This window comes from Ahaetulla prasina, chromosome 3 (assembly GCF_028640845.1).
Source record: "Ahaetulla prasina isolate Xishuangbanna chromosome 3, ASM2864084v1, whole genome shotgun sequence".
Taxonomy (NCBI): Eukaryota; Metazoa; Chordata; class Lepidosauria; order Squamata; family Colubridae; genus Ahaetulla; species Ahaetulla prasina.
This window is the reverse complement of record NC_080541.1, coordinates 41,958,864-42,030,952: the sequence shown is the minus strand read 5'-3', so window position 1 is coordinate 42,030,952 and position 72,089 is coordinate 41,958,864. Positions and strand designations below refer to the sequence as shown.

The 72,089-nt window shown below is 36.9% G+C and overlaps 2 protein-coding genes across 5 annotated transcripts in view; both read right to left on the bottom strand.

Annotated features, from left to right (window-relative positions):
- STAU2 (staufen double-stranded RNA binding protein 2) overlaps positions 1-35,886 on the bottom strand; it is a 159,650-nt gene extending 123,764 nt beyond the window's left edge. Inside the window, 7 exon segments of the mRNA XM_058175177.1 lie at positions 3,666-3,868; positions 11,515-11,628; positions 12,679-12,762; positions 22,472-22,557; positions 34,151-34,199; positions 34,202-34,285; positions 35,868-35,886. Of these exon segments, the coding sequence (XP_058031160.1) occupies positions 3,666-3,868; positions 11,515-11,628; positions 12,679-12,762; positions 22,472-22,557; positions 34,151-34,199; positions 34,202-34,285; positions 35,868-35,886 (639 nt within the window).
- A 7,269-nt stretch (positions 35,887-43,155) lies between these two features.
- Positions 43,156-70,332, bottom strand: UBE2W (ubiquitin conjugating enzyme E2 W). Of its 4 annotated transcripts, none has more exons than XM_058177286.1 (6): positions 67,511-67,739; positions 55,866-55,957; positions 52,491-52,593; positions 49,037-49,192; positions 47,320-47,395; positions 43,156-46,092 (listed from the first exon to the last, which is right to left on the bottom strand). In XM_058177286.1, the coding sequence occupies exons 1-6, from the start codon at positions 67,571-67,573 to the stop codon at positions 46,079-46,081; spliced, it is 504 nt and encodes a 167-aa protein (XP_058033269.1). In that variant the 5' UTR covers positions 67,574-67,739; the 3' UTR covers positions 43,156-46,078. The 4 variants fall into 4 exon arrangements, with proteins under 4 accessions (XP_058033269.1, XP_058033271.1, XP_058033270.1 ...); XM_058177288.1 differs by having other exon boundaries at positions 55,866-55,954; positions 67,559-67,737; XM_058177287.1 differs by having other exon boundaries at positions 67,559-67,732.
- Positions 70,333-72,089: the final 1,757 nt, after the last annotated feature.

Genomic DNA, 72,089 nt, shown 5'->3' with positions numbered 1-72,089 from the left:
TTTCCCTCTCTGGTTGAGAGAGCAGGGGAAAGAGCAGGGGGGAGAAAGGTAGATTCCCTTAGGGGCTTTGTTTTTCTTATGCAAAGTCCTGGAAGGTCGAGTCCCTTCGAATCCCTCCCATCTCCATTATCCAGCGCGTCTCTTGCAACAGCAGGAAAAGAGGAAGGTGTCCAAGTTCTGCTAACAATTGATTTCTTTTTGTGGATTTATAAGCAGGCGGAAGAAGCATGAGTGAATAATTACTGGTTTGCAAGTATTGTTGATTTCCTGACTTCCTCCTCTTTTTAAAGAGAGAAAAATTATTCTTTTTTTTCCCCTTCTCTTAAAATGGCATTTTAGACTAATAGACCAGCCTTGCTGTGAAATCAAAACTGAATGGAGACATCATTTTATTGTGTTGGATTCTGGTTTGTTGGATTATATTACGTTATTTAAGTATTTCATAAGGGGATTTTCAGCAAGAACTTTGTTATGAAGGTTCTTTCAGAAGAATGGATTTGTGACTTTATACAGGATTACACAGAAAGAATGTATTTAATTACTCAAAAATACGAACTGAAACAGGACTTAAATGCAATGGATGAAGATATGATCGTGAATAAACAAGTTGATGTAAAGAAGTTTCCTTTAAATAGTTTGGATGAAATGTCAGAATTTGTGCTACAGGAGGCTGTCTCCCGAACTGAAACAACTTATAGGTTTAATGTTTATCAAGAATTCCCTCTTTGGATTGATGGAATATATGGTAGTATTTTGTGGATTTTTGAACGTAAGGATTTATTGTGACTGACTTTTCAAAAGGAGAAATGAAGGAAAGACAGAGATTAATGCATCAAAAAAAATGGCAAGAGACAAAAGTACTATTCTTTGAATTATTAATAGACAAAAATATTATTGTCCCTGAAAGACAATGACGAAGACCTGGAAGAAATGGGTTGATTATATGTTTTATATCTAGTATAAAAGACTAGGTATTTGGATTTATACTGGATTTTGACGAGGATGGACTAAATTTGAATAGCTACTGTAACTCTTGGTATTGAAATTTTATAATGTGTTGTATTGTATCTTGAATAGAATATTTTTGAAAGAGTTTATGTAAGGAAGACCTGGGGGGAAAAATTATATGGTTATAGAAGCTATAAGGGAGATATTTTATGAATTGGATTGGTTTTTTATGTTTTAGTTGGTTTTAAATACTTTAGGATTAATTTGTTTTATTGATTTATATATTTTGTTATTTTTAATTTTTAATTTTCTTATTTTTCATATATATTTTTTTTCTTCTTGAAGGATTTTGGTTGTGTTAGGAGGAAGTCAGAGCTAGAAAGGGAAAATTGGTATAATAGTTTTGGGGGAAAATTTTCTTAGCATATGTTTGTTTTATTTTTAACTATACCTTGTGCTTCATCCGGGAAGTCAGGGGAGGGAGGGTTTAGTGAAGGGAGGGGGGTTGGGGGGAAAAGGGGGGGGATTTTTTTTTTGTAAAACGTTTTGAATAAAAAAAAACATATCTTAATGTTTTATTAAGGGGCTTATTATTTATTATTTATTAATGCTTTATTAAGGGGCATGCATATAAGAGCACAAAAGTGCCTACCATTCCTGTCCTATTGTTCCCTTCATTATATCAAATTGATATAGTTGATGCATATTTTTTACATATATATATATATATTTTCTTCAAAATATGTTGTTTTATCTATGACAATTGTTTGTGTATATGACAAAAAGAAATAAATAAAATAAATAAATAAAATCTGCCTAATCTCAAATAAGGCAGTTGCCTATATATGAGAGACTAGGAACACAAACACATAGCAAGATGGAATTGCTACATGTCCAATAAGAGCAGAGGATTGTTCAATGGTGAGCAAGTTTGTGAGACCTGTTTCAATCATCAGTAGTAGTCTTTAGATCAATACGCAGCCTCCCGTCCAATGAGGACACAGATAAGCATTAGCTGTTGCTTAGAACTAGGGACACAATAGTAAGAATGGTGTCACGGAATGCTTTAATGTTTCATATATTGATAGTTATCTGTTTGGTATAAGTTATTTATTTACACAGTAAGATTATATCCAGAATATAATTTTGGAAGGAAGGAAGGAAGGAAAGAAGGAAGGAAGGAAGGAAGGAAGGAAGGAAGGAAGGAGAAACACTTCAAAGAGAAAGCAATAGGTAGGAAAAGCATTATGGGCCTTTTCCATTGCAACTGCATCAGTGCTTTGCAGTTGTTTAGAAGTGATCTGGGTTCTCAGCCTGCTCCTGAACAAATGAACATCGATTTCCTCAGTTAATTTTGGAGCGGAAGGAATTACATTGGTGGAAGCGTGATGCACAAATGATAAAATATGTGTTTGTTTTTGAATATTGCTTAGCTTTGACTATAAATGTTATTAGCCCATAAGGTCTAACTGGATGCAGCCAGACTCCTTTGTCCCTGTATCAGAGATCTTTAAGACAAAAGTAAAAACAGAACAAACAAAGCTACTCATCATATGGGAGTCATTATGTGAGAACTATTGCCCTTTCATAAAAACTTTCTGATGGCCCAGACTCTCAAGAAAAGCAATGATCTCAATTTATATTAAGAACATGATATAACATATGGTAATCTTTTGAAATGACTATCTTTCTATCTCATACCTTTTCTTAATACGAATGAGATAACGATGCAAAATTTAGCAGTCTATCTTTTCTAAAATGTTTTTTTTTAAATATTTAATTCATATCATACATGTATTAGATATAGGTAGTCCTCACTTACTGACCACCTGTTCAGCAACTGTCTAAAGTTGGAAGGGCACTGAACAAATGGAATATATGATCAGTTTTCAAAGTTCTGGCTGTTGCAGCACTTCCTTAAGCGACATGATTATGATTCAAGTACTTAGCAACCAATTCCTATTTACAACCGTTGCAGCATCCCACAGTCATGTGGCCACCATTTATGACCTTTCCGGTCAGCTTTTCACAAGCAAAGTCAAAGACAGCAAAAGTAAGACCCACCAAGCCTACCTGTGCACCACACTAACCTGTGTCCTCCTTCCTTCAGTCTTCCTGTACTAGCACCAACTTGTGTCTTCCTTCCCTCAACCTACCTCTGGACACATGGATTATGCCCTCCTACCTTCAGTATCCCTCTGCTTGCACTGCCCCATGCCCTCCTTTTCTTGGTCTCTTATCACACTGTGGTACCCCTGTACCCCAATTTGTGTGTGCCTGTGCCAGGCTTGTTAGGGCCTCCCTCGCCCCCCTACGGCACTCCTGCACTCCTTACCTATAACTCTCACTATTTCCCACTGAACAACCAACACATCTTACAACTGGCACATCTTACAATTGCCACCATAAACTGCAGTCCACTTGTATAATCATTGCTATTCTTTGCAATTAAATTGCTTTTTTCCTATCCAGATTAAAGTTGCAGTACAGCTCCGGAAAAGTGGGAATATGGGAATATTCCTTGCCTATTCCTATTACTTGCCATAACCTTTCCCCAGAAATGTTATTTCCTTGTATCTAAATGGTTGCTAGGAGTTAAAAATGACTTTTTGGTCAATGAATATGATATATACAGTATTTCCAGATTAAGTGGAAGATTTCACAGCTATTATACTAGGACATACCAAGTTCTAAGTCATATATGCAAAATTTCTTACTTTTAACATTTTTCTTCTACATTTTTAAAAATGAACTTTTGGCTTTCAAATTATAGGAAGAAGAGAAAGTTTTCGAAGTTCTTGCAGGACTATTATTACAGCATATTTCTTTGACAATTTTTTGCTGTTTCCTTCACCTTAAACTGAGAAATCTCCAATTGATACTTGAGTAACAAAACTCTTCATATATGGGGACTATTTTGCTTTATTTAGTATTTGCCAAGACAAAATCAATAAAATGGTTATAGAACTGAACTTCTAATAAATAAAACTGCATTTACTTGTGCTAAACAGGTTTCATAGCATATTTTCTTTTTCAGATAACAAATTATTATAATTTTTATCATATTTAGTCAGACATATATTCCTATAATTATGATTCAGAGAGCTAGTGAAGTGTGGTATCTAAGAGAAATGGTGTAAAACAGAAAATTTCCATGATTGAACTTCATTTCTACCACAAACTAAGTGTCAAGCAACCAGTGTCTTTCAGACTTATTTTGCACTATGGAGAATAATAATACTGTTTTAATGTATAGAGTTTAATAAGGATGTAAATAATATTATATATCATCCAAAAATACAAAACAATCCTGAATAATAAGCCTGTGTGGAATTTTGTTTTCTTATCATAATATAAAAGTCAACCAATACTTCATAGGCATCTGTAAAAGGAACCAGATAGATAGCACTTTGTGCTAAGCCCCTATATAAACAATAAATTTTACAACTGGTTTGGTAATAATTTTTAAAATAGCTTTTAAAATGTATAAAAAATTGCATGATTATTGCTAGTATAAACAGCATAAGCTTCTAAGACGGATCAATATGACCATTGTGATACACCTCTTGTTTGCATTATAACCACATTGTTATTTCCAAATATTTTTTCCTGTGAAAAATATGGAGAACATGTTGAACATCTAATGCTACAAGAAATACACCAAACATACACATATATGTACAGATATACTTCTACACAATATCAATGTACTTATCACATATTTACCTCTTGAAAAATATTTTGCAGTATGATCCTTTTCTCCACTACAACCTATCAGTTTAACAATCCTTCATTAAGCAAGATAGGAGAGGAACCAGAAGCGTTGTGGACAGACTGGCTGGAAAATAGCAGACTCAACGAGCCTTGCGAAAATCTAGCCAGACAAACAGCTGTCGGGGGTGTGTGTGTCTTCAGACCAGATCCATCTTGTAGGGACGGTGAAGAAGGAGAGGCACCTCGGACGACCAAGAGGAACAGGCAAGTTCCTCGGAAATCGGAGGAAACTCTTTGATCTGGCAACAAGGCAGTGGCCATTACGACTGTCATGAAGCTGGGGCAACCGGACTAAGATTTGAGCAGGAGCAGTGTTTTGGACAGAATATTGGTACCAGGTGAGTGATTGGCTGACTCACAGGTAAAAAATAAGTATTCTAAATTTTTTAAAAGAAGTCCCGGCGAGGAAATAGCAACTAATTGGTGTTGGGGAATGTTAATGGAGGAAAAGAACAAAACGGAAATTAAAGCACTAAAGCCCAGAACGGATTGCACTAAAGCCCAGAACATATTTGGATTGGAAATTGGATTTGGAGATATTAAAATTATTATAAGAAAAAGAAACTCAAAAGAAGATAGTTTCTGAACAAGATTGGACATAATGTTAAAAGGTTTGAACTTTGAAGGAAGAATAAAGAAAAATTCAAAATAGAAAAGCCCTGTAAAGGACATTTTTCAATTGGATTTGAAATTGAATTTTAAACTGGAATTTGGGATATATAAAATTAAGAAGAGAAAGAAGAAACTTGAAAAGCATTTGATAAGTGGATTTAATAGACAAATTGGTTGTTGATTTGAAACTTATGGATTGGAGAGAGAGACATCTGCTGGTGGAAAAAAAGCACTACAACAAACAATTTGAAATCTGGAAAAAATTACAGTGACCTTGAGCTACAAGAGCTGTGAGAAATTTGAAGGAAGATTTGTTTTCTTTTAAGCTGTTTGATCTCAACAACCAAAGGAGGTGGAAACTAACAAAACTGTAAACTGGAGTTAAAAATAAACCAGAACCTCAAAATGTGGCAGGAACTAATTGAAATGGTCAAAATGATGCATGTATCATTTAATCTTGATAGAAAATGAGTAATTGTGTCAGAACATATTTAATTGGATAAAGAGGCTAAGAACGAGAAGCAAGAAAACAGCACTGAAGATAAAGACATTGATGATGAAAAATTAAATGATTACATTGGGAATAACAATAAAAAAAAAGAAGGGATAGGAGGAAACAACCTACAAAAAAGAAACAAACTAAGGGAAGAAAAGGAAAGGGGAAAAGGCTAGAAAAAAATATGTTTAATGATTACACTGGGATTAACAATGGCAGAGATAGAAGATAGGACTAAGCAAGAGAGAAAAGAAAAGGGGAAAGGATTAGGCACAAAAAAGTTAAATGAATACACCGAGATCAACAGTGGGGAAATAAGAAAAGTGAGAGGAGAAAATGGGAGTAGATCAGATGGGAACTTAGGGCAAACTAGACGAGTAAAGGATTTAAAAGTCAAAGGAAGGATATAGAAGAAAAGACATAATAATTATAAAAAGAAAAGAAAGAAAATGAGAGAATGGGATAAAGGAATGAAAATTTTAAAGAGGTGGATTGGACCAAGAGAAAATGGATGGACCAAGAGAAAATGGTTAAAAGGAATAATTAATGGAAAGGAGGAAGGGTAATAGGATATATATCTATAGTAATAACAGAACTGTATTATTATTAATATTTGTGTTTGCAATATGAATTAAATGAATTGTATTAATATCAGTATTGTAAAAATTGAATTATGATATAAATTGTGAAATACAAAAAGAATGGTAGAAGGGTTAATATGACCTTATTATGATGTATTTAGAAGGGGTTAAAATATGAAATTCAAATGAAATTGAAATTGAATAAGAAAAAAAAGAAAATGATTAAGAGATTAAGATAATGTTTGTGTCTGAAAAAGGTGGTATGAAAAACAAATCTGAAGAAATATATTGTTTTTGGTAAAATGGTAAAATGATTAATAGGGAAATAAGAAATGATAAATTGGTCCACCTTAGAAAATAATTGACATTAAGAGATGTGAAATATCAAGCTACAATAAAAAAATAGAAACTAAGGATGAAAATGACTATATTTAAATTAAAGCGATTCAATCAGGGGTGAAATGCTCCCGGTTCGGACCGGATCGCATGATCCGGTAGCGATGGGAGCAGGTAGTTCAGAGACCCAGTAGCAAAAATCCCTGCCCCCCCACCCCACTGCCCATGCCTCACTGTTCCTCTTCTCTGTCCCTGAAGCGCTCGGTGGTGATATAGCTGCAAACGGCCTTAAATGACTGCCGCCGCACTTCAAAGGGCTGCACTACAGCTGATCAGCACTGTAGGCAGCTAGTAAACCGGTGCCTCTATTTTTAAAGAAGGTAGACCGGTGCCTGCCAAAAAAAGGCACTTGGTAGACTGGTGCCTCTCAGTAAAACGCAATTGGTAGACTGGGGCCTCTATTTTTAAAGAAGGTAGACTGGTGCCTCAGTAAAAGGCAACTGGTAGATCGGGGCCTCTATTTTTAAAGAAGGTAGACTGGTGCCTCTCAATAAAAGGCAACTGATAGACCGGTGCCTCTATTTTGAAAGAAAGTAGACTGGTGCCTGCCAAAAAAAGGCACTTGGTAGACCGGTGCCTCTCAGTAAACGCAATTGGTAGACTGGGGCCTCTGGTTTTAAAGAAGGTAGACTGGTGCCTCTCAGTAAAACGCAATTGGTAGACTGGGGCCTCTATTTTTAAAGAAGGTAGACTGGTGCCTCAGTAAAAGGCAATTGGTAGATCGGGGCCTCTATTTTTAAAGAAGGTAGACTGGTGCCTCTCAGTAAAATGCAATTGGTAGACTGAAGCCTCTATTTTTAAAGAAGGTAGACCAGTGCCTCCCAAGTTTTGTATACTTTATTATTTTTATTATTTATTATTATTGACCATGCCCATTCAGTCACCTGACCACCAAGCCACACCCACCAATTAAGCCACGCCGACAGAACCTGTAGGGAAAATTTTTAGATTTCACCCCTGGTTTCAATAGAAAAAAGGAAATAAGAGAAAACAAATTGATGATGATTTACAAATGTGGTGATTTTGAGAAATATATGCGATAAATGGAGAAATAAGATAATGAAATGAAATAAGATTAAGTGGAGGTTAGGGCGGATGGTAATATTGATTATATATTAAATATTTATTTATTTATTTTATTTATTTTAATATTAAGTAGAGATGAAAAATAAAAAAGTAGAAAAAAAGAATATTATGGCAGAAATTGAAATATATGAATTATATTTGGGAAATATTTATGTTATAATCTGTATAAATTTTGACTCAATCAATGCTCCATTCAAAAGGTACTGTTTGTTTGTTTTAAAAAATATATATATATAAAAAAACAATCCTTCATTACTAAATAATTTTGCTTAACAAGTAAGGTCCACATCTTAGCACCAGAAATGTCCATACCCTCACCACTGCCACAATAAATGCTTCAGCAGCTCTTTATTTATCTGTGCAGTGATCATTACATAGCAAGGGTTTTCTTAAATGCACGGATGCTGACCTGATCCCCTCTAGATGTGATACACCAGTCCATATGAAATCCAAGTCAACGCAACTGAATTGTGGCAGGCTGGGAAAATTGTTTTTACAATGTTTCACAACAACAGCAGACAACAATAGAATTTAATTGGAAAAACTATAACAGAAAACCAGACAATTTACTAAGAAGTTCTACTACATTTCTTTTTAAAAAGGTAAATAAAACTCAAGTCTATTTTATAAAATAGAGTGAATGGAATTAGGTGACCGCATAATCCCTTTGGACTTAATATTTAGGACAAGATTTTGCCCTCAGGCTGTATTGCTGACATCACTGGGCAGAACTTGGCTTCAAGGGACACTACACACCCTACCCATTCATCAAATATTGTGCAAGTCCAAGAAGTTGTTTACATGAAACTTCAAACATTTTAACTGTTTGCTAACTTATGTAACAGTGATATATAATATTTTCTATAGGTCTTGTAACAAAAAAAATGCAAGCAACTTCGTAAATACTATATCATGTAAAGAGTGATATTTAAAAATTTGTATCAGTCCTTGAGAGGAAATAATACTGAAAGTTCTTAAATTAAAAGTCTATTAACAACAGCAAATCTTATGGCAAATTACAAGATAACATGTCATTGTATGTTATAAAATCTGCCTCCAAATATAACATCTGGGTCAAAACTGAATCCTAGCAGCAAGTGAAATAGGTTCTGCACTCTGTAAAGTTTTAACTTAAGAAGAGAATGCCTCAGGTTAGCGCAGTGATTCCCAAAGTGTGAGCCGCGGCTCCCCAGGGAGCCGCGCTATCGTCATGGGGGCGCCGCGGAATATCTGCGCCCGCTGGGTCTGGCGCTGATGCGCCATTTCTGGGGCGTCTGGTGCGCATGCGCAGTTGCAGGTCGGACTTCCGGGGGAGCCGCGGGCGAAAAAGATTGGGAACCTCTGGGTTAGCGGGTAAATGTGTTCAGAGGAAGCTGTTGCAAAGTGAAAACTATGCCTTAAGGTGATTATCTCATGTTATACACTGGAGGAAGCCCATATTATTAGTCTATTATTTCATCTTGTGTTCTTACTGGTTTCTCCCAGCTATAAGATTAACTGTAATTCTGAATAGAATAGAATAGAATAGAATTTTATTGGCCAAGTGTGATTGGACACACAAGGAATTTGTCTTGGTGCATATGCTCTCAGTGTACATAAAAGAAAAGATATGTTCATCAAGGTACAACATTTACAACACAATTGATGATCAATATATCAATATAAATCATAAGGATTGCCAGCAACAAGTTATAGTCATACAGTCATAAGTGGAAAGAGATTGGTGATGGGAACTATGAAACGATTAATAGTAGTGCAGATTCAGTAAATAGTCTGACAGTGTTGAGGGAATTATTTGTTTAGCAGAGTGATGGCCTTCGGGAAAAAACTGTTCTTGTGTCTAGTTGTTCTGGTGTGCAGTGCTCTATAGCGTCGTTTTGAGGGTAGGAGTTGAAACAGTTTATGTCCAGGATGCGAGGGATCTGCAAATATTTTCACGGCCCTCTTCTTGATTCGTGCAGTATACAGGTCCTCAATGGAAGGCAAGTTGGTAGCAATTATTTTTTCTGCAGTTCTAATTATCCTCTGAAGTCTGTGTTTTTCTTGTTGGGTTGCAGAACCGAACCAGACAGTTATAGAGGTGCAAATGACAGACTCAATAATTCCTCTGTAGAATGAAGAAATCATTCTGTGAAAATTTGCCACAGTCACTACTTCCAGAAAACACTGTCTGCAAAATTTTCCTGTAGACATGCTGCTATGACTGTGAACTGGGTGAAGATCTTTTTCAAAAAGTCAGAAGGATAAAAGAGAGAATAATGAGCTAGGAAGAGGTAACTAGGGAACCAATTTTCATTTAATGGCTGGAGATCAAACCAAACTTTATCCGGCTCTACCATCCCTTTGAATCTCTACCAGGCTACTGTCCTGAATATAAGTTTTAGCGTCACAGAGGACCCTTTTTGGTAATTCATGGCTGAAGGCCAAAGGAAAGAATTTCAGCAACTGTCAGGACCAAACAAGAAACTGAAAGCTGAACTACCTATGTTAGGGAAGATAATGGCTATTCATTTGCTACATTTAACTTTCTTTTGTTGCCTTTCCCTCTAGTGCTATTTTTGCTTCATGTTCTACTTTGACAAGAATTTATACAAAGGACCACATATTGATTTAGGCAGAATATTAGAGACACTTAATATTCACTAAAATCAGCAGGATACAAGTAAATTATGACCGAACTTTTCCACTGATAACACTGGGAATTGGCTGCCAATAGATTGACTTGAATACAATATCTATGATTTATGTCTTGAACTAACATTTTCCTCTTGACAAAGGATAGAGACCAACACTAATGGAATAAATGTTGATGTGAGAAATAAGGAGGAGGTTGGTGGTAAGTCACTTGAAAGATTACTTCAGAAATGGCAACTCAGTCCAGGTGCTGAGAGATCTGGAAAAAAAGCTCTACTAAGAGGCTCTGCTTTAACTAATTATGAGTGAGGCTGGGAGATTCCTATTACAATTTGCAAGATTTTTTATTTGCCCCAGACTAACATGAAAGCCCTTATTGAAATCCAGCTTATTCTTTGAAATCCATATTTCCTTGAAACCTACTTAATTTTTGCCATTAAATAAGGCTCGGCAGTCCTTTTATCAATTAAGCCATGAGATAAAAATGAAGAACAACTACTACTACTTCTCCTTCTTCTCCTCTTCCTCCATCATCATCATCATCATCATCATTAGAAGGGACCTTGTAGGTCTTCTAGTCCAGCCCCCTGCTCAAGCAAGAGACCCGAAAGCATTTCAGACAAATGGCTGTCCAGTCTCTTCTTACAAGCCTCCAGCGATGGAGCTCCCACAACATCTGAAGGCAAGCTGTTCCATTGGTTGATTTTTCTCACAGGAAGGACAAAGTCAATTGCCAGTGTCCTTCCTGTTGCCATGATTCAGATTCACTATTGTCTTTTGTTAGTTTAAAATTAGCAGCACTCAAATAAACTAATATCTGAGTATCATCCATTACAAGTACTTAAATTTAATGGAAATTATTAATTTTATTCATGGTACATTTTAATGTTGTTCTTAGTAGTTTTGGACACAGCACATGAGAAAGAGGGGAGAAGGGAGGGAGGGCAAGCGAGGGAGCGAGTGGGAGGGAGGGAGATCATGTAAAACATACCACAAAACTTGTATGCGTGTTGTGGTTCAGTGCAATTTCAAATACTGTATTGACTTCTGACTTATTTGCATCTTTTTCCTTCTTCCATTTCATTTCCTGTCTGATCCATTCTGAACAAAAATGAGAAGTTATTCTTTTTTTTTTAAATTTACATTTATATCCCGCCCTTCTCCGAAGACTCAGGGCAGCTTACCGTGTATAAGGCAATAGTCTCATTCTATTTGTATATTTACAAAGTCAACTTATTGCCCCCCCCAACAATCTGGGTCCTCATTTTACCTACCTTATAAAGGATGGAAGGCTGAGTCAACCTTGGGCCGGGCTTGAACCTGCAGTAATTGCAGGCTGCTGTGTTCTAATAACAGGTTTCTTACAGCCTGAGCTATCACGGCCCAAGCCATCTTTCTTTCAACCATCTTTCTTCTAAGAGCATAATTAATTATCTAGCATTTTTCTTCAAACTATGCAAAATAATGCAATTTTATATTTGTTTATATTCTTTTAAAATTTTTGATTGTTAATGTATTTATATAGTACAGCCATTTTTAAAGATTTCAGGTATGGTATCAAGATAACAGTTGATCAAAATAGTGTGCCTTCTCTCGGCCAGAGAGTCAAACAGAATATCTTCCTAATATTACTTCTTTCCCCAGGGATAAAGGAATGCCTCCGGTCTTTTTTGTTTTTGTAATACCAATAGCACTTAGACTTACATACTGCTTCCAGTATTTCCCTCAAGGACATCTCCATGTGGTTCTCTACAATAGGGCCTTCTGCAGTGTTAGTTCTGCTACTTCTCAGTTATATTCCTGATCTTCAAAGTTAACAAGCACCACCTCTGAAGTGGTAGGAGCTAGGATCCAAGTAGTAATTAACACTGAGTGAGGAATGTTTCCATCATCTCTGAAGTAAATGGTGGTACATTTCAGACTCAAGAATCCTTCATATGACCTAATTATCTTGCAAAAGTGTAGACATATCTATACTTTCTTCCCCCTCCCCTGTTTTTGGAAAGGTAGTAGAAAAGTAGTGGTACTACAACTGCAAAGGATCAGCATGGAAATTGCACTGATTATGTTGGTGAACAATCTCTGGAAAGACTGGAATTTAAAGAGTATAATCTTTCTAGTCCTCCTTGATATCCTAGTGGTTCTTGATACCAAGAACATTGTATTTATCCGACAGTTTCTGAGAGATTGGATAAAGGAATACTGTTTTGCACTGGTTCTTTTCTTTTCTACAGACTGGGTTCCAGATATAATGTTGGAAGAAGAGAGTTCTACTGAAAATTCTCTACTTTGTGCAGTTCCTCAAAGGTCACTCTTGTGTCCATCTATATCAGGGGTGTCAAACTCGATTTCATTGAGGGCTGCATCAGGGTTATGTTTGACCTTGGGGGCTGGGATAGGTATGACCAAGGTGGGCGCGGCCAGCTTGACGTCACTTATGTCAGGGCCTCTGTTGTGGCCCAAGCTCTCTGCCAGCAAAAACAGGCTCCAGAGCTCCATTTTCAGCTGCAACGGCCTCCTGCCGCCCTCTGCCAGTAAAAATGGAGTTTGGTGGGCGTGCGTGTGTGCCCTCTACCAAAATGTAAAAAATGATGGCAGAGGGCAGCAGGAGGCTGTTACAACCGAAAATGAAGACTCAGAGGGCCACCTGCTGTCCTCCCAAGCTCCATTTTTGCTGGAAGAACCATGGCCAGGTCCTTTGCTGTTTCTAGGGTGGCCCTGTTTGACACCCGATCTATATGAAATCACTGGAGAAGTCATCTGCCACCATTGGAAAATGGCCAGGGAAGTGAGCTGCAATTGGGCCTGTGAAGTGATGTTGGCTTTTTGATGAAGGATATGGTTCCTCCTGCCTTGAAAGAGTCAATGCAATGGCCCCTCCTCCAGAGGCTATCCTTGGACTCCATATTTTTTGCTAGCTATTGAACAGTCTCCAACCATCCAAGCTGGGGAAAGCTATTGAAAAGGTGATTGGTCTGCAGCTGATGAGAGCCTTGGAGGAAACGGATTATCTAGACCAATTCCAGATGGTTTTCAGGCTGGGATTTTCTGAGACAGCTTGGTCACACTTGTAGATGACCTGTGGTAGAACCATGATGATGGTGGTTATAACTGTCCTTCTGTTGCTTGAACTCTTGGCAGATTTTGATACCTTTGACCAAGGTATCTTTCCAAGCCAGCTTTGCAGGTTGAGAATTGAGAGCACCATTTTGGGGTAGTTTTATGTCCTTTTCTGGAGCTGGTTCCAGACAGTGTTGATTGGGGAGAGAGACTGCTTCCTACGCCTGTTCTTTGTGAAGTCCTTCAGAGTTCCATTCCGTCCCGCCTCCTTTTTAACAGTAACAGAGTTGGAAGGGACCTTGGAAGTCATCTAGTCCAATCTCCTGCTCAAGCAGGAGACCTGTACTAGGGATTCGAACCACTGAACTGCCGACCTTTCTGATCGACAAGCTCAGTGTCTTAGCCACTGAGCCACCTAGTCAATATTTTTAATTTTTAATACATACATGAAAATTCTGGATTAGATCATCTACCAGTATGGGGTTTAGTATCATCATTACATGATAATACCTAATTATATCATCCAAATCTGTGCCATCCAAGTGAGGCTGTCAAGGTTTTGTCATAGTGTTTGGAGGCTGTGCAGGTTTGGAAGGAATCTTTTAATCTTCCTAATTTGGGTGTTTGGGCACCTAGGTTTCACAATATTCTCTATCTAATGTTATATGGAATGGCACATCCCCATTCAAGGGCGATGCATGTTTTGTGATATTCCTGGATTCACAGTTCCTGCCTGATGAACAGGTGGCAACTATATTAGGAAAGCCTTTGCACAACTTCTACTGGTGTGCCAGCTAGCCAAACTCTGGGAGCCCTTCAGAAAGTCACTCATGCCCTGGTAACCTTATGGCTTGACTGCAGCAATATGCTTTACCCAGGGCTGTCATTGAAGACTACCCAAAAGTTTCCATTGGTCCAGAATGCAGTGGTATGAGCATGATGGGTGTACCTCAGTATGCCCATGTAACACTTTTGCTTTGTGATCTGCACTGGTTGCCAGTTTACTTCCAGATATGAATCAAGGTCCTGGTCAATACCTATAAAGGCATAGGGCCAGATTACTGGAGGGACCACCTCTTTCCCATAGTATCTGCTCACCAGTGGTGGGATTCAAATTTTTTTACTACCGGTTCTGTGGGCATGGCTTGGTGGGTGTGGCATGACTTGGTGGGCATGGCAGGGGAAGGATACTGTAAAATCTCCATTCCCATCCCACTCCAGGGGAAGGTTACTGCAAAATCCCCATTTCCTCCCGATCAGCCGCGACTCAGAAGGCAGAGAATAGATGGGGGTGGGGCCAGTCAGAGGTGATATTTACCGGTTCTCTGAACTACTCAGAATTTCCACTACCGGTTCTCCAGAACTGGTCAGAACCTGCTGAATACCACCTCTGCTGCTCACCCAATTCAATCTTGATGGATTCATGCAAAATTCAATTACACAGTGCCATCTATCTGTAGCCTGGAAGTGTGCCTTCTCTGTAAAAGCACCTGCCTTCTGGAATGAGGTTCCCGAAGATCTGAACTGCCCCTACCCTAATGGTGTTTTCAAGGGCTTTGAAGACTCTATTAGACTGTGTAGGTTGCTTTCCTTTATCCTATCTACTTTTATCACCCATGCCATCTTTACTCTCCATATTCCTTGGACTTACTTTGAAAGCAATCTGTAAAATTTACTGCCAGCATAATAATAAAGGAAGTTGAAAATCATTTTTCTGTTTAAAGACTGATTCTTTTTTTTTTTTGATGATTTCCTAAAGTGCCCTAAATTAAAAAATGTTCTTGCATTTAAGCATACACAGAGTTATAGTCACAAATCAAACAGAATTTTCTTTGGATACAAACTTATTTCTGATTCTATGCAGATACACTAGTTCTTGAAATCCAAACATAGGATAGCTAAATGAAAGATTGCCATTTATTTTTATAAAAATAGTTGAAGTTGCTACTGGAAAACAACACATTGTCCAGTTGAAATTGAGATAGAAAACATGTATTTATCCTCAATATGGCCACTAATATACAGTGGAATCTCAAGTCCCACCCATCAAAGATATTTGAAATGTCCTCAATTTTGAGCTGTTAAGGGTAGTAATAATGATTATTATTACTACAAGCAATGGTTTGCAAACCCACATTAAATCAGGGGTGAAATGTAAAATTTATTATTACCCGTTCTGTGGGCGTAGCTTGATGGGGAGGGGGTAATGTGACTAGTGGGTGTGGCCAACTTTTTTTTTTAACTTTTAAAAGCATTTTTTCTACAAACTCTGCAGCCGAAGAGACTAAAAAAATGCTTTGAAAGGGTTCTGGTGATTAGGCAACTCAGCTGGGATTGTCAGAACCCTTTCAAAGCATTTTTTCTACAAGTTCTTCGGCCAAAGAGGCTGTAAAAAAATGCTTTGAAAGGATTCTGACAATCCCAGCTGTTGCCTAATCACCAGAACCCTTTCAAAGCATTTTTTTACAGCCTTTTCGGCTGAACAGCTGAGTTTTGACAATCCCAGCTGAGTTGCATGGGATCATCAGATGTTTTTTTTTTTTAACTTTTAAAAACATTTTTTTGGCCGAAGAAAAAATGCTTTTAAAAGTTTAAAAAACCTCTGATGATCATGCGGCTTAGCTGGGCATGCGGGGGAAGGCGGGGCCAGGGATTTTTGCTACCAGTTCTCCAAACCACCCACCACCATTGCTACTGGATCGGGCGATCCAGTCCGAACTGGGAGCATTTCACCCCTGCATTAAATCATGATCTCATATCCCAGATGCTGACCAGTATGCATATGCAAAAGAATGTCTTCATAAAATTTAAGCAACAGAAATCCAATCTATATGAGAACATCAGTACACCAACATTATATTTTACTAAATAATCAAATGTAAGTAGAACATAAGTTCTAAGTTAGTGAGCAGCTAAATTCCTTACACTCAAATTGTTATATTATAAAAATAGACAGTAAAAGTCAAGCCAAGAGTAAACAGGGACACAACTCTTCTGCATTATTTATTGGCATTGGCACTGAACAGTAAGTCTTTGAGACCCTTTCACATCAGCTTCCTAGTCATTGTCAAAAATAAAGGAAAGGGGATGGATGGATGATTGGTGGTACTGAGAGATCCCTGACTTACGTGTGATCTCATCACAAAACTAAAACTCTTGGCGATGTATTCCCTTCTCAGGCTTCACTTTGGCTGCTTGGCAGGGGTAAGCTGGCAACTATACAGCAGTTCTTTCATGAATGCAAGTTTGTGTTCCCATACACTCCCTGTTTTCATCACTGCTGTTTGCATTGTGATTTTACCAAACAGTCCCAATAAATATTCAAACTCATAAAGTTCTACCATACAGAACTTGGAAAGACTGTGTGTCCAACATTAAGCAAGGGGAAAACACACTGTTTGCTCAGTAAGAAGTTTGTGTCTAATGTGTCAAAACTTCTACAACACAAGCAAGGTGGTATAATTTAAAAGAGCTACTACCTACATTGCTCCATTACTTGATTCATGATTGTTCTATCAGTTGCAAAACAAGCTACTATCAGGGCAGCATTCCTTATAACAATCTGATTTGTGGGCCATATGGAAGCAGGTTTCCCAGAATGCATGGATGTTCCTATTACTAAACTAACAATGAAATAATCTATGATATTGGTAATATTGTTAGTCTTATTAGATTGTTACAAAGTTTACTCTGCAACATGTAAAGAATTTTAATTAAAGAATTTAATTACATGTAAAGAATTTAATTAAGAATGAACATAAATATTAAATAGGATTAAAATAGGTAAGCAAGAGATGTTGTCCAAATGATGGACGACACTTACTCCTGAATGCAAGAGAAGAATAAAAGTATTTCATCTGCCTCCTTCCAAAGCAGACTCAGTGAAGCCTAGCTGTTCATTTCTCTTTAAGGTAAAGATAAAGATTCCCCTCGCACATATGTGCTAGTCGTTGCCGACTCTAGGGGGCAGTGCTCATCTCCGTTTCAAAGCTGAAGAGCCAGCGCTGTCCGAAGAGGTCTCCTTGGTCATGTGGCCGGCATGACTCAACGCCAAAGGCGCACAGAACGCTGTTACCTTCCCACCAAAGGTGGTCCCTATTTTTTCTACTTGCATTTTTACATGCTTTCAAAACTGCTAGGTTGGCAAAAGCTGGGACAAGTAACAGGAGCTCACCCCGTTACACGGCAGCACTAGGGATTTGAACCGCCGAGCTGCCGACCTTTCGATCGACAAGCTCAACGTCCTAGCCCCTGAGCCACCGCGTCCCTTGTTCATTTCTCTTTTTTTTTTTTCCATAAAAAGTTTTATTTTTACAATCATATCAAATAATTCATCCAATGTACAGTTATATACAATTAGTCGGGCTTGCCCAGTCACCACCCCCCTTTTTAACACTCTTCCCTCTTCTACCTTCTTTTACTTTCCAAACCTTCCTCTCCTTCTCTTATCTACATCCGCCTCCTCCACCCTACACCTTCCTTCTCCCTCTACTATCCCTCTTCCTTCCTCTTCTCCTCTTTCCTACCTCCTACTCTCTTTTCTCCCTCCTCACCGTTCTAAAATGGTAACTATGCAGACCCGATCCTACATTAATTATATTTCTTCAATAATCCCTGTACATTAACCATCACTCCATCTCTTCCAAACCCCCCCCAATTCCTCCCCTTACCCCCACCCCCCATCCCGACTTCCCAGAACAAAATGCAGGGTATCAAAACTAACAATCATAATCCAAAATAATTCCTAAATTATAATCTCTAGTCACACCACACTTAGTCACACTCTCAATTCCCCTCTCCTTCAAAAATATATCTAATACAAAATATTTCCTAAATTTACTCATATGCTATTCAATATTTTTTTTTATCTGGTACTTATTTTAAATATAATCAATCCACATTTTCCATTCTAGAATATATTTTTCTAGTGTATAGTCTTTCAAGTAAGCGGAGATTTTTGTCATCTCTGCCAGATTTGATACTTTGAGTGTCCATTCTTCGATTGTAGGTAATTCTTCTTTCTTCCAATACTGAGCAATCAAAAGTCTTGCGACTGTTATTAAGTTCAATCCTTGAGTCCTCTACCAGACTCTATCTCAAGTTGTGTGAGCAGCTTCCTCTTCACTCCATTAACATGTGGAATAATTAGCTAGGTCGTCTATCCATCCATACTTCCCTCATACATTTGATATATCCTTTATCCTTATGTCTACTCTTGTAGTAGCATTCCTTCAATTCCAGGTTCCCTTGTCTCGTCCATATATGGTTAGTTCCAGTAGCATATTTATCATTGTCCCTGGTTCTCAAAATCTGAAGTAGACCTTGTTAATCCTGGTGACAGCTGAAATGGCATTATATTCTTGATTTGTGTCCCTGTCATATTTGAGGTAGGCATGTAGAGTGCCCAAGGACCCTAGATAGATACCAACTGCGATTAGAACCTCCCACATTGATGGTGATGCTCTAACCACTACGATATCCAGCCAACATATATACTCCATGCTAGATGGAATACGAGAGATCCATGATCAGAATTATCTATTTCCAGTTAAAAGCGGCTACTCAAAGTCAGGTAAGTTGTACTTAGTGCTGAAAGGAAGGCGTTATTTCTCAGGGCTCAGACTCACAACATACATGCCACTGCAGAAATGTGTTTTGCTAATTGTTTTTGAGAGATGTGTCCTTTTAACCTTCTCTTCATGTCATCCCCAATACACTGCTAAGGCAGCCTAGAGCCATCCTTAATAGTAGTAATCTAAGACGACACTAGGACAAGCTTGGAGATGAGCTAGTCAGGGACAGTGATCTGCCAGACTACTAGATTGCCAGGCACTGTACCTCCTTGGGCATTTTTGGCTGCAAAAAGGGTCTTTTTTTCTTTACGATGGAATAACTCTTAGCAATAAGTCAGTCAGAAAATATGTTGTTGGCTGTGTGTGTAAGTCACATGCATATGCGTGTGCCGGGATGATCATCAATTCAGGAAAGCCCTTGAAATTCACACACTCAAAGGAAGAACAGGAAGTGAAAAGAGGCCTTTTCCCTAATCAAAAGGGATTTCCTCCAAAAATTGATCTCAGGAGGGATAAAGATAACATTGATCCAGAAAGTAATAACAGCACTGAGAGTGTTTTGGCTTGAGTTTCTTTGCTTTGTATTTCAAATCAATTCTTTCAATTATTCAGACATTTGGGGGGGAGGGATAGATCTATGAAATTGATTTACAAAATGAGTATGCAATAATAATAACAATTAAAACTGAGTAATTTTTTAAAAAGAACTTTAATCCCCAAACCTGATGTACTGCACATTCAGGAGATAAATTGGTAGTTGGGTTCTCTGCCGGCAGGTGATGTTGGATGGAATAGGAAAGGACAACATGGAATTTACCATGCATTACCCTTGGTGAAACTGTTCCCACTAACTCATGTGAAGATACCAATGCTACCCAGGCCTGATGCTGAGGCACTTAAAATTAGGCTGTAGGAGCAATGCAACTTATGTCAATATGCTTTCCTTCTGACTCAAGGATGGGAAGAATTAACATTAACAGGGCTGTAAGGAAGAGTTCTCCAACTTCTTCCAATCTGTTTAGCAATCAGAGAAATTTCCCAAGCAGGGCCTAAATAAACTAATAAAACTAATAATTTAAATCTGGAAATAGCAGGAGAGAAAATAAGACTACCTTAATCTACTTTCAGAATTCCAATCTATTCTGTCCCTTTCATCTTCATTTAGAAATTTCTGTAAATATAGAAATGCTATTATTCTAGTCCTTTTATTTTAGTCCTATGTATTTTCACAATATTTTTACAATTTTTTTAAAAATGCTGCGGTGGGGGGGGGCAGGAGGGAAGAATAACAAACTATAGGCTCATACAACTGCTCTGTGATACACCAAGGGATTAATAGACTGCCTAAAACCATCTGACAGCTGTTCTGAAGCTCAGTCAAAATGTTTTTGTAATCTCATACTTATGCACAAAAACATTATAATGTCATCATTTAGAAGATCTGAAGGAAGCAAATTCTTAAGAGTAGGTAGTTGGGATCAGTTGATGTAACATTCTTTATTTTTATTTTCTGAGGCATGAAAGCATTCCTGTAATGATTTAATTGAAACTAGAAGACACAGAGATATTATTTCAAAGTGCATTAATAATTATTTTCCCAACAAACAAAATAGAGTTAAAATTTTATGATTAAATACAATTCTCGTTCCCTATAATGTCTCTGATGTTTTGCATGGAATGGCATTCGGTTGGATAGTGCCTCTATTACAGGGGTCCCCAACCTTGGCAACTTTAAGCCTGGAGGACTTCAACTCCCAGAATGCCCCAGCCAGCAAAGCTTCATATATGTGTGTGTGTGAGAGAGAGAGCCTCCGTATGCTGCTTATATTGTTTTATTGTTGTATTGCTCAGTTAATTGGTTTATTGTTGTCTTTAGTGCTAGGCATTGGAAAGGGGTACTGTATCTTTAATTGTGGGTCTGCTGCTTCGGCTGCCATAGGTGGGAGGGGGAAGAGACTGATCCAGAAACGAAACTGATGAATTAAAAAACCTAAGAAGCGGGCTGATAACCCTCGCAGCCAACGGTTGTGCATAGCAGAGAGATGACATCATCTGAAGTTGACCTCCACGTTACGCTTGAGGGAGAAGTGAATTGGACCGAACTGTCTGACCTTTGGAGGGAGGTGGGATTTATGTGGGGACATGTATGTGTAAGACACTCCTATTATTCAGAACTTGCTTTACTTCGTTGCATTCAGTTCATTCTTAGTAAAAGATACCTTTCTCTACAAACAATGGAGTTGGGATTTTTCTTTCTTAAATTTTGAAAGGAGGCACGTCTGACAGTGTGTATGTATGTATATATATATATACTGTATGTATGTATGTATATATGTGTGTGTGTGTGTGTGTGTGTGTGTGTGTATATGTGTGTATATATGTACATACACACACATACACAGACAGGCAGACAGATCGATACACACACACAATATAGTCCCCCACACCTAGCTATATACACACATTAAGTAACAATACAACAGAGATCTCAATATTAGGTAATTAATTCACTGATATCTAAATGATAATTAATCGTGATAGAGTTTTACTCTTCTCTTTCTGGTTTAATTAATTTTTTAAATAATAGAATGTTAATAATTTTAACCATATAAACATTACTGCATTGAAATCCACCTTGAAATAGAAGTACCATATATGTCATTATTATTTACAATGTTACAATAATAAAAATGACTATATATAGATCTTTATATGAAAAAGCAGTATATTCCACATAGATTTCACCATCAGTTCGGAATGCCACATAACTGACAGATAAAGCATTCTTTTTCAACCTGATCTGCCCCATTAATGGTGGGGAATTACAGTTCTATGGTCCTAATGCTAAAATCAACAGTGATGAAGCTTAAGAATATTTTTTTTTTCCTAGAAGAACCTTCAACATGCTCATAGAAATGAAATCAGGACACAGAACTCTAGTCATATACCAAAGCACTAGACTGAGACTAGTGATCTATAAGAAACATGATATCTGACAACAAAGTTAAGACTTGAAACAAATGCTGATAAGGGAGGCAGAAGGCTTGGTAGTAAATCTAGTAACAGTTTGGCTCTAATCCAACATTCCACTTCACTGGCTCATGTGTGTCTATGTGTATGTACATTTCCTCTGAACAGCAAAGTCCAACTTTCCTCCAAATTCTATTCCATACAATTACATCACTTAAATATATAAATTAAAAATATGTGCATACTGTGTTTAGAGGAAAAAAATAAACCACTCACCTAAGATAATTTTGGAGGGATTGGCTCATTCCGAAGAGCTTTATTGCAGCATTGTGTCTAGCAACATTGGAGAGTCTTTCCTTCACCAAAAAACTCACGCTCACCTCTAGTTAACTGAACATAGAAAACCTTAGACATTGGGTGGTGGCATCTAAGAAAAAAAAATATGGGAAAAGTGTTTCTCACTGTACGTTAAATCCACATACTAAGCAATTTGTACATAAATTATAAGTGAAATATATCACAAGGAGCTAAGATCCAACTGAAACAAAGTTTCAGAGGCTTTTTTTCCTGAAGCTCTGTTTTGGAGGCTTTTTTTCTGAAGCTCTGTTTCTGAAGCTCTGTTTCGAAGGCTTTTTTTCTAAAGCTTCATTTCTCAGGCTTTTTTTTCTGAAACTCCATTTCAGCCTCTGAAACCTCCGTCTGAGAGGCTGGGTGAGGCTACATTCATAGTATAAGACGCATAGTATAAGACGCATAGTATAAGACGCACCCAGATTTTCACCCTCTTTTTTGGGGGAAAAAGGTGTGTCTTATATTCTGAAAAATACTGTAATTAAAAACTGTATCATTTCCCCCTTCCATTTTTTTCTAAACTACATTTCAGTGTATGATTATATTATTTTTGCACTTGGTAGTTTTATCATTCATGTTATCATTTTATTATTTTGTTCTAAAAAATTCAGGACAGATGAATTTCTAATGCTAGACCCAAAATACTCACCCAGCCAATTTCAAGATCAATCTGATCCAAACTTTTCTGCAGGCTCCAATCTGAGCCGGTCACCTGGACCAAAGGTTTATTCTTCCAAGCTTTCAGACTCATGCTGGAGCCCATCATCAGGGAACATCTCTCTCTCTCTCCAGAACATGTGCACTGGGCTGTTCTACATGTTGTATTTATATGGTGAGTGGCTTTAGTTGTTAATTAGGGTGTTCATTTGTCTAGTATGTGCTTCTAATTAATCCAAGGAGAGGTTTTATGAGTGACTACTAAGAGAACTACGGTAATACGTAAGTGAACTGTGACTCTCCTGAAGCCATTACTCACATTATCTTAATGTGGCATTTTATGAAGCATTGAAGTGGCAATAATAATCAGACAATATTTTTCTGTGGCAAACCTACTAGTATAATTGAAAATTTCATCAAAGAGGGTTTGCCTGGGTAAGATTCAAAGGTCCCAATGCATTTAACATAAGGTTTGTAAATATTTTAACAAAGTTTAAAATAAATTCTCAAAGTAGGCAACTATTTTTGGAGACCACTAATAGGAGACCATTTAAGAACTAAAAATATTAAACTTAAACTCAGTTTCTAAGCTATGATCCAACATAAAGCTCTTAAGCAATGAAGAATGTTTACAACTAGTTCTTAGCATCTGAAAGGGGATTTATAATATGCCTTCAACATTGGGGGATTAGGCGCCATTGTAATTAAATAAAATGTTATGGTCTGTTGGCAATTACAAAGCTAATTTTGGTTTGCCAGAGGCAAACAAAATTTGTGTTTATTATAATTTTAATGGAGTATGATGTCATATGAAAAAAAACATGCTGAATCAATTCTGTATTTCTAGCCAAATATTACTTGCATACTAAACATGCCTTAAAAATTCTCCATGCAGGGCCACTAAATATAAAAAGTAAAGTATTATTTCATGAAACAATCTATTGAATTTCCCATATTTTTTCGGATTCCTCTATGGCACGGGTGTCAAATATGCCAGGTCACTTTGCTGTCATGTGATGTTTTGTGATGTTTTCCCCCATTCACGGAGCTGGGGTGGGCATGGCCTGCGAATGACGCATCCAGCCTGTGGCCACCAGTTTGACACCCCTCCTCTAGCCTTAAATATTCCTTGAAGAATACATGTTTTTACAAACTTTCTAACAAAATTTCAAAGCAGTATGAACTGCATGTATTTAATTTAATTTTCTTTTCATATTATAATTTGCAATATAAAGCTAGGTTTATGCACTTTGTCTCCTTTAGCATTTTCTGAATTGCCTATTTCTTAAGTTCCCTGATAAATGTATTTGTACCACACTATTTCTGAAGTATTCAAAGATTCTCCATTTTTACTGCAAAACATTTATTGACAAAATAAAACAGAAAAGAAATGTCCTGAAAATCTTGTTTTCAAAAAAAACCATTTTTAATCAATATGATGACGGGAGGTCTATAAGTAAATTACATTACAGATAATCCTCATTTAGTGACCATAATTAGGAATGGTAACTCAGTTATTGAACAAAGTGGTATCTGAAACCACAACTCTGCTTATCCTCTGATTTCTTTTGCTTTACAGTCTTGCAAAGGTTGTAAATGCAAGGATTGGTTGTAAAGCTAGTTTTTCATCATCACTGTAACTGTGAAGAATTGATAAATGAAACAGCTGCTAAACTAGGACTAGCAGGAGAACTTTAAAAAGTATCCAAATGCTATAAAAATGCGAGAAGACTAATGTCCTGAATAAAAGGAAAATCAATTCTGGGTCTTTTAGGAGGTCTTTCTACAAGTAGGTAGCTGTAAGTGAAAAAGATCTTTTGCTGGAATCAAGCATCTAACATTCCTCAGCAGGAATGTCCAGAGAAGAACCTCTGAAGAGAACTGGAACATCTCATAGAAATCTATTAGAGGAAGTGTTCTCTGATATTCTTCAGAAAAGTTCTTATTCTGTAGTCTTTTAGCACAGGGTGACTCCTTCATAGCCATGCAGTTTATCACATTGGGTATATATCTGATGGGGTGTGTGTGTGTGTGTGTCTGTCTGTCTGTATGTGCTCATTGGTAAAAAATGATCCTCTTTGTTTCAAAGAACAATGATATTATTAAACACTTCTCTGATCTGGCTATATAATGACATCATTAAGGGACATTTACGAAGTAGATTAAAAGCATCTGACTGTTTATTTTGACCTCTAGACACAGTCATGTAGCTGAGATCACAATTGTGATCGCAATTGTTGCTATGGAAGAATTTAAAATGGTTTTCAGTAGATCCAGCTTGTTTAATGATTAAATTTTGATTGCACAACAAAGGCCATAAAGTAACAATTAAAAAATAAATAAACAGAAATAGAAATAACATTCAGTTAGCAGAAATTTTGCTTTGTTTTGTTTTGTTTTATTTATTTATTTTATTTCTATAGCTGCCCATCTCAACAAGTGAATTTTTTCCTATAGAATTCACATCCATCTATAGCTGATAAATGGCACAAAAGAGCTTAGTACTCTGTTTAGACCAGAGTCAATTTATGTGATCCTTCAATTTTTTTTAAACTGCACCTTTTAAAAGACTGAAGCTGAAGCAAAAAGGAGAAGCAGCTAATTTGTTCCAGAGCTGAAGGAACCCCAAAGCAGTGTTTGAGTCAGTGGTAGGATTCAAATAGTTTAACAACTGGTTCTCTGTCCTAATGATTTCTTCCAACCACCAGTTCACCAAACTGCTCAGAAAGTTAACAACCGGTTCTCCTGAAGTGGTGCGAACTGGCTGAATCCCACCACTGGTTTGAGTGTGTGTGTATAGGAAAAAAAACAAGACTTACTCCTCCTGAAAACATATCAGTGGATCCTACCATAGTTATAGGAAGATTAGAAATCTAAAGCATATTAATTTATCTATATGACCGCAGTTTCTACACCACGCTTTACCTGTAATCTAAAAGAATTTTGTATGCATGCAAAACATCACTACTTTTGACCATTGCAGCATCCCATAGACACCTGATCAAAAGTCAAATTCATGGTGTGGAGACAAAACTTGGTCCTTAACACAAATAAGACCAAGGAGCTTATAGTGGACTATAGAAGGAACAGATCAGACATCCAGCCTTTGCTTATTAGTGGAGATCGAGTGGGGCAAGTGGCCAATTTTAAATTTCTGGGTATTATCATAAAAGAGGTCCTGACCTGGGGCACTCACATTGCAGCACTGGTCAAAAGGGCCTAACAGAGTTTATACAACCTGAGAAAAACTGCTGGTGATCTTCTACCACTGCACCATAGAGAGTATTTTAACTTACTGCACCTGTATATGGTTTGCCAATCGCACAGTGGCAGATAGGACAGCATTCTAGAGCAGTGATTCTCAACCTGTGGGTCGGGACCCCGTTGGGGGTCGAATGAAGATTTGCCAGGGGTCACCTAAGACCATCGGAAATATGGGAAGTATACTTGCGAGTCAAAGAATCGTGCTCCAATGGTTGACTCCACAAGCCAGCTGCAGGCTCTTCAAATCGCTAGCCGAATTTGGCTTCAGGTGCGATGAATTAAAAAAGAGAGAAATCTTTGCTCTGATGTCTCCCTCTCAAGCCAGCTGCAATCACTCCCAATCGCTAGCCTAATCTGGCTTAATAGGGGAGGAGTCTCCGCTTTAATGCCTCCGTCCTCAAGGCAATCGCAAGCAGTTCAGATCGCTAGCCAATACGGCTTCAGGCGCGATAAATTCAAAACAAAAATAATTTTATGGTTGGGGTCGCCACATCGTGGGGAATTGTATTAAAGGGGTCTCCACATTGTGGGGAATTGTATTAAAGGGGTCGCAGCACTATAAAGGTTGAGAACCACTATTCTAGAGAGTTAACATTATTGCCCTCTCATTGGTTGCCCTTTCCCCTGTTTGGAAGAGCTTTATAGCTCCCGCTGCCTTAAGAAAGTTCAAAACATTCTTAAAGATCCATCTCATCCTGGGCACCCTTTTTTTTTTTGAATGATTACCATCTGGCAGACAGTACAGATCAATAAAAACAAAGACAAATAGGCTGAAAAACAGCTTTTATCCCAGGGCAATAACCATATTGATTTTGACGGTGTAGTGCAATATCAGGTTTTCAATTTCAATTATATAATGTAAAGGATGTATGTTTGTGTTTTTATTTTTATGGTTATAATGTACACTGAAGACGGCATTTAATTTCATTGTATCATGTGCAATGACAATAAAGTAAACTAACTAGCTAGCTAACTAACAAATGTTTGGCAACTGACTCATATTTATGACAGTTGCAGTGTCCTAGGTTCATGTGATCACCTTTTGTGGCCTTCTGAGAAGAAAAGTCAATGAGGAAGCCAGATTCACTTGCCAACCATGACACTAAATTAACAACTGTAGTGATTCAGTTAACAACTGTGGCAAGAAAAGTCATAAAATGGGGCAAAACTCACTTAACAACTGCCTTGCTTAACAACAGAAATTTCGGGCTCAGTTATGGTCTTAAATCGAGGACTGTGTATATTTTAAATGAACTATTAATCCTCTTCCATAAATTAACAAGATTAATGTGATGGAAAATGTCTGAGCAGGACTCCCAAAGTTGCTCTAGAATTCATGAACATTTTTTTCAGAGTCTGAAATAATATGTAGTGACATCATGTCATACTGTATTAATTTTGGACTTACTGGTTAGGATATATTTAAGAAACACCCTATCCATATAATGCAGAGATATACCTTTCATAAGCTAATAGAAACTTACAAGGAAAAGAGGTATATTCTCATATCTAAGATAGAGGACAATACACATTTACCCTTTCAAGTAAATTTATGCGTTTGAATGCGTTATGTAGTTTGTAAATTATGCAAATGTACTTTGAATTCAGATTTCCTATGTTTAATGTTTTTTGTTTTGTTTGAAAAAAATACATTACTTCTTATAAAGGTTGCCCTTGAGAGATAATGGCAATTGGGATCAGAAGTTGCAAGAAATTAAAAAGTTTCTTTTTCAAACTAAAAAAGGCAAATTCCATGTCATAGATTATTCAACTCTCTTATCTATTTTAGCACATAAAAACTTTTCCATGAACAAGATTACCACCATGCCAGTGGTTAGAAAGACAATTTTCTAAATACTTCAAAATTTTTGAAACATAAGAACATAAAAAATGCTGTATATCTTACTATTTTGTTCCCTAAAAATAACACTGTATTTGCCACTATACTGGCTACTTAAGGAAAGAATTTCAGCCCTTTAATTTAGCATTATATTTATCCCTATTGACATTATATACATCAAGCTAATTCGGACAACTTATTAAGATGAATGTTTTCCTATTACATAATGCTTAAAAGTTAGAATGAACAAGAGCAAGCATAAGAAAGCCCAAGCTTTTCATGAGAAAAAATTAAATTGTAGAGTCAAAAGGTTTAGCAGAGGGTTTGTTTTGATTACATATAATACTCAATGATCTAGATATAAAAAGTACTATATTCACTGAAAGACAAAATGTCCTGGAAAAAAGGGTTATTGTACTTAAATCATGTTCTAGTTTTGTTGTTGTTGTTGAACTTTATTTATTTACACATATAACTGCAACCATATCAACATTCTATGCCCACTGAGAGTACTCAATGTTTATGGCCTATTTCAAGATATCTTCCACTGGTGGATTTTTTTATCATGTTTTATACTTATGCAACCTTGAAGCCAAATTTACTCCTCTCTCCCCTGCTTAGAAGTTGTAATAGGATAATTTAATTAACATTAATATATGTAAAGGACTGTATGATAAAGTGGGCACAAAATTTTCAGGAGCCAATATTATTGGAAACGTGGGAAAAAATTTGGGTTAGAAATGTTAAATTCACGCAGGCACAGAATCTGAGGGAAAATTTTTATAAAATGTTTTATAGATGGCATCTAGATCCTAAAAAATTATCGTGTATGTATCCAGATATGCAAGCAAAATGTTGGAGATGTAATTGTGATGACGCTACATATTTTCACATTTGGTGGACTTGTAAGGACATAAAGGCCTTTTGGATAAAAATTTGGTGGATTTTACAAAATGTTTTGAAAAAGAAGATAAAGTTCCTGCCGCAATTTTTCTTGTTGGGAATTATTACGGATTGTACAGTAATTGAGACTAAATTGATTTTAAATCTAATAACTGCAGCAAGATTACTAATAGGACAATATTGGAAGAAAAAAGAAGTACCAACAATAGAAGAATGGATATTGAAAGTTGCCAATTTGGCTGAGATGGCGAAGATATCAGCCTTTTTGAAAGACAATACGCAAGAAAGATACTTAAAGGAATGGAAAAAATGGATTGACTATATTCAACGTAGATATCAGACTAAGAGTTATCAGACTGTTTTTGAATGATTATGATGTATTATTTTTGATTGCTGTCGGGGGAAGTTAGGAATTGATGATTGTAGGGGTATAATTAAGTTGGGACGAAAATTTTTTAGCATATGTTTGTTTTATTTTTAACTATACCTTGTGCTCGTTCCGGGAAGTCGGGGGAGGGGTTGCGAAGGGAGGGGGGAGGAGGGGGGGAAAGGGGAAAAAAATTTTTGTAAAACTTTTTGAATAAAAAAACAACAACATTAATATATGTAATATAATTTATTTACAATATTACTAATGTTTATAGAATATTATGTAAATCAAAGAAACAAAAAAAAAACTGAAATAAAAAACTCCTAGGCAATTCTTCATCTCAACTTTATACTTTAAAATCTTCCTGTAGCAAAGACAAGAAAGAGATGGAGAAAAAAGAAAATCAAGGCAAGAGGAGATAAATAAATATAAATGCTATTCTACATTCATAAGTATATTTCCAGTTGTGGAATAAAATTTTTCACAAAGATGATTCTCTTTTTTTAGGAAGACAGATCATACATTGTGTAAATTCTGGGATAATCCTTATATTTACTTATAAAAGTACAACTCTTATAATCAGCCATTATTCTTTACTTATCTTCATATTTACTTCCCCAACATGTTATGTTCCCTCTGATGTTATGAGAGCACAGCTCCCAGAATTCTGACTGGGAATTCTTATGCAATAACAATCTTAAAAACAAAACTTCACATTATATCACCCGTCCCACATTTAAGCAAGCGTTCCCTTTGTATATACAAGATGGAAGACAACATAAACAACTACATTTCAGCTTGAGATTATTCCTGAAATTCAGGAGTAAGGGATCCAAACAATTCTGTAGTATGACTCCTAATCAAGAAAGCATGGATTCTAATCTTCATACTTTTTTAAATTTTTTTTTATTTATTTTTGTCACACAGTATATATAAGCATAAGCATGTAATAACTATAGAATATATAAGCATATATATATAAGTATGAGTATGTAATAACTATATTAATTAGATATAACGAAAGGAAACAATAGGACAGGAATGGTAGGCACGTTTGTGCTCTTATGCACGCCCCTTACAGACCTCTTAGAAATGGGGTGAGGTCAATAGTAGACAGTTTTTGGTTGAAGTTTTGGGGATTTTGGGAAGAGACCACAGAGTCAGGTAGTTTATTCCAAGCATTAACAACTCTGTTACTGAAGTCATATTTTCTGCAATCAAGATTGGAGCGGTTAACATTAAGCTTAAATCTATTGTGTGCTCGTGTATTGTTGCAATTGAAGCTGAAGTAGTCTTTGACAGGAAGGACATTGTAATAGATGATTCTATGAGTTAAACTCAGGTCATGTCGAAGGCGGCATAGTTCTAAATTTTCTAAGCCCAGGATTTCAAGTCTGGTGGCATAAGGTATTTTGTTGTATTCAGAGGAGAACTCTTCTTGTAAAATATTTCTGGACACGCTCAATTGTATTAATGTCCAAAATGAGATATGGGTTCCAGACAGTTGAGCTGTATTCAAGAATTGTTTTAGCAAATGTTTTATATGCTCTGATTAGTAGTATAGTGTTTTTGGAGAAAACACTACACTACTAACCTATTTGTTTTTACCTATTCATGGGCCAAAACTCTCAATAAGCTTTCTTTAGGTGAACTGACAGGATGGGCAGATTTATTCTGAACAAGGTAAATCAAACTTGCTATCACACTCTCTTAGCAACCACAACTGGGACCGGTAATACAGTCGCTAACAGTTGTTAAGTAAGATTACATGACTGCAACACTTACAACCTTTCCTAGGTGTTAAGTGAATCAATTAGCCATTAAGCAAGACATCATGTGACCATGATTGGCCATTTTATTGCTGGCTTCTGCATTGTCAGAAGCCAGCTATGAAGTGTACAAATGATGATCATATGACTGCTGAATCCTCTAAATGTCGTAAGTGGGTAGACCACTTTTAAAATAACTTTTTCAGTGCCACCGTAACTTCAAATGACCACTAAATGGGGCAGTCTTTGTGTGGGGCTGTACAGGGCTTTGTAGGTGATAACAAGTACTACTGAATTGAGCCTGGAAGTCTATTGAAAGCCAGTGTAGCAACAATAAAATAGCTGTTATTCTATAGTGGTGGACGCTACCTGATAACAGCTGGGCTGCTGCATTTTGCTCTGAGTTATCCTCAGTCCCAGTCCTATAGATCGTGTCATGCAAGAGTCCAACTGCATGGGCTCTTGAATTATAAAAGAACATGAGTTGCCAGGGGCTTCGCTGACCAAACACTATCTCATTAAAAAGTACTGATCTCAATTTCCCTGAATCTGATACCTTCCAAATGTGCTGAACTTAAAATCCGAAAATTCACAAACCAGTCTAGCCACTGATAAGAGAGAAAATCCAGAGAATGCTTTTGTTAACTATAGAGGATATCAGGGTGGGGAAATCTCTTAATTCAAAGTTATTTTATGTTTCATCTAAAACCCAGTTTGGTTAATATTCCAGTTATCAAAACCCCAGCCCTCTTTCTCCTCTATGCTTGTCCTCATAATGGATGTTTTTCCCCAGTTCCTAGTTTTGGATGCCTTCTAATTTAACCTTCCTATCCTCTGAATGAAGCTCAACAGAATCTATAATTTTATAAACTAGAGTTAAATTGTTGCAAGTATTTGGGAAATGGGCATTGTGTACTTGTTCAGCCACAGATTTTCAAAATATGTGAAATATGTTGAGAAATGAGACAGCATGGAAGGAGGAGAGAAAGAAAATATAGAACTGCATAGGTATGGCATTAAACAGGCATTTTGCAGGAAATAATGTCATAGATTAAAAATACCTCTGTGGTAAATAAACCATATGCTGTGTTCTTTAACTTTTCTGACATCTAGTTTAAAGAATAGTCTGTTAAAAAATGCCTCAGCTTCTGTAGTAGAAATTAAAAACAAATAATAAATTCATACTGCCCTCTGGTGGCCAATAAGAATTTTTTTAAGTTATACTATTTTCTAAATATAATCAAGAGTGACAATTGATCTTGTAAACTTCACTTTTCGCATGGATAAATAACCATTGTTTTCAAAGCTTTTTCCTCACAGATTGACTTTCATATTATTCTAGACAAATAGAAACCATGAGCACAAGCTTTGTGACAGCACTTTCATGAGCCTCCCATATTTCTTCAAGCCATACAGAGTCTCTACTTCTTTGGGTATAAGTAGATATTCACTGGTCTTGAACTGATTATTATGTGCAATTTTTGTGTAATATAAAGATAATCTTGAAGTTATGACTCCAGATAAGAGCACAAGGGTTTTTAATATACTAATTATATGGCCAGACCATTCCCTACCTGTGTCCCACTCCCAAATTTATTTTAAAATATACTGGTCCTATACATAGATAATTAAGTAAACTGACTCTTAAACTGAGTCCTATGTGATCATGATAATGTAGCACAGGTATTCTGTATTACTGTCATGATATATGAATGCAGCCTCAGTTTTCTTAACAAATTAATAATTGGCAGAAAAAAGCATGCAAAGGATGAAAGGCCTCAAGTTTCTTAAACCTTCTTCATAGTCCAAACTGTTTTTATTATTTATTCAATATAAGAAATTTATATTTCTTTCAATTTCTTTGGCCCCAACTTCTTTTTTAAATCAACTAGCCTACCACTCAGGAATCAATTGAAGCCTTAGTATTTTTTAAAAAAAGAAGTGCAGTCAGCTCTGTTTTAGATGACTAAGTTACATACCATACTAACGATACAGAAACTCCTAACTGGCTCAAAATGCTGAGAAATCATATGTCGTCTGATAGCAGAAAAGAGAACACAAATATGTTCTAAACATTCTTTATTGTCACATTTGCCAGTACTTTCAAAAATGGTACCATATTTCTCAGAGTATAAGACGCACCTTCCCCCCCCCAAAAAGGTGAAAATCTGGGTGCATCTTATACTCTGAATGTAGCCCTGCCCAGCCTATCAAACAGAAAAAAGCCTCTGAAAGAAGCTTCAGAAAAAAAGTCTCCAAACAGAGCTTCAGAAAAAATGCTTCTGAAAGAAGCTTCAGAGACTTTTTTTCTAAAGCTCTGTTTTGGAGGCTTCAGGAACAAAAGCAAGGCACAGAGCTCACAATCAACCAACCTGTTGCTAAAATTCACCTTTGGGAACAGCTGATTGGGGATATTCCGGGTGGCTGATTCACCCACCAATCAGTTTTTTTCCTATTTTCCTCCCCCCAAAATAAGGTGCGTCTTATACTTTAGTGTACAGATTAGTCAGTTATTTATTTATACAAAGTGACTACAGCCCATCTATTTCCAATAATGTATTGAATGGAAGGATTTGTAAAATTTAAAATGAACATTTTTTAAAAAAATATAAACCAAGTGCTATTGAATAACAACATTTGCAGACCAAAGAATGTAATATATTTCTACTGAGATAGAGAAGTTGTTTCATTTTCTGATAATTTTCCACATGCATTCTCTCACTGTGAAGGAAAAGGAAATTTGGAAACTAAAGCATACCTGAAGTAGGTATCAAATAATGAAATGCAGCATACAAAAATTAAAAGATTAAAATCTGCTGGCATATTGGAGCTACAATAATTAAAAATATAATTAAAATGCACAAACCTCCGATTGTACATGCCACAAAAATTATAATTTGCTTTGTAGCTGGGGCTGGCTTTTGATCTAATGGTATAGAGATGGCAGGCTTCCCTCTTTTCATTTCAAGACCATTCAATTTCACTGTTGGAGTAATACTGCCTGTAAAAACAGAAATGTATATATATATTTAACAGGCATAACAGAAATACCAGGATCAGTTTTGTTTCCATTTCCTACCTTTGAATCATAAAATAACATATCCAAAAAGCACCACTGACTAAAATATTCAGATCTAAATTTACAAAATCTCTAAATGCTAAAGCTGGAGATAATCTCATTCACTCATGAGGCTACTCCAGAAGATGTTAAGCACGCTAAAAATGAAAGTTTATATTGTCAAATTGAACATAAGGAATGATGAATGATACAATATGAGGTGTTTATATTAAGATGCAGGCTATTTGCTGTATGTATAAACACTGTATGACAATAGTTATAAAAAAGTTAAAATTAAAACTTCAGAGGCTTATCCATTCATATGGCTATTCTTACAGTAGTGCATAAAATATTAATCATCAGTTAATTTATTTTGAATGGCCACTTTGAGAAGGAGTAACATAGTGATTCCTATTTAGGGGTAATGGCTGATGGGCACATGAGCATTCTTATAGAAAATGTTTGTGCAGCTGTTTCATTGTGTTTCACATAATCCCCTTCACAATGTGGATGCCAATCATAAAATAAAAAAGACAACCTTCTGAGAAAAAAAAAACAACCACCCAAAGTTCCTCAAGGCAGAGATAAGATGCAAAACATACAGCAACTCTGTTGAATGCACAATTTTCTATCTTAACATACATTTCAGATGCTCCACAAGCTGAATATTAGAAAGATCTGACATCTCAGAACCACAATGTCTAATCTCATGTTTGTTCTCACAAATCACCACTTATTTTACAGAAAGTGCACAAAATGCTCATTACATGAGCATTTTGCTTGCCCCCCTCCTTTTTAACTGTGTGTTATTTTGAAGACCACCAACTTTACTTCTGTAAAATAAATAGTTGATTTGTGATATATATATCACAACATATATGTACATATAATAAAATCCAGAAAATAACACAATCACTTATGAAACTTCAGTCTAAATATAATGCAGGGCAAAATGAATCAAAACTATTGCCTGATGGAACAAAATGGTTCCGTTGAGATCAGCATATGTGGGACTGATTGGGGTTGATTGTAGGGGTGACACTGAAATATAAATATAATATATAAAATATATAATTTTATCGTATTTTATTTATCCATATATTATTGTATTTTATTCCAATTTCATTTTAAATTGTATTTTATTCCTATTCCACTTTAAATTGTTTTTATCAGATTTTAGTAATAATTTATGTTTGGAACTCTGCCCTCTGCACATGGGCTAATCAATAAAGTAAACTAACTATTGCCTGATGGTATATGCACTATTAAATTGTCTGATGGTATATGCACTATTAAAAAATTAAGTAATAAGGGTTGAATGAAAAGCAATGACTCCACCTCCATATCTTTAATTGGGATGGGTATAATGGCAAGATCCAACTTCATAATAGCCTTTTGGATGGCTTGTGAGGTGTGAGACCTAGCATTCTCATATTATAGCAAAAGTTCCTTCTTTGCTTCCAAACGCTTCTTAAACACTGTTTCAAAAGTTGTAATATTCAATATTCTGAGCTGATAAACATACCAGGTTCAAAGAAATCCATACTATTAGAATAATCTGTCACAAAAAATGTAACCATGAGTTTTCCTGCTGAAGTCTATGTTTTGATTTTAGTGATATTATTTTGTGACTGCTTCATTCCTGGATCATAATGATGAGCTACTGTGTTGTCATCATGACGTCAAGACATTGTTCACTCTCATTCTCCTAAGGTGGCAACAACTGCTGACAAATTTCAGTTCCTGAAGCTTTCATCTCTGCAGTCAACATGCTAAGAACCTATCTTACACAAATTTTTTGGGGGTTGGGAATAATATCATTTAGCATATCTAAGAGTTTGACTTTAGTGGGTAAAAAACCTGTACAATGATAACATGCTGATTTAGTTCTACTTTCTGTACACTGTTGATGTCAGAGTTTGTCTAACAGTTTTGAGGGAATAATGATCAATTATGTGGGTATATTTTTTGTTCAAAAACATTCCTTATCTGTGATGTTATACATTTCAGAAATAAGCTTTATTGAGTTAAATGTGCCCTAACTTACTAAATGAAATGGGGGACGCCTGTTAAGTTAAATGAGACCATGTCTATATGTAGTTGTACCGCATCTTTAGAACTTCCTGAAAGTAAAGATTATTATTTCCTCATAGTGAGTTGGGTAATCAATAGAGCTTTCATTACTATGACGAAACAAGCCCTTGACATCCCCTGATTTGAACTGATCTTTTCAGAAGCACCACGAGGCTCCCAAGGTGTGGGGGGTCCCTACTGTGCGCTCCCCGCCCTGCCGGATAAGCGACTCTAGGAGGGACGACGAGAGGCTCCCTGCTATCCCATCTTTTTAAAGGCTTTTTAAAAGAGGCCGGACAGCCTCTTGTCTGGAAAGGCGTAGGAAGGGTGTCCCGCTTGAGCAGGAGGTTGGACTAGAAGACCTCCGAGGTCCCTTTCAACTCTTGTTATTCTGTGCAGAGCCAAAGAGGCGCATCTCAATTCCTCATCTCAATTCCTCTCCACCGGCCGCCTTCGCCGCAACAACCACGGAGGCTCTTTTCTGCCCCGCGGGAGCATTTCCAGCAGCCGTCCTCGCGCTACCCCGGTCCCCCGGCGGGCCGTACGGCACAAGGTTACCTGGTTCCCGGGACATTTTGGAGACTTCGTCAACATCTGCAAATGCTAACAAGAAGGGACCCCGCCGTGGAGATCGGCTCCAACCAACCGCTTCGCCACCCTCCCACTCAGGCTACACGCCGCGACAAGGCACCGCCAACGTCGCGGGCCGCTGTCCGACCTCTGGCCGGGGCCTAGCCTATCCAGGCTGGGTTGAAGCGTCTTTACGCGGGTCTGCTACCGCCGATACTCACCCCCCCTCCCCAACTTCTGACCGTGCGAAGGGCCGCCTCCGCATCACCTTTCCCAGCGCCTCCCAATCCCAAACCGCAAGCGGTGTTTCGCGCCCCCCGGTGGCAGCTGAAGACAGCGCGGTCCTCTGGATTCAGTCCCAGGATGGAGAAAAGACGCTTCTCTTACAACTGGCATTAGACCTTGCTGGCATGTGGTATTGTATTGTCATTTTTTAAAATTCGGCTGCTGCTCTACTTTTAGCTGTTGTGGCAGCGGAAATCGGCAAACCTGCTCATGACACACCTTACCTGTCAACAATGACATCAGAAATAGTCTAATTTCTCATTCTTTAATCCTCTGCTAGGGGTTCCCTTTAACAATATTTTTATTTGGATGATCTAAACATGAAGGAGTGAGTACATGATATTTTTTTTCAGTTGTTATTGCTGCAAAACCATAAACAAATGCATTTCAGTACTGGATTTTCTATCAGCCTTCTCCCACCCACTGACCCTGCCCCCAGTGCCAGGTAACTAACTAACTGATCTTTTCTTGCACTTTTGGGGATCATTTTAATCTAGCACCTGGATTATCTCTCTAGCCAGTTACTTCACGCTACAATACTTTATCAAACAACTGATACAGCTCTTACTTAGAAGAGAAAGCAGACATGGATTTTAATTTCCTTTTTTGGGGGGGGGCACAGCCTATATTTTGGCCTTTCCTATCCCAAGTCTGACTTTTCATCTTGATCAGGTAAGCTCTTGCTTATCACTCCTGAGGTACTATAATACAATACACACCACTTTTTTGAATCACCCCACTTGAATCAATTTTTTTTCCAATTTTTTTTAATTCTAATTTTTTGAATCACCCCACTTGATTCAAGTAACTAGCCTTCTTCCTCTTCTTCACACCCACCATCCATCCACTCTTGTCCCTTGCAAGTATCCTCATTCCCTGCCACTAGGTTGGATCTGATTATATGACTATATAGAAACTTGGACTTATCATGTAAACACAGCCCTTAGTAAGTTAACATCACTGTTGGACTGCTGTTGTAAGAGTTTAAGCTAGAGAGGGAAGAACATGGGCACCTTCTTTTCCTTTGCTACTACCCTCTATTGTCCACGTTGTTGACTGCTGCAATTTCTCCATAGCTGGACATTTGGAGTTTATTGCTACAAGATACATGTTTTCCGGCCAAGCAACTAGTAAGCAGTTTATCAGTCTTTCCCTACCTGACACTTTTGTGCAATCATCTGGACCACAGTGGACAGAGCTGTTTGCATCCTCTCACCATCTCCCCTCACTAGTAACTGAAACATCAGTCAGTAGATCCCTCATATCTTTCACTCCTCAAATGACTTCTTTATGACTTAATCGTTGTCATGGTACACTTGTCTGCCTCCATCATCAACTGTGAGTCTGTGGAGCTTTGTTTTTATGCAAAGCTCACAGACTTGCTGTTTTGCAATGGTGTAATGAGCAGTCTGTATATTCTGCAGAAAGTTTTATTTATTTGGTCAATATCTAAGACCACTCACTCAATGATTTTGGACATATTTGCAGTGGTTCAAAGCAGTAAAAAAACAAACATTAAACATCAAAATATGATCAAACTCAGGAAAAGCCAAACTACTATATTCACCTGGAAATTAGCAAGACCACACATTATCCTCTCCAGCCCTGTGGGAGCAGCCGCTTTTAAATGTCTTCCTAAAAGCCAGCGATTAGGATCATTGGGATTTGGGGGGGGGCATTCCAAAGAGCAGTAGCAACAATGAAAGCATATTTCTTGTGTCCCCTAAGATGGCACTCTTTAATTGATGGAATCCCAAGCATGCTGGTTCTGATATATTTCTTTTAAGGCAGGCAGAAACAATAGGTAGAGATGGTCCTACAAATATCTAGATTCTAGACCCTATACCTTGAAAGGCTTTATAGATGACCAACAGGACCTTGAATTTACTTGAAAGCTCACTGGTAACCAATGCAGTTCAAAAAGTAGCAGTATGACATGGGTATCCAATGGTGCGCCCATACCAATTTGCCCTGTTGTATTTTGGACCATTCTAAAGTGGCTTGCAGAGCAGCCTCAGTATGTTGCAATAATCCAACTATCAACTATTAAGGCAAGTATATTCCATAAGAATATTCTCATCTAAGAATGGCACAACTTCTGCACAAGGCAAATTTGGAAAAGCCTTCCTGGACTATTTGCTGTTAAGCACAAGCTGCAAGTCAAGTGATTTCTACCAGTGTGCTATAAATGTAAGATAAACTGATTACATTTGATAAATTGCAATATATTTTTTCCCAAAAAATGAGAAAAAGTCATTTATACAAATTAAGCTATGTATCTTTAAAAGTCTTTAACACATTTCAGAAGTATTTTATATTTGATAGGGGAGAAAGCTTCCTAGCAGAGAGAACTTTCTACCACAATAAACTTCAGTAAAGAAACAGAAACATCTTTTCAACCACAACCTTTCAGTAGTTTTAGAATGTTGAATGTTTATATTTTGTTTTATTTTGCTTCCATTGGCTGCCTTTCCAGGTACTAATGAATGAAAAGTGGTAGTATCCACAATAAACAAGTTTTTAAAAAGTGGATATAAATTGAAATCATACAAAGTACAGCTAGATAGTTTTAGACATCTTTAGGTAGATTATTTTATATGTGCCATCCAGTTCCTTAAAAGCCTTAAGCAATTTATGGTTTAAACCTTAAAAGTAATTTAAGAATATAAAAATATTAAGTTCATTTGCCTTCTTAATTATCCTTTTTCTTAAAAAAAAAGAGAGAATATGTACTGTACCACTGTCTCCCAGGTCAGTCTTGTTTTTTTGCTTTCCAGTTTAGCAGTTGAATGCAGAAATGTCTACTGAATTTTACTCTGTGCACCCATCCTCTTTTATTGGCATGAACTATAAACAGCATGAAAGATACAGTACTGAATACCAAAAATTGGATCCATGTCATTTAGATCTAGAAGAAACTGATGGTTTGAAAATGCTGAGAAATAGGAATGGCTTTATATAAGCAATTTTATCACATTTTAATACATTACTAGCAATACCTATATTATTCTATTCTGCCCGTTGTTCATCCTTCACTGCAAATATTGTAGATTATATTAATGGATTTGCAACAAGATGTACTCAGCAAATAGTCCTTAATGGTATCACATCCACATGGAGGGAAGTAAGCAGTGGGGTACCACACGGTTCTGTCTTAGGCCCAGTACTCTTCAATATCTTCATAAAGGATTTAGATGAAAAAGGACTGGGGGGGGGGAACATGATAGCAATATTCCACTATTTGAAAGGCTGCCATAAAGAAGAGGGGGTCAATTTATTTCAAAAGCACCAGGGGCAGAACAAGAAACAATAGATGCAAACTATCAAGGAGAGAAGCAACCTGGAATTTATTTATTTATTTTATTTTTATTTTTATTTGAATTTATATCCCGCCCTTCTCCGAAGACTCAGGGCAGCTTACATTGTGTTAAGCAAGAGTCTCATCCATTTGTATATTATATACAAAGTCAACTTTTATTGCCCCCAACAATCTGGGTCCTCATTTTACCTACCCTATAAAGGATGGAAGGCTGAGTCAACCTTGGGCCTGGTGGGACTTGAACTTGCAGTAATTGCAAGCAGCTGTGTTAATAACAGACTGCATTAGTCTGTTGAGCCACCAGAGGCCCACATATCGAGGAGAAACCTCCTAACAGCGAGGACAATTAACCAATGGAACAGCTTGCATTCAGACATTATGGGTGCTTCATCACTTGAGGTTTTAAGAAGAGACTGGACAGTCACTTGTCTGAAATGATAAAGGATCTCCTGCTTGAGCAGGGAGCTGGACTAGAAGACCTCCAAGGTCCCTTCCAGCTCCAATCTGATTCTGATTCTGATTCTAGTTTTGATAAGTATTCCCATCTGACAACCAGCAACCCAATTCAAGTAAGCAGCAACGGTGAAAATGGATTCATGTATTTGCTTATCTAATAACAATAAGCATGAGGTATGATTATACAAAAGATGTATGTGCTACTGAACCATTAAAAAACACACTACACGTGGTTCAGTCAAGGTCTAAGTAGAAATCTTCAGATTGCTATCAACAGAGGGATCTGGCAAAATAAATGCAATTATAGGTGGCTATTGCTACATTGAAGCAAATTTCCTAAATAGATGCCTGATTAGAATTAAGTGAAATTAAGGATAGCATGAGACTGCAGGCAAATTGAATTAATTCACAGCATCCATCTTCACTGAAAAAAATAGGATATTAATATCCAAAAAGCATTGCTGAGCAATTTGATTGTTTCATAACTTTTAATATATTATTTATCAGAACCTTCTGAGAAAACTTCTCATGGAGATAAGAGAATGATCTTTTCATCCACAACATCATCATATACAACAGAAAGCAAATATATAAACTGACATTTTTTTTGCCACGAAGGGAGGAAAAGATGATTTAACTAAGAACTGATACAAAGACAGGTGGTTCTTAGTTGTTCATGACATTAGAAAAGAGACTCCAAGCTATTAAGATACCAAAAATAATGAAGAAAACATACAAGTGGACTATAAAACTTCAAAATGATATTGAGGCGAGTGGTTAACATTAACAGAAACCAAGGAATTCAATGACTGAATTTAGGTCAATGATTCCCCTTTAATTCAATCCACCTCACAGGTTGATAACCAGGATAAAATTAAGGAACATCTCTATGTAAGTTGCCTTGCATGTTCTAAGCAAAATACCACATATATAAAATGAATAATAAAATGTGATGTTTGCTACTAAGTGCAATTTATAATGATGAGCAGCCTCCAGGGGGAAAAATCCCCAAAAGGGCATCTTCCATGTATATATTACAGACTGAAATGTGATTAAGTAGAAAGTAGATCCTGAACTTGTTGATGGCACAGAATCAACTCAGCATGTCCCAGTTGTAGAGAACATATTTTTTTCAGTGACACCATTTTTTACGAAAAAAAGGAATGATCATTTGTATCAATCCTTCATTTTCACTATGTCATTTCATATACTTTTGCAGTGAGCTCCTAATTTCCCAAAACAGATTTTCAGGTGACAACAGAATTTAAGGGTAAAGCGAAAAAAGCTAAACTTGATTTCTTCCTCTGCCTCCATGCCCTAATGTGGGATCATCCAGTTTATGAAAATCCAAATGATACAATTCTGGTTTAAAATCCTTACTACATATTTAAACAGCCTCCACACCCAAGAAATAGTATAAAACAACCCGGGTAATATTTTGTTGAGCAATTTTGATTTAATCCAAACTGAGAAATCTATAGGCAAATAAAATACATGCAAGACTAAAGCATGGATTATGTAACCAACCTTTAAAAATCAGATATTATATGGGAACAGTTGCATTAATCTTTAAGATGGACAAATTGAACCTCCAGACATATGAAGGTCCTTCATAGTGAATTACAGAACAGATTGACATTATCTAAACATATGAATACATAGTTTTTGTTGGTTGCGGAATTATGAAGATTCCATTTAAATATTTAGTGGTACCCTTCATGTATACACTTCTTAACATGTTTTCACAATTTAATTTACAAATGGAAAAAGACCTAGAAGAAAATCAAAAAGGAATACAAATGTCAACATCAACATTATTTTTGGCTTGAACAAAAATTACTATAGTAATATTAATAATGCAATGGAGAAATATAAACATTTATATACAAGTTTTCCCACAGTATCTTATTTTTGATTAAGAGGCCAATAATCTTCTTCAAAACAGAAAAGGTAACATACCCTTATTTAAAACTGCTCTACCAATAGTTTGGAATTCAGTGCCTGGACAGAACACCTCTTTTTCTTTCATTTGATTTCTTCCCACCCCTGAGCTTAGCAATTATATTGATTTTAAATATTACAGCTACTGTAGTATATACATATCTATAAAACTTCAAAATGATATTGAGGCGAGTGGTTAACATTAACAGAAACCAAGGAATTCAATGACTGAATTTAGGTCAATGATTCCCCTTTAATTCAATCCACCTCACAGGTTGATAACCAGGATAAAATTAAGGAACATCTCTATGTAAGTTGCCTTGCATGTTCTAAGCAAAATACCACATATATAAAATGAATAATAAAATGTGATGTTTGCTACTAAGTGCAATTTATAATGATGAGCAGCCTCCAGGGGGAAAAATCCCCAAAAGGGCATCTTCCATGTATATATTACAGACTGAAATGTGATTAAGTAGAAAGTAGATCCTGAACTTGTTGATGGCACAGAATCAACTCAGCATGTCCCAGTTGTAGAGAACATATTTTTTTCAGTGACACCATTTTTTACGAAAAAAAGGAATGATCATTTGTATCAATCCTTCATTTTCACTATGTCATTTCATATACTTTTGCAGTGAGCTCCTAATTTCCCAAAACAGATTTTCAGGTGACAACAGAATTTAAGGGTAAAGCGAAAAAAGCTAAACTTGATTTCTTCCTCTGCCTCCATGCCCTAATGTGGGATCATCCAGTTTATGAAAATCCAAATGATACAATTCTGGTTTAAAATCCTTACTACATATTTAAACAGCCTCCACACCCAAGAAATAGTATAAAACAACCCGGTTAATATTTTGTTGAGCAATTTTGTTTTAATCCAAACTGAGAAATCTATAGGCAAATAAAATACATGCAAGACTAAAGCATGGATTATGTAACCAACCTTTAAAAATCAGATATTATATGGGAACAGTTGCATTAATCTTTAAGATGGACAAATTGAACCTCCAGACATATGAAGGTCCTTCATAGTGAATTACAGAACAGATTGACATTATCTAAACATATGAATACATAGTTTTTGTTGGTTGCGGAATTATGAAGATTCCATTTAAATATTTAGTGGTACCCTTCATGTATACACTTCTTAACATGTTTTCACAATTTAATTTACAAATGGAAAAAGACCTAGAAGAAAATCAAAAAGGAATACAAATGTCAACATCAACATTATTTTTGGCTTGAACAAAAATTACTATAGTAATATTAATAATGCAATGGAGAAATATAAACATTTATATACAAGTTTTCCCACAGTATCTTATTTTTGATTAAGAGGCCAATAATCTTCTTCAAAACAGAAAAGGTAACATACCCTTATTTAAAACTGCTCTACCAATAGTTTGGAATTCAGTGCCTGGACAGAACACCTCTTTTTCTTTCATTTGATTTCTTCCCACCCCTGAGCTTAGCAATTATATTGATTTTAAATATTACAGCTACTGTAGTATATACATATCTATAAAACTTGTAAGATTCAATGCAGCAGTTAAAAAAAAATCCACACACACTAGAGTATTTTCAGCCAATCCTGGGAGATTTGTTTTGCTTATATGATTCTTACTTTAAAAATCAAGTAAGAAGTTTACTCTGCAGTTCAGACATTCATTTATTGACTACTAGATTTGATTTTTTTTAGTGCAACAGTAAGGCAACATTAAAAAGAGCATTGAAATAGAAAGTTTGCATATGTGTAAAGGTAGCAAGTTTATAAAAGACACATCATTGCTTCCTAAAAAGACAGCCTAGATCCAGTATCATAAAATTACATATAGGTGAAGATCAATTCACTATTGTTTAACAATTGTTTTTCTATATAAAAGGTAAATCTAGTTTTTGTCATATCTTTAAAGAAAACCTGGAAAATTGTTATGGCTGTATGGGACAAGTAAGGTAAGAAAAATATATATATTTATATATATTTGTCTTAAGTTTAAATAAAAAGATCCACACTTTTTGTCAAAACAGTTCATCTCTGTCCAAAATGTATTTCTTTCTTTATGGTACAGAATTAAAAGACAAGATAAATGTTAATAAAGAAATAATTTACAAGAAAATATCTTCTGATAGCTTTTCAGTGAAAATATTGTTTTATAACATTCAAATATGACATATAAGACCACAAAAGAAACTATGAACTCAAAAAATTTCTAGACACATAAATAAATGAAATATTGTGTAGGCAACAGGGCTCATGCTGAAGGCTAGTATGAAATAACAGTGTGCAATCTACTTGGAAAATAGCTCTAGTATACATATTAACAAGCCCAATCATGGACTGCAGCAAATTCAGTTTTATCACTGCTACCTGTTTCTATTTTATAACATGGTTTTCCTTGATTAAACCACTTCTTATTTATTCATACCTTCTCTTCAGAAATATAACATACACAAACAAAAGATATTTATTCTACCATAGAACGTACCTCTCTGCTGACATAACTTGAAAAAACTTGCTTGTCAAGACACTGACAGTTCAGTAAATATGCAATGATCTTATTAATTTCTTGGTTAAGCATGTTTTAACTTATGCTGCTAGTTTTATGATCACAGTGCACAGAATCCATATCTAAACAAATTAGGTGGCTTTCAAAGTAAAAGATAGGTTACTTATCATCCTAATATACTTAAAACCTTTCATAGGCCTATCATGCATCTAAACTATTGTGTGGAAAGCATATATGTTTCCTGATACAATCTTTTGTGGCAATGGATATACCAAAACCACCAAGAAATTCATATTATTGCACAATACATGAAGACCTGGAATTCTTCCAAATGTTAAAATTGAATGACATTTTCCAGCATTAACGTTGTATGACTACGAAAGGCATGTCAGTAGCATGGTGTGAACCAGCAATCAACATGCGCCCAGAATGCATACTAGTAAAAATTCAGTCAAAGGAAGTAGTCTTCATTGCCTATTTATCATTTCCAGTCAGGAGGTTAAAGTTCAAAGACTGAATGATCAAAGTGCTCATTTTCTCAGTAGGACTATCTTCTGTTAGGAGAATCATAGAACGATGGTGTCAACAAGTGTCATCTTTAAAGAAAAACAAAATATAAAATATTATATTCTGCACATATTCATTTTCAAAACATATTAAGATTTTTATTGCTGGAATAGCCCTTAACAGTACCACTTCAATAAATTAAAATAAGGATTAAAAATTATAAATTCTAGAGACAATATAATTCTGAACCACTGACTTGCCTTGTTCCGTTCAAACAAATCTGACAATGTACTAAGGCTCAACTGCCTATTCAGTAAAACAGTGCATTTTTCAAATAAAAACGCAAATATACAAAAAGCCCAAAAGCTCAGAAACCGTGGAAGATTTTGGGAAAAAAATCTGTGCTATGCAAGTACCTTCACATCATAAAGTGGCTGAAGGATGAGAGGTGGTAGAAAAACCCTCAATACCATTTTGTCTTGATATTTCTGTGCAGAGTAAACAAATTGTTATATTTTAAACTGTTCATTGCACTTTATTTTATGCTAGCTTTGGCGACCTATTTCTTCAGTTCAATTCCATTTTATTAATATCTATTCCCATGATGGCGAACCTATGGCACACGTGCCACAGGTGGCATGCAGCACCCTGTGGGCATCTGAGCTGTCATCCCAGTTCAGTTCAGCCACGCATGTGCTCACACCTCCCGCCAGCCAGCTGGTCGGGTCTCTGCTGTGCATACAGGTGTGTGTGCATGTTCATGCGTGGGGGGGGCGGGGTGTGTGCAGATGGCACACACGCACATTGCATTTTGGGGGTTTGCGTGCATGCACTTTGGGCACTCAGTCCGGAAAAGGTTAGCAATCACTGATCTACTCATTCATAGATTTCTTTACCAAGCAGTGAGGTTATTCATTATTTCATTCTACTAATATGATGCATGGATTTACACTAAAGGTACTAAGTGGTTAATTTATTCATGGCTATTCTCAATATTAGAAAAATCCTTAAAACTCAACATATGCATTACATATAGGAAAGCCTGTTTTCACTGCTTCTGTAGTTCAGAGTGCCAAAACTTCATTCCCCAGCAGGTTTCTTGGAAACATTCTGTACCTGAAATTTTCATGGGCCTATAAGATATAGATCTTTCTCACATGAATTCATTAAGACAAGTCTAAGTAACTTAATAGTAGACTCATTTGTAGTGTTATTTGTGAATATTAAGAAACTTATTAAGGATTATACGGGAAGCTTTGTAAATTAAGTACTAATTATTCATTACTTAGAATATTGTTTTCAAACTAAATGCTTACCATGATACCACCATTTTGTTTTCTTTGGATTCTTGTTACATGTTCTTACATAAAATGAATTATCTGGTGGCCTTCTCTGCAATAAAGTAAAACTATATTAAATTATAAGCTTACTTCAATTATACAAAACTGCAAATTAGTGGTTTAATTGAAAGTAGAATATAAATCTAACAAATTAAGGGAAGGGAGGGAGGAAATTTCAGAAATGCATTCATTGAAATGAGAGAAAAAATTATAAGTTTCTTTTCCAAGATTTTATTCCTAGTTTGCAATACTTTTGACTGCTCCTCAACTCTTACACAATTTAAGAGAATAAATTGTTAATATTTCAGATGACTTTATAATTCTTGACATATAGACACACATATTTAAATAAAAGTAATACCTCTCTTAGTCATGTTTAAATAAACTAGCACGTAATCAATATAGGTTTGGAAAAACCCTCAAGTTGTGTCAAAAAATAAACTGGATAAAGAAATAAATAAGTGAATAATACATAAGCAGGCTAAATGATAGAAGAAAATATTTCTTTACCAAACTTTAAATAGCAGTTTCTAGAGGAAATAATAATCAGAAGTTCTCCTCCTACTCCTTCCCCACCACACAATTTGAATATATGGGAAGAAAATGTTCTTCCAACTGTAATCTGCATAGGAACCATCTAGTATTTATAATGTATTTTTAGTAAAAGATGCCAAGCATGTCAGAAAGATTGTTATATTGCTTGAATGTGTTTTTATATTTGTTCTCTTTAAACAAATATAAATATAGGCCAGGGGGGAGTTCTGGAATGAACTCCCCCCTGGCCTACGTCAAGTGCCTGATCTTCGGACCTTCCATCGTGAGCTAAAAACATACTTATTTATTCAAGCGGGACTGGCATAATAGTTGATTTTAAATTGGGGTTTTATTAATATTTTAAATATTTTAAATTTAAATTTTATTTATCAGCCGTTTTTGTAATTTTGCTATATTTTAATTCGTTTTTTAACTGTGTATATTCTGTATTTTATTTCTGGCTGTACACCGCCCTGAGTCCTTCGGGAGAAGGGCGGTATAAAAATTTAATAAATAATAATAATAATAAACCAAACAAGAAGTCTCAATCTAAGCAAGACACAATTTAGATATTATAACACTGCAACATATACCAATGAAATTATCTGCAACTATACAAAGAGCCATCATTTCATTGGTGCCCAAGTGTGCTCTGCTAAAAGCTGAATTTTATTTTAGAAAGAAAGCCATTAATTTGCTTCAGAGACATTCAAAATGTTATTAATATCAAGCTCACTAAGTGTACCATACAAATATCTCACTAAATACCCATTACCAGCCTGTGACATTCATAAGCTGTCCAATGAACTTTTCAAGATTTCTTGAAATAACAACTCTATGTGAATTAAGAAATGTGGCAACATGAAGCAGGAACTTCACACTAATTTCAGTGAAACTAGGTAATGAGCTTTCTTTTGAAGACAATTATTCTGTTTTGTTGGTCTCCAAAGGTTGGAAAGAAAAATGGTTGTTATCTAACTAGTTTGCATTGTAGTTACATAAAATAACCTTTCTGAAATTTTTTGAAGTGCATTGTTTAACAATGTACCTATTTTAGGGTCCACTAAATGTCATTAGAGAGAAAAAGAAACATGATTGGTTTAGAGTACAGCAGTCTACCACCATTAAACTTATAGCAATATTATCTTTAAATTCATACCTTTTCTTTGCAACTTGAAAGCATGCTGATAATGCTAAGACAAACTGATTGCACTGAAAGAGCTGGAGACCAGTCTTCTGTTAGAATAGATAAACAGATATGTCCATTGCTATAAACGTGAGGATGAACAGGAATATTTTCACCAGTAAACACAACCTATAAAGTAAAAATCAAATTAATATTTTATTAGCATAATAGATCAAAAAGTATACTAATGCTATTTGTAAAATATTCCATTTTTATATAAAAAACATTTCAATTCAAACATGGACATAATCTGTAAAATAACAAATGTTAGAAGGGTATGAATCAAATTTGATATTTCATATATCACAGATAGTCTTGAATTTAATGAAACTTTATTGTTCAGTATGTTGCACAGGTACAGAATAGGTGGTACCTGGCTCAATAGTGGCAACTGTGAGGGATTTAGGGGTCTTCACTTAAATATGAGCCAGCAGTGAGCTGGAACTACAAAAAAAGTCAGCAGTCACAGGCTGCATTAACAGATAGAATAATATGAAATGCTACTTTATAATGCCTTGGTAAGACCACGCATGAAATATTGCATACAGTTTTGGTCACCACGATATAAAAAGGATGTTGAGACTCTAGAACGAGTGTAGAGATGATGATTAGATGATTAGGGGCTGGAGACTAAAACATATGAAGAACGGTTATAGGAATTCAATATGTCTAATTTAGTGAAAAGAAGTGAAAAGAGGTTTTCCAATATTTGAGAGTCTGTCACAAGGAAGAGTGAGTCAACATATTCTCCAAAACAGTTGAAGGCAGGATAAAAAGCAATGAATGGAAATTAATTAAGGAGCATACCAACCTAGAAATTTCCTGATAGTGAGAACAATTAATCAGTGGAATGGCTTGCCTCCATAAACTGTGGGTGCTCCAACAATGGACAGCCATTTGCCTGAAATGGCATAGGATCTCCTGGACTAGAAGGACTAGAAGGCCTCCAATATCTCTTTAACTCTGTTTTTCGATTATATTCTGTTATGTACAATCTGTTACTTCAGTGCTATTGCCTAATCAGGTAGTCCTCGACTTATGACCACAACTGAGCCCAACATTTCTGTTGCTAAGTGACAATTGTTAAGTGAGTTTTGTCCCATTTCATGAGATTTCTTGCCACAGTTGTTAAGTGAATCACTGCACGATCACAATCTCCCTACTGACTTTGCTTGTCAGAAGATCACAAAAGGTGATCAAATAATGTGGGACATTTCAACCATCATGAATGAGTCAGTTGTCAAGCATCTGAATTTTGATCATATGACCATGAGGATGCTGCAATGGTCATTACGTGTGAAAAATGGTCATAGATCATTTTTTTTAATGCCATTGTAACTTCAGATGGTCACTAAATGAACTGTATCTATACTGTGATTACACAGCTAGTAATAAAATGGTTCAAGTTTTTTCCCTTGCTCAGTCTTTCCAAATCAGCTCAGTTTATGGTCATAGGGTTTAATAATGTCCCAGTTATTCTAATTTCCATTATTTAGTTTAAAATCCAGTACATTTATATAAAAGCATATATTGTGTATTTATTTGGGCTCTTATATAACTAAATAATTGAAAGTATATTAGGTGGCAATTCCAGGCAGTTAAAACAGTATGTATATCATTATTAAAGAGACCAACACAAAGGACATACTAAAAATCAAAAATAAAGTTGTAATGGTAATAAATATAGCATAAAATCCAATTTTTAAAGTGTCAACTGCTTTCCTCTTCTACAGTCACACCTGAGACAATTTGATATGCAGGAAGAAATGGAACTAACTTCAGAGTCACATATCAATACACAAATTTAAAATATTTTAAATTATACAAGTAAAGAATTCATAGGAGCATAGGAAATTGCTTGATATCATAAATTGTATACTGGTGTACACTCTTTCATTTAAAGTGTCAATAACAGTTAAGCTTTCTATTTTTTGAGGGATTTTGAATGTATTTATATTTAAAATAAAACTGATAGCTTTTATTTTGCCCAGAATATTTTTTTTAAAAAATCTATTTTGCTTTCATCAGTCTCATTTTATTTTGTCATGTACCTAATATTTCAATTGAAAGCTGGAAAAGCATTGCTCATTTTCTCCTTTATCTAATTAGGTTCTCAGAGAAGAAAATACACCTTTATATATTTATTCTTGTCAGATAAATGTCCTCCATATGATTTTTTTCCTATTTTGTTTTTACTACTCTTCTTAGCTTTTTTAACCTGAAGTTTTCTATACAAATTGTTCATACAGGTTACATATGTTAAGCATCTTGAAAGAATCTAAATACTTTCTACTCACAGAGTAATCAATCCTGATCATGTGTTATGCAACTCTGCAATTCAGAATATGCAGTTCAGAACTTGGCTGTTTAATAGTACTTTTTACCTCTTGTGTCAAATATCCCATGGAAATATTTCTTTAATTTGGGGAAACAATGGAAATCACAAGGGACCAAGTTGGTAAGATGGAGAGATCCAACTTTGCAATTATCTTCTGGGTTGCTTGTGAGGCCTGAGCCCTAGTACTGTTACATTACAGGAAATTTCTTTCTCAGCTCTGATTATTTGAAAGGTTTCTTCCAATGTAAAGTTTTCAGCTAATAGTGGATTCAAGGAATTCTATGTAAATAACATCTCTGTAAACCCCTCCCCCCAAAAAACCTGTAACACATGAGTTTTCCTGCTAAAGCCTGAGTTTTGAAAAAAAAATTACAGGTGAAGCTTTATGATGTAATTGAATGGACTGAAGCTTCATTTTTGGGCCATAATGACAAACATGTTTTATCAGCTTTCATAATGATATAATGAATGTCTTCAATTTCACTCCTATAGCATGTCATCAAATGCTGGCAAATATCAACCAAAGCTTCAATTTTCCATTTCTGCTGTCAGCTTGCAAGAAATATATCTTGATAAAGCTTCCAATATTAAAGCACATCAATAATGTGACCCATATGTTCCTGTGAGATGGATAGCAATTTCCCTTTGAGTAATCTGCCAATTGTCCTAGTTCATCAACCATTCTCAAATGAAACTCCTCAGTTACTTCATTTTTTATCATATACTGTAAATCAACTCTTCCCAATTCACCAACTTTCCATGTCTTGGTTCAAGAACACATATTCAAGTTAATGCAATCATCAGTATAAAAAAATCTACATTTAGTGGTGAATTTCAGTTCAGCAGTCAAAAATTCAATCACAGCACATTGCTTAAAGCCTGCCAACTCACTACAGGTTTCCACTTTACAAACAATAGCACAGCAACTTCCGAACAACTGAAGTGAATCAGTTACTGATACAGGTATCAGATATATAATTAAACCATTCTTGCTGTTTTCTGAAGAGCTATCCTAGCAAAAGTTTCAATAAAACAAACATTCAATGTTACCAAATATTTTATAATTTAATTGAGCATATGATAAATTACCTGAGGAGAATCAAATGGATAACGACTACTGAATTTAAATAGCAGTTGAAATTTCTCCCCTTCATATAATGTTCCAGAAGCCCCTTCCATGTCTACTATCCACCTTGGGAAAGAAAATGGTTTACAATGATGAAACATATAACTATAGTATTTGATGTTCTGTAAGTAACCTGATGTAAGTTATTGTCTGCAAATTGCTACCATATCCCCCAATTTCAAAAACGCATCTTAAAAATCCCACAATTATGGGCTCCCTTTTTTCCTTAAAAGGTCATATTCTCCATAAATATTCTCTTTTAAAAAAATAATGAAGTTAGATTACAGAAATATTGTATTAACAATTGGACTGTTGAATCCAAGGCAGAGAATTCTTCAATTTCTAATCTCTTTTCTCTGAATCAGTAGGCTGGTTTATCATTTCCTAGACAACACAGCAATGGATAGCTATGTACTGGTATTTTTTTAATTACCTCCTAAACCATTCTCAAATTATCATCTTTCCTCTTAGAAATTGTGAGGAGGTTGAGAAAGAAATGGAAGAATAGATACTGACAATCAAAGAAATAAGATAAATCATCAGCAAGTCATTTCCAAAAATGGCAGCCAGGTGGCAAAAAGTGTGAAGAAATTTTCTAAATCATTCAGAAGTTCTGCTTTAATGATATCATTATAAATGAGGGTGGAACATTCCTTTATGGTGTACAATATTCTCTATTTATTCCAGACTAGAATTAAAGATACCTTACTCATATTTCTTGCTTTCCTGATTATGCCCAATTAAGTAGGGCTTCACAATATTCACTAATAAAATTCTACTTCTTGATCATTCAGTAAGTTTTTAACCCCAATTCCTGTTTTCATTGAATAGGTCTGGTGTTTTTTAATAAATGCATATACTGCATCATACTGCAATAACAAATCAAACTAAAAAGATTAAAACTTTTACAGCCCTTATTAAAGTTACCCACTGCTTGTTACTTGCTTATTTCTACACTGTTATGTTTGCTGCCTTAGAGAAGAAAGACGTTTATGATCAGCTCAGATTTCTGGAGCAGAAATTCTTAGAGGCAGAGTGAGAGGCAATTTGATCTAGTGGATGGTTGTCCAAACATTTTTCTTGCATGGTCCACACTAAACGAAGAGGAATTGTTTGGGGCAACATAAAATATATAATATAATTAATATATGTAAACAACAAAATTCCTTAACTTTTTAATATTTTTATTATATCTTGTGAGGCTACATTACTAGCTGTCCAGGGCTGCATGCAGCCTGCAGGCAACAGGTTGGACACACCTGATTTAGTAGTTAATGCAGCAAGGTACAAAACCAGGAGATTGTGAGTTATAATCTACTTTAGGCATGAAAACCAGCTAGGTGACTTTGGGCCAGTCACTGTCTCTCAGCTCACATCAAGCTCAGGCAACAAGCTGGTCAATCAATTCCTGTCATAACCAATGGATCAACAGTTAGTTGATCTGGGGGGAAAAGGAAACTTATAGGAAAATACTATGAAGAAAAAAAACCCCTCGTTGTGAGGAATTTGGTTCTAGTAATGAAACAATTCTAAAGTTAGCAGAAGTCAACTCATAGTATTTTCCTGCAACGTATTTACCCACTTTAATTGAAGAATTCTACTTGTCTCTAGGTCAGGAACAAGCAATCTGGTGCAGATTATCTGGAATTAAACTTCTACAATCCTTACATAGGGCACATGTATTGATGCTGACAGGAATTGAAATTAAAATATTGTTTATCTCACTCTTATGTTGCATGCAATAGTCTCCTTCAGCTTATTGCTTACAGATATTATTATAGGGCATGTCACTTTCTTTAAAGCCATATATTCCTCAACCATCCTGCTTTTACCAAAATGGCAGAGAACAACATGTGGCTGATCCACCAGCTACTACTGAAATAAAAATCTCAATAATCTCAACCAACTTAGTCAATAATGAAATATTTTGTGATAGGATATAAATTGTATAAATAAAATTACAAAATATATAAATATAAACCCAATAAAAGTATAAAACAACAACATATAAACACATAAATGCCAGAGACAAAAAAATGAACTTTTGGGTAATACCATTTCTAGAGCCAATGTCTGAGGTTGTTCCATCTGAGGGTCTTTATGGTAAAACACAATAACTTGAATTACATTCAAAAGCACTCTGGTCACTTAGTGCAGCTCACAAAGTAGAAATGTACATAAGTATATCAAGATACTTCCATAACTACCCATTGCGCTGTATTCTGGACCAGCTATTGCTTCTAATTGGTCACCAAGAATGCACTGCATTAATCTTCTTATAAAATAACTACCGTAAGCAGTGGGATGCACAAGATGAACTGTAAAAACCAGGGGGCCCTAAAGGAACCATAAAAAAATAGAGGCCACGCAGGCATAATCTGGTGCAGCTTCTTATTCAAGTGGTGATTTAAGGCCTCAGTAGCTGATCATCAGGAATTCTAACCAGTGGTGGGATTCAGCCAGTTCGCACCACTTCGGGAGAACCGGTTGTTAACTTTCTGAGCAGTTTGGTGAACTGGTTGTTGGAAGAAATCATTAGGGCAGAGAACCGGTTGTTAAATTACTTGAATCCCACCACTGATTCTAACTAGTACCCTGTGAAACCTAACTGCTTTCATCTGGCACTTGGTGGACCATTTTTTAATTCATTTCCTTAAGTAAATTTATATGGCCACCCATCTTGCAATCAGCAATTCTAGGCAGCTAACAGAATTAAAAACACAATAAAAAAAACCAATCATAATAATATGCAAAAATAAAACTCCTTCATCCATAACCATCATGTAGGCCCCCTACAGGTCCTGCCATCCTGTAGTAGAGAATGGGTAGAACTTCAAAATAATCAATCTGTTCATGACACGGGACAAACAAAATTTGTTGCCAATACCCAAAACAAAATTTTTATTTACACAGAATATGCATATAGGTATAAATAAATTCGTAAGTAGAATTTCAGGACTGCCATTTATTGTCATAGGTATCATATTGCCTATATATGTTACAAAGCAGTATTTCATGCCCTAATATCACAAACCTTGTTTAAAAGGTTTAAATTGTGATAAAATATCGGAGCATTCTCCTAACTGAAATAAATAGGAGGTATTTACTTATTTGTAAAATTTATTAGCCATCCATCTTGCCACACCAACTCATGGTAAAAATGTATCCTTTTTAAACATGCATCTAAGTAAATACACTATATATATCCAAGTCTGATAGCAATGTAAACAGGATAAGTGGATCAAACTAAGTATTTAGTAATATAATAATGGCAAATATGTTTGTATTTTCCTACAAATCATATCTTTCACAACTATAATAAAAATACATATACTTACTGTGTAATTGAATTTTGTACACTCTTTTCATTCAAGGTCATTCCTGGTGGCGGGTCATTCTGCAAAGCTAGCAGTTCTTTCTGTAGCCTCTTCTAAAGAGAAAGAAAAATCTTTAAAAATGTTTCATAAAGTATTTGAATAGTCCTTAAAGTTGTTATCTATATAATACAAGACATTGCTCAATCTGAGTGGCCAAGCCTATTATTTATGCCTTAAACACAATAATCATCATGTGTATTATTTGCTTTGCATTTTGTGTAGCAAGTCAACAGTAGCTGACATTTTACTTTTAATTATATATTGTTCTAATCTTACCTACAAAGGTAGGTTAAGGATACATAAGCTGCTAAGAATTGGTAATGACTCAAATAGCATATAAGCCTAGTAAGATAAGTAAGTAAATAAATAAATATCATACTGATTATCATCCAGAGAACTATTATTTCTGAACAAGACTAGGACAGGTAGGCTGTACTTCATAAATAACAAAGTATGTTATATGGAAAATCAGTACAGCACAAGAAACAGATATCCAACAGAAAACGTTTATTGATGAAGTTCAACATTTCTTTAGCCCCATAATTATCAGAAAAGTAAAGAAACTTTAATTAAACTATCTAAATATTCTTCTAAGAATATTTAGCAAATTGGCTTGAGCACCAATTAAATTTATGATTAGTAAAAGGACACAATTAAATTTTATCTGAGCAATTGTCCATATGTGTAGCATGACTTCAAAACAGATCTAGTCTTGATTCACATAATTAAAGCTGCAAGTATGTCAAATTTACTTAACGGTGAACCTAACTGAATATACAGAGCTAATTCAGAGGAAACATACATTGCATCATACTAGTTATATATTGAGTTACAGCTTGGTGTAGTGGTTAAGAATTGGGAGACTGTGATTTCTAGACCTGTCTTAGGCACAAAGCCAGCTGGGTGACCTTGTGCTAGAGTCACGATCCCTCAGACCCATCAGAAGGCAAAATGGTTTTTCCAAACCATTTTGGAAAAATATTGTCAAAAAATTGCAGGGACTTGTCAAGGCAATTCTCTGAGAATTGAACACATTTCAATGGGAAAAAATACATTAATTAATTAATTAATGCATGAGGAAATTGTAGAAACAGGTTTTTATTATTTACAGTATTAAATCAAATAGTTAATGTTTGATTAGATAAGAATACTACATGATTGGGTAAAATTATATCCCTGCACTTAGCAACTAAAAAAATATATCAAAGTATTCTCCAGATAATCATGAGATAACTATAGATTTCCACTACTTGGTGCTTTCCACATTTGTTAGATGAACACTCTTACCATCCATAGTCAACCTGAGGGGGTAAAAATTAACATGAACTGCTATAAGCATGAGGATAAAAAGTGAAAGTATACTTTTACTTGAAAGTCATGAAACAGATGCAGGAAAACCAATCTAGAACTTATAGATAAATGTACTTTAATGCACATTCATATTCAAAACAATTACTATATAACGCATCCTCCTGAAGTTTCACAACATTCATACAGTTATGAAACTCTATGAGCCCAGAATTTAATTTTCCTCTGGTCATTATGGAGATTATAAGATATCTATAGGGCATCAATATGTTGCCAACAGTCCATCACTTATTTATTTAAACCTCACAGTTTGAGACAGCTTTAAAAAAGAATATTAATGAGGATTGGAAAAATATATACAAATTGCTGACCAACAGTGTATCCAGAAGAAAATGTTGCAGTATATGCTAATAAAATACAGTAATCCTTCTTTTCAGGATTTCAGCCTACTTCATTCTCTCCTGAATATTTCATTTCACTCTAACTTTCTATTTTCCATTTTAATGGACCTTTTAAATTTTGCATTAATGAGCATGGTTATTCACTACTTGCTCCCCTATATTGTTATTTTGCAAGGGAGTTGCAGCAGTTGATATTTTGTGACTTTTAGTTCCTACCTCATTAAAACACTAATTATATAAATTTATAGAGTAACAAATATATATTTATAAATCACTGCCTTTTATAAAGCTATATTTGGTTTATTAAAGATTGGCATGCTTTTGCAAAGCACATTAATTAAATAAATATGTGCGCTCCAGTTTATTTACGGGATAACACTCTAGAATTTCAGAAAATAATGATAGGATATAACGTATTTAGTATCCTAATAGCTCCATAGGAAAATTTGGGGTAGATCTTATTGGAGTATATGTCTGTTTGGGCAATAGGACTCCCTTATACAGTACTTTCTTTTCTAATACAGCTTGCCATGTGTCTTTGAGTCTTCTCAAAATCACCCTTGGATTCTATCCCAGAAATTTTACCAAAGAATAATCAAGTTTTAAATTATGTTTAGAAAATGACAAGAGTATATTTATTATGTACTAATGTTAAAGACTCACTGTCTTTACAATATAGGTCTGTACAATATAAACTTCAAACACATGGAAAGCGTTTTGCAGTCCTTTTGTTATATGTTTTGTTATATTTTTTCTATTTCATTTTGTTACTGAAAAATACTTTTTGCAGACAATTTAATAAGAAATGCTTGAAAAATAGAGTTATTATTTTGAAGTGAATAAGGCAGCTTCTGTATAAAGTCATAAGAAATATATATATGCCTTCAAGTTGGTGTTGATTCCTGGTAACTGCCTAGACTAGTCTCTGCAGTTTTCTTCGCAAACTTTTTTTTAATGATTTGCCATTGCCTCTTTTCTAGGGCTGAGAATGACTGACTGCCTCAAGGTCACCCAGCTGGTTTTATGCCTAAAGAGAGATTAGAATTCATGATCTCCTGGTTTCTAATCTGATGGTTTAACCACTACATCAAACTGGCTCTGCATGTAATTTTAAGGCTATCCAATATTTCAGATTCAAAGCAGAAAAAGCCAAACATTATATTTTCCTTAGATCGTAGAGGGTAGCTGTGTGAACCTGGAATTCAGTTGCTTTGAATTTATCTCAGTTCGCTTGAAGAATGTTCACCAACATCAAGGATTTTTTTTTAATTAAGGTGGAGCATTAAAACTCTTTGATGTTAAAATCCTTGCCACATCCTATATGGCATACATGGCTTTAGGCTGCTTGCCATGCTGCTGCTCAGGGATTTCTTGACACACCAAAGGTCTGGAGTTGCAATAAAAAAACCTCTGAACCATCACACAAAGCTCTTCACAACATGAAGCCCAGCTCCAACCCAGCCTAGCAGCACAACACAAAGAGGCTTCTTTGGCACAGCACAACTCTGGGCCTGCTAAAAAACCCTATGTCATTCTCCCAAGTAAAACAGAAATGAACCCAACAGATCAGCTAATTCTTACTGTAACACCACATTAACAGATTCTTGCAAATCTGAAAGAACAAACTTCCCACAAACACTTTTAACTGCTTGATCCATTAGTGCAGGTCCTTCCTAAGTTTTCTTCCTTTGACTGTTAATCCATTAGGAGCTCCTGCCTCTCTTGTCTGACTGCCCCCAAGGTTATGCACATTCTATTACACCATGATCCCCAGCACACAGCAAAGCCCTTGGCCCAGCAGTGTGGCTCATCCTTACCCCTCCGGCCGCCTGCTGTCCTAAGCTCTGTCACCCCAGCTGATATTTGCCATCTTCTTACTCCCATTGCTAACAAGGCATACCCACTCTGGCCTTTCACAAGGCAGCTGCTGGCCACATGAGGCCATCTCCCCCACGTCTTATGAAGAAAATGCCTGAGGAAAAAAGCCTCGTATGGCTAGCAGCTGCCTCACAAAGAGAGTCAGGCCAGGGATGCTTGGTTAGCAGTGGCAACAAGAAGACAGCAAAGGCCAGTTACCCAGGCAGGGGCCTCAGAATGCTGGGAGACAAAAGGGGGGAAATAAGTGATGTGGGGAGTTGAAGCACTTCTGTGGTCATAGCAGGACACACCTACACTTGTATAAAGAGGGGAAAAGCCACTTGGTGTTACAAGATGCAGAGCAATGTTGTAGGAGAAGGAGAGGCAGAGCTTGGAAGCAGAGTCAAGAGAGGAATCAGCCTGGAGTCATTACGACCACAAAAGTGATTCTAGGGCAGCCCATCTTTTATATAGTGTTAAGCAATAGTCTTTGGAGAAGGGCGGGATATAAATTCATATATATATATATATATATATTTGTTTTCTGAGGTTTTCGCGGGTGTTTGTATGTAGGTCTTTGGTTATTCGGGTTTTCTCCCACGTAAAATTGGAAGTGTCTTGGCGACGTTTCGACGAAGTCTCATTCGTCATCTTCAGGCTTCAGCTTCGTCCTAAGCTCTTCGTCCTTTGCTCCCAGAAGACGAAGCTGAAGCCTGAAGATGACGAATGAGACTTCGTCGAAACGTCGCCAAGACACTTCCAATTTTACGTGGGAGAAAACCCGAATAACCAAAGACCTACATACAAACACCCGCGAAAACCTCAGAAAACAAATATATATATATATATATGAATTTATATCCCGCCCTTCTCCAAAGACTATTGCTTAACACTATGTTAAGCAATAGTCTTCATCCATTTGTATATTATATACAAAGTCAACTTTATTGCCCCCAACAATCTGGGTCTTCATTTTACCTACCTTATAAAGGATGGAAGGCTGAGTCAACCTTGGGCCTGGTGGGACTTGAACTTGCAGTAATTGCAAGCAGCTGTGTTAGTAACAGACATAGTCTGCTGAGCCACCAGAGGCCCTTGAATTCTTGAATTCCATTAACTCTTATCTAGCGCCAATTTAGTGCTGATTCTCTCTTGACTCTGCCTCTAGGTTCTGCCTCTCCTTCTTGATTAAATTAATGTTAGGCATGAAGAATCAGATCCACATGTTAAATTCTAGTTAAACTGATTTATTGCTCATGCCTGTAAACAAGAATCTAGTCTACTAACAGTCAGCACTTAATTGGTCCTAGATAAAAGATAATAGAATTCACGAAGAGCTGGACTTGGACCAACTGTGGGAACATAACAACTCCAGGTTGATTCCCCTCTTGACTCTGCCTCCAGCTCTCCCTCTTCTTCTCCTACAGAAAGAACAGAACTGGGGTTATCCAATTTAAAAGAGAATTTTGCTGCTTACTGTTTAGTTTGGGTGAAAGAGTGGGCATTGCTGAGAAATAAAACACTTGTGGAGCTGGAGCTAGAAGACACAATTTATGATTTGGATGGCATGATTGTTTGTCATATAATAAAACTAAGGTTAATATAGATTTTAAAAATCATGCTAGATGTACCAGATTGAGAATATGGAATAGATATACACCCAGGTTTGTCCAAAAACACCTCTGTTTTTGATAATTGGCTCTGAGCAATTATCAATGAGAATTTAAGTAAACATAAATGATTAGCTTACCATGAGATATTAGAATTTTTTCAAGGAGAATGTAAAATAAATTCAAGAGAAGATGTAATAGCAAAGTGATACATTTCTCAATGGCTCTCCTATACATAATTGTCAGAAAATTTTAAAGTAGATAAAAGAATGTATAAATATTATGGACATATAAAGACTGAATTGGAAATAGAATTCCCTATAAATGGAAAATAAGTGGTTGACAAGATGAAATATACATTTTGTTACAATCTTAAAGAGAATTTCTATAAAGTGATGGATCATTGATATGTCACCAGAAAAATTGCACAGGATGTAACTTCGTACTTCAAATTTATGTTGCAAATGTAAAGAACATAAAGTGACATTTTATCATCTTTAGTGGATGTGCAAAAAAGCCAGAAAATTTTGGGTGCAAATGAATACACTACTGCAGAAGCTTTTGATGATTAACATAATTAACAACAGAAACCACAGATTTTCTTTTGAGACTGATAGACAAAGAACTGGAAAAAAAGTCATGGAACTTTATTTTTATACAACTTCAGCAAGAATATTAAATATACAAAAGCAGAAAGACTCAAGTTAGCTACAATAGAGGAATGGTTGGTGAAGATGATGGAATTTGCAAAGATAGCTAAATTGATTCATTTAATTAGAGAAAAGACATAATATTTACTATTGAGTGGAAGCCCCTTATAGACTTTTTTGTGAGAAACAAAAAATAATGAACATATGACTTACAGATTTGATAATTAGACAGAAATAGGTAATATAATAAAGAGAATGTTTTTTAACCAAAGAGTAAGAGGCATTTTTTATTTGTAAATTATACTTGCTGAAAAGCAAATCAGCAACTTCGTATTTTTTGTTTGCATTTTTTCTTTTTCATTGTTCTTTCCCTTTTCTTTTTTACTTGGTATTAGTTCTTGTTAATTTTTATATTGTTTAAACTTTTTAATAAAAATTATACATATATAAAATTTAAACATTTTAGTTGAAATAAAAACATTACACACAGCTATCTAGATAATAAATTGTCCTATGCTAAGCTAAAAACAAATGCTGATATCAACCAACATTTAATATGCAAAACCATATATATATATATATATGAATTTATATCCCGCCCTTCTCCAAAGACTATTGCTTAACACTATGTTAAGCAATAGTCTTCATCCATTTGTATATTATATACAAAGTCAACTTTATTGCCCCCAACAATCTGGGTCTTCATTTTACCTACCTTATAAAGGATGGAAGGCTGAGTCAACCTTGGGCCTGGTGGGACTTGAACTTGCAGTAATTGCAAGCAGCTGTGTTAGTAACAGACATAGTCTGCTGAGCCACCAGAGGCCCTTGAATTCTTGAATTCCATTAACTCTTATCTAGCGCCAATTTAGTGCTGATTCCTCTCTTGACTCTGCCTCTAGGTTCTGCCTCTCCTTCTTGATTAAATTAATGTTAGGCATGAAGAATCAGATCCACATGTTAAATTCTAGTTAAACTGATTTATTGCTCATGCCTGTAAACAAGAATCTAGTCTACTAACAGTCAGCACTTAATTGGTCCTAGATAAAAGATAATAGAATTCACGAAGAGCTGGACTTGGACCAACTGTGGGAACATAACAACTCCAGGTTGATTCCCCTCTTGACTCTGCCTCCAGCTCTCCCTCTTCTTCTCCTACAGAAAGAACAGAACTGGGCTTATCCAATTTAAAAGAGAATTTTGCTGCTTACTGTTTAGTTTGGGTGAAAGAGTGGGCATTGCTGAGAAATAAAACACTTGTGGAGCTGGAGCTAGAAGACACAATTTATGATTTGGATGGCATGATTGTTTGTCATATAATAAAACTAAGGTTAATATAGATTTTAAAAATCATGCTAGATGTACCAGATTGAGAATATGGAATAGATATACACCCAGGTTTGTCCAAAAACACCTCTGTTTTTGATAATTGGCTCTGAGCAATTATCAATGAGAATTTAAGTAAACATAAATGATTAGCTTACCATGAGATATTAGAATTTTTTCAAGGAGAATGTAAAATAAATTCAAGAGAAGATGTAATAGCAAAGTGATACATTTCTCAATGGCTCTCCTATACATAATTGTCAGAAAATTTTAAAGTAGATAAAGAATGTATAAATATTATGGACATATAAAGACTGAATTGGAAATAGAATTCTATAAATGGAAAATAAGTGGTTGACAAGATGAAATATACATTTTGTTACAATCTTAAAGAGAATTTTGCTGCTTACTGTTTAGTTTGGGTGAAAGAGTGGGCATTGCTGAGAGGGCCAGGGATAGGGGTTGTTCCTCTGCCCTGGTCCTATTAGATCTCTCAGCGGCTTTTGATACCATCAACCATGGTATCTTGCTGCACCGGTTGGAGGGGTTGGGAGTGGGGGGCACCGTTTATCGGTGGTTCTCCTCCTATCTCTCTGACCGGTCGCAGACGGTGTTGACGGGGGGGCAGAGGTCGACCGTGAGGCACTTACTTGTGGGGTGCCTCAGGGGTCGATTCTCTCGCCCTTCCTGTTCAACATCTACATGAAGCCGCTGGGTGAGGTCATCAGTGGTTTCGGGGTGAGTTATCATCTGTACGCTGATGATACTCAGCTGTACTTTTCCACCCCGGACCACCCCAATGAAGCTGTCGAAGTGCTGTCCCGGTGTCTGGAAGCCGTACGGGTCTGGATGGGGAGAAACAGACTCAAGCTCAATCCCTCCAAGACGGAGTGGCTGTGGATGCCGGCACCCCGGTACAGTCAGCTGCAGCCGCAGCTGGCTGTGGGGGGCGAGTTATTGGCCCCAACGGAGAGGGTGCGCAACTTGGGTGTCCTCTTGGGTGGGCGGCTGTCGTTTGGCGATCATTTGGCGGCCGTCTCCAGGAGGGCCTTCCACCAAGTACGCTTGGTGCGCCAGTTGCGCCCCTTTCTTGACCGGGATGCTTTATGCACGGTCACTCATGCCCTTGTCACTTCCCGCTTGGACTATTGCAATGCTCTCTACATGGGGCTGCCCTTGAAGTGCACCCGGAGGCTGCAGCTAGTTCAGAATGCAGCTGCGCGGGTAATAGTGGGAGCGACTCGTTGCTCCCATGTAACACCAATCCTGCGCAGCTTGCACTGGCTTCCTGTGGTCTTTCGGGTGCGCTTCAAGATTTTGGTTACCACCTTTAAAGCGCTCCATGGCTTAGGACCCGGGTACTTACGGGACCGCCTGCTGTTACCTTTGCCTCCCACCGACCCGTGCGCTCACACAGAGGGCCTTCTCAGGGTGCCGTCCGCCAAGCAATGCCGGCTGGCGGCCCCCAGGGGAAGAGCCTTCTCTGTTGGAGCTCCTACGCTCTGGAATGAACTTCCCCCTGGTTTACGTCAAGTGCCTGATCTTCGGACCTTTCGCCGTGAGCTGAAAACGCACCTATTTATTCAAGCGGGACTGGATTGATATTTTATTGGGGTATTTATGTCTTATGATTTTAAATGGTTTTAAAAATTTTGGCCACGTTATAATATTTCTTTTTAATTTCTTTTTAATGTTTATACATTGTATTTTTACTAGGCTGTACACCGCCCTGAGTCCTTCGGGAGAAGGGCGGTATAAAAATTGAAATAAATAAATAAATAAAATAAATAAACTACTTAAAGGATGTCTTCAGATCTTTGTTGCTCATAGTTTTCAATGTGAAAGTATATTATTTTAATTCTGTAAATGATTGTTAAGGAGCAGAATACAACTTCAATAATTCTTAAAGGCTATTAAAAACACAGCATGGGGAAGTCAAATTGTAAGCTTTGGAAGATCTTAGAAGCAGGTATATTGACTTTGGACTAACTGATAGATAATAAGGGTAGTTTTTTAACATATCCTGCAAAGATAAATAAATTATCTACCAGATATAAGTCAATGGCAATATTTACAATTACAGTATTTGCTATCAACATTATTCGGAGGAGCAGCATTTTCAGTTTCTAAGACACTTGAGGTACTAGAACAACTTGTTAAATTCTTTAAAACTAAAAAACCTATTACTTTTTATAGATAGTTGTTATCAATTCAATTCAATTCAATTCAATTCGCAAATGTTTAAAAATGAGTGGAAAATAGAATTAGACGTTCCTATATTATCTAGATAATGGAGAATGTCTTAACCCGTAGCAAGAATGTCAGTGGAAATGGACCTCCAATTACAATTTATACAACAAATATTTAGAATTTATTGGACTCTGTTACATTTGTATAGAAAGGTTTGTCAAAAACAGCATTTTATTGGAGATGTAATAATGGCAATGCTTCTTTAAAACAGATGTTTTTACTATGTCTTATAGCTACATTTTTGGGAGAAAGTAATGGATTATATGATTGTGCAAGTAAAACTAATTCTTAGAGTTATATTTTCTTGAATTATGTATCTAATTCATTGAATTTGAGAACTGGACAATGTAAATGCCTTCTCCATGCTCTTACTAAGGCCAAAGATTAATATTGCAGTATTGGAAAGATAAATTCATGTGCCTTTTCACTCAATGGATTGAAAACCTGATTGCACTTGCCATCAGTGTATGGATTTCCTATAGACATAGGCTTTGTATGGACAAGTATAATGAAATATAGGACTCATTTATACAGAATAAAGTAAGTTAGAAATAATCATATAAATGTATCAGACTGATATGTCTTCACTATTTATATTATATATATATATATGTTATGTATGTATGTATCTATGTATGTATGTATGCATGCAACTGTTTATTGTTATAAAAGACATATTACATTTTTCTATTGTTTTTCACTTTTTGTTAGAGTACTTTTTATGTGCTTTTTTCTCTTTGGCACTATATGTATCACTATCACTATTATTTTTGGGTACTGTATTGTCCTTTTTATTAATTCAAAAAGCAATAAAAATAAATACAAAACTGTAGAAAACAGTTATGGTGAGATTTTTCAATGATAAGGGGGACAAAGCAAATGGGATATTACAAGATTTGCAGTGGGCAATTAGCTGACCAGCAAGAGGTTGACTTCCTGATTCCAACATAAAGGCAAAACAGAAATGTCAGTTAGAATTTCACAACTCATACATACTTGTTTTCGAATATGCCTGCCATCAAACTGTCTAAGATAACAGTAATAAACTACCTGTACTTAGTGGGGAGAACAGATCATCCTGGACCTATTTCACCTCTGTCCACCACTCTTTTCCATTGGTGACCCAGAAATCCAGGGACTACTCAGGCGTCCCTGAAATCAGGGTAAATTAGTCTTTGGGACCAGACAAATAATTAGAACTCTATCTTCATACAGAGAATGATAGATCCAATGGCAAATGCAGTGCTTACTGTCACTCCTACAAAAACAAAACGTGCCATGACTAACGCACAAGAAAGAAAGAAAGAAAGAAAGAAAGAAAGCAAGCAAGCAAGCAAGCAAGCAAGCAAGCAAGCAAGCAAGCAAGCACACCAAGACTTCCTGACCTCCGTCTTTCTCAAACCCTCTCACACGCAGGTGCTCCATCAAAACTCTTTCTCCATACTTCAAGAGCAAAGCAGTCCTTCCAAGCAGGAGTCTCCAACCTTGGCAACTTTTAAGCCTGGCAGACTTCAACTCCCAGAATTCAGCAAAGCTGGCTGGGGAATTCTGGGAGTAGAAGTCTGCCAGGCTTAAAGTTGCCAAGGTTGGAGACTCCTGCTTCAAAGGATTCCAAAGAAAAGGGTTTCTTAAAATATTTCATTTCCTGAAGCAGCCACAGCCAGTATGCGCCTTTTACTGCCCCTTTCCCACATTCACCAACCAAGCCAGGCCGAGCAGCACAGCCCAAGTCTCTGAAAGCCACACCTAGGAAACAGCCACCTGCTCTCCACCCGGCGAAGCCCAACCTGGCCCGCCGCCACGGCCGCCGCCTCCACCCCTGCCTCTCTTTCCCCGCTTCCGAACCGCAGGACAGCCCGGCTTTTTCCTGCCGTCTCCTGTCCTTATCCTTAGCCGCGAAGGGAGAACGAAGGCGGGGAGAAACAGAAGCTCTCGCCTTCCTGGCCTTCTCTGTCCCGTCCCCCCCACCACCACTCGCCCGGCTTCTCGCCCGTCCCCTTCAGGACGAAGTTCCTCTCTCGGCGGTTTTTTTTTTTTTACCCCCCAACCGCTCAGGCAGGAAACGCCACAAGAGCAGCTCCAACCGCCGCCGCTTCACGGAAGTCAGCGGAGGCGAGAGGCTCCGCTCCAACCTTCACCAACTCCTTGCTGACGGCAACGCGGCTCTCCGCCCCACTTCTTCTCCGTAGTCCCGAGAGAGTCACCTGGGGACGAAGGGGACACGCCACTCCAGCCTGCCGCAGGCTGCTCACCTGCATAGACGCCATGATGGATACGCCTCCCCACACTGTCCGCTCTCGGCGGCGGCGCCGGCCGGGACCGGGAGAGACGCAGGGCGACGGCGGCGGCGTCGGCAGGAACGCCGGCACTCTTTCCCGGTCGCTTCCTTCTCCTCCTCCTCGCCTCTCCCCCCCACCCACTACGGGTCACGTGGGAACTCCGGCCATCCCGTGAAAAGTGCGCATGCGCCCCGAAGCCTTGCCGTAGTCGGGTGCCAGGTGGGCATGGGACGTCTTCGGGCGGGTTGCTAAAATTCTGGCCTTTCTTTAAAAAAAAAACAACCAAAAGCAAAATACAACCAAAAAAGGTTCAAAGGAAATCGTAACTCCTCTCTATACGGCGTCAGAACTCGGTAACACCGTAGGCCACGTGCGCGCAGTGCTGGCTTCCCGAGTAGAGCAGGATGCCAGGCGTTTTATATAAACATAGGTGTGTGTATCCCCGTGGACGCAGCAGACATCGCATGCCCTTTAAGGGTTTTCTCCGACTACGGCCTTGCATCTGGAAGGGGTGCCCAAAAAACCTCACGGACGATGTGAGGTCACCCATTGTAGGGCTCGACTTGGTGAGCTTGAAGGAGAAGCAAACGCATTTTTGGTTGCCACCTGGAATCTCGTCCTATCGCCAGCAGTGACATCACAAGTGACCTACGTTTCAGATACGGCATATACTTAGATCCTTCAAAATGTGTGCTTACATCTGACAGGCTATAAAAAATACCTTTGCCTTGATTCTAGACAGAATATATTATCACAGAACAGAAATCATTAGCTTAGATAATGTATAGGAAACGACATCATGCCATGATTAAATAACTGCTTGTTTTCTGGCAGTGCCTGGTTTTTTGTTACTCATGGAAAGTATAATCTAAAAGTAAGTAAAATCTTGCAATTGTATCTGGACAGATTCTCTCTGAACAGGGAATTTGAAACCTTAAATGTTTTTGTCAGAAATAAATACATGAGTTTATCAATTCAGGAAGGGTTTGCATGTACTGATCTATTTATAATGAAAATTAATAAGCAATTGGAAGATGATTTTTTTAATTTGAATTTATATCCCGCCCTTCTCCAAAGACTCAGGGCGGCTTACAATGTGTTAAGCAATAGTCTTCATCCATTTGTATATTATATACAAAGTCAATTTAATTGCCCCCAACAATCTGGGTCCTCATTTTACCTACCTTATAAAGGATGGAAGGCTGAGTCAACCTTGGGCCTGGTGGGACTTGAACTTGCAGTAATTGCAAGCAGCTGTGTTAATAACAGACAGACTTAGTCTGTTGAGCTACCAGAGGCCCTCTTCACTTCAGATTTTCCTATCATCCAGTCAAATAACATCCACAGCCATATAATTCCCATTACAGCCACAAATGTTTTTTTGTCATACAGAACATTTGTTAATGTGGCAAATGATATACAAAAACATAGGTTAATAGGGATCTTGAACTTGACATTAAAAAAAAAAGCATTTGCCACAATCTTTTTTGAAATTCCACTGGTTAATGGAGTAATTTTGTGTAGTGATTAAGGTATTGGGAAGACTGAGTTCTAGTTCCGCCTTAGGTATGAAACTAGCTGGATGATCTTGGGTCAGTCAGTCATTCTCAGCCTGAGAAAGTAGGCAATGGCAAACAATTTCTGGGGGGAAAATGCTAAGAAAATTGCAGGGCTTAGTCCAGGAAGTTGCCAGGAGTCCACTCTGATGCAAAGCCACAAATAGATACACAAATAACAAACTGGACACAAGATTACACGATGACATATTTTGTAAATCAATGACACATTTATGACATACAGCTCATGACTGTTTTCTTTAGAACTGAGGTGCCATTAATGATGATGTAATATATTGCTAACATCTTACTAAACTATGATTTTCAAATTTATTTTGATATATGGACATTAACATACGACAGGAAGCATGTCGTATTTAACTAGTATTGTTAAAATGGCGGACTTTAAAGAAGTGAACAAAAATTAGAGAAGAATCTATTAGCTCACTGAGCAATTTTGAATAGATTGCCAAGGGTTTCTGACTCCCAACTGTCTTGACAGTTACTAAATTATTTTCATTTGAATTAGAAAGAAAACAAGGATTGGAGTTTTGGGTTAAAGATTCTGTGAATGTGATTTTGGAACTTATCATAAATTTTGGATTGAGTGGATACCCAGACACATCCATTTCCTTAATATATATCTATCTGCTTACTATTTATACCTGGGCTTTGGCTGACAGACCCCAGGATTCTAGTAGAGAAACAGATTCCACAGATAATCTTCCATAGGTTTAACATGACAAGAAACCAAATGAATCTAGATCAGATTTTTTTTTCAGTTTCTCTTCTTAAAACTATTATTAAATAAAATTATATCAATTATCTCCCTATTAGTTCAGTGGGAATTGTTTTTGAACTTACTAATATTTCAACAGTTCAATCTGGTACTTTGTTTATGGAACAAGTTAACAAGGCTGCTTGAGGGGCATAATTGTCTTACTTAGGAAGAACGCATATGTATTTCATTGGGCAATGCTGTATTTTATTTATTTATTTATTTATTTATTAATCGTATTTATATACCGCCCTATCTCCCGAAGGACTCAGGGCGGTTCACAGGCATTTAAAAACATATAAATATAAATACAGAATAAAAACAATTAAGAAACTTATTTGAAAGCCCGTTAATTAAAATATACAAATAGAACCCAATTAAAACCCATGAATTTAAAACCTAGCTCAGTCCTGCACAATTAAATAAATATGTTTTAAGCCCGGCGGAAGGTCGAAGGTCCGGAAGCTGGCGGAGTCGAGGAAGTTCGTTCCAAAGGGTGGGAGCCCCACAGAAGGCCCTTGCCTGGGCGTCGCCAGGCGACATTGCCTTGCTGACGGCACCCTGAGGAGACCCTCTCTGTGAGGCGCGGGTCGGTGAGAGGTATTCGGTAGCAGTAGGCGGTCCCGTAAGTAACCCGGCCCAATGCCATGGGCGCTTTAAAGGTGGTCACCAAGACCTTGAGCGCACCGGAAAGCCACAGGTAGCCAGTGCAGTCTGCGCAGGATGGGTGTTATCACGGGAGCCACGAGGGCTCCATCTATCACCAGCGCAGCGTTCTGGACTAACTGCAGCCTCGGATGCCCTTCAAGGGAGCCCCATGTAGAGAGCATTGCAGTAATCCAGGCGAGGCGTCACGAGTGCGTGGTGACCGTGCATAGGGCATCTCGGTCCAGAAAGGCGCAACTGGCGTACCAGGCGAACCTGGTAGAACGCTCTCCTGGAGCGGCCGTCAAATGGTCTTCTAGAGACAGCCGTTCATCCAGGAGGGCGCCTAAGTTGCGGACCCTTTCCGCCGGGGCCAATGACTCGCCACCGATGGTCAGCCGCGGATTAAGCTGACTGTGCGGGATGCGGCATCCACAACCACTCTGTCTTGGCGGGATTGAGCTTGAGCCTGTTTCTCCCCATCCAGACCCGTCGGCCTCCAGACACCGGGACAGCACTTGATAACCGTTGGGGTGGTCCGGTGTAGAAAAGCACAGCTGGGTGTCATCCGCATACAGCTGATACTTCACACGAAACCACTGATGATCTCACCCAGCGGCTTCATGTAGATGTTAAACAGGAGGCGAGAGAATCGACCCTGCGGCACCCACAAGTGAGGCGCCTCGGGTCGACCTCTGCCCCCTGTCAACACCGACTGCGACCGGTCGGAGAGATAGGAGGAGAACCACCGATAAACGGTGCCTCCCACTCCCAATCCCTCCAACCGGCGCAGCAGGATACCATGGTCGATGGTATCGAAAGCCGCTGAGAGGTCTAATAGGACCAGGGCAGAGGAGCAACCCCTATCCCTGGCCCTCCAGAGATCATCCACCAACGCGACCAAAGCCGTCTCCGTGCTGTAACCGGGATTATGTATGAGCATAATCCCAACTATACATAAAGGTTTCCCCTGTCCAGTCACGTTCAACTTTAGGGGGCAGCACTCATTTCTGTTTCCTAAATGAGGGAGCCAGTGTTGTCCAAAGGCACTTCTACGGTCATGTTACTGTACGTAGATGAGGGGTGTCAAACTTGTGGGCTGAATGCATCACGTGCTAGCCCAGCCCCTCCTGATTTAGCAAAAGGGAAAAAACTCTTGATACGTCACGAGACTGCGCGAGTTGGACATCCATGACCTAGAGGACAACTGGGGAAAACTGCATTACCAAGTGACTTGATTACATAGATTTACATGATATATGGCATTTAGCCATGGGTTGTTTAACCATGTTTGGTTCACACTATGTATTAAGCTGTAAATCATGATTTATAAGCCAAAATGCCTGGTTTCATACTGTTCTTTAATCAAAATAAGTCAAACTATATAATTTGGCATATGAATCTAATCAATGCGAGTTTAGGACTCCCTGAATAATTTGAAATATCTGGAATGTTTGCAATACTAGCAAATACTTTATCAAAGTCAGATCGAACTGTAAGGGTTCCACTGTTTGCAAAGACAAGA

What these genes read in the sequence shown, in the direction of transcription:
- UBE2W (XM_058177286.1), bottom strand. Translation starts at nt 67,573, where the DNA reads ATGGCGTCTATGCAGGTGAGCAGCCTGCGGCAGGCTGGAGTGGCGTGT. An exon ending in CGTGTCCCCTTCGTCCCCAG is followed by an intron (nt 55,958 to 67,510) that starts GTGACTCTCTCG and finishes CTTTCTCTTTAG; the next exon opens with AAGAGGCTACAGAAAGAACT. An exon ending in ATCCATTTGATTCTCCTCAG is followed by an intron (nt 49,193 to 52,490) that starts GTAATTTATCAT and finishes TTTACTTTATAG; the next exon opens with GTTGTGTTTACTGGTGAAAA.